Consider the following 69,007-nt stretch of genomic DNA (forward strand, 5'->3'; position numbering starts at 1 on the left):
TATACATTACCACCACAACATCATCCGTCTTGTGGATTCGAACCCGTATCCGCCATGATTATTTTAACTGATCGGTTAGCACAACTGTTCGGTTGTCAAATGCATGACATACTTCTGGGACCCGTGAAGATGAGGGTAAGAATTGATCTTCAGCCAACCATGCTTGTCGTAAGAGGCGACTAACGGGATAGGGAGGTCAGAATCGCTAACATGGTTGACACATGTCATCGTATCCCAGTTGCGTAGATCGATGTTTATGTTGTTGATCACTGGTTTGTCTGGTCCAGCGAATATTTACAAACTGCCGCCATATTTTATTAATGAGTGCAGCGTTAAACAACAAACAAACATACCTGTGAGTGAGTGAGTGAGTTAAAATTTAACGTCACCTCGGCAATATTTCAGCCATATAGTGACGAGTGTGAGTAACGGGGACAATGGGGAAGTGATGTGGCTTAAAAGCGCTCGCTCGTCACGTTGAAAGTTCGTTTCATTACCCTACAATATTTGAAGTCCATTTCTGATGACCCCTGCCGTGATTTGGATGGAATATTGCTAAAGGCGGCGTAAAACCATATTCACGAACGTGTCGGTTTCCCATAATAGCAAGGGGCCGTGGGTTAGTCTAGTGGTTAAAGCGTTCGCTAGTTACACCGAAGACCCGGGTTCGATTCCCCAAAAGGGTACAATGTGTGAAGCTAATTCCTGGTGTCTCCCGCCGTGATATTGCTTGAATATTGCCAAACGCGGCGTAAAACTAAACTCACTCACTCACTCACCCATAATAGCAAAAGCTTAGACACCGTTTTCCTTTATCCCACGTCAAGCTGATATGCTATGATAGAATTGAAAATAGCTATCTTAGACCAAATTCACCTTTTAATGTGATATTCTGCGTAATACGTGGACTCTTTGTCGACTGCGGGGCAGAAAATGCCAAAATCATTTGCTTCAAATTCAACACATTCCATACGATATTTCTGTCAAACTTTCAAAAAAAGATGTTATTGTCGATAGGAATAATCATGTCTAAACACACAGTAAACTACGCTTATTACGAACTCGCTTATGACGAACTGGGGGGGAAGAGAAGATATTTTTTTATTTCATTTTTTTTTTTTTTTTTTTTGGGGGGGGTGGGTTTTTCGGGGATGACTGTCGAGCCACTTAGTGTAACGGTATAACGAGAGTTATACAGAGTTAGCTGTCATTTTCAGTTCGTTATAACCGTAGATTACTTGTGCTTACTGTATCCCTGTAGATGTACACATGTATATTCACACATTACGGTTACTTCCGCTCCGTGCACATGAAGCAAACCAATTATTTACCTTTCACAGACATACGCAACTCATGAAAATGTAGATATGTTGTGTACAAACTGTTGTGGTTGAATGTCTCGGGATATACGTCTGTGAATGCTAAAACATTGTTAATTTGAAAATGTCCACACTTGCTCAAAGTGCTCCACCAAGTAGACGTCAGAATACTGGCGTTTTGTGTTTTTGTAGAAGAGATATATTTAGATAACGTTTTATGTTTAGACATCCTTTTGGATAAACAAAACATGGGTACGTGCAAATGTGTCTGGATCTAGATTTTTGGTATATACAGTAAAACCCCATTATTGCAATGTGTTCCGTTTCATATATTCACGAATCCAAGGTATTGTGTAATGCATCACTGTATCGAAGAGACTACCTAATGACTAAAGGGGTTTCACTGTAAAGTTTTTGTATATAGAAATCACTGGAGTTCATTAATAAATAGAAATTATATTTGTTATCGGGGTGTTTTGTGTTTATTACTGGAAACATTATTTTATAAAATTGTTCCAGTCTAAATATATATATTTTTTCATTCTGACACACAAAAAATGCAAATTGACCAAAGGATGTCGCGCCCACCATACGAACGTTAACATACATTCGGATATCGATAGACCAATACTTTCGTCAAACATGCGCTCCGTGACCCGTGTTCAGAACACAATATTGAGCTTTGACATCACCAATCGATAAAACATTTTGATGTGAAGTGATTTGTGCTTGCATTAAGAAGAAAGGACCGCGCATCCCCTTTGCTAAAAGGTAGTAAGGACCTTGATGAAATTGATCTAAACCGGATGTGCGCCATGACCGATTTCGGTCGTCCAGACCGGAAGTTCTTATCGATGTCGGCCATTGTATACGGGAAAGGTCTTGTTAAGTATGTTTTTATATATAGGATGTAATCTACTCCATCTTCCTTCCTTTTGAACACAGATCTCTGAAGATTAACTCGTGTCGTCAAAATAGAAACGACACAAAGAAAATGTGGTGGGCTGAATTGTTATCCTTAAGACAAGAACCTGAATATTGATAAAAACGTCGGTTAAGGAAGCATTGTAAGTTTTCTTTTTGTCGGGCCGCGTTTCTAGCCAGTTTGACTTAAAAGTTATTGATTTTATTTTTGAATGGATACAAACATCCTTGACTCCGGGTGTGGAGTAAAAAACAACACGTTTCGTGATATTATTATTGGGCAAGAAAAATGACCCGAACATATGAATTGATAATTTACTTTGATCTTCAGTAAATCAATTTAATGGGAATTTTTAACAAAACATATGAAGAAAAGATGATGTAAAGAGGTTTTATTGCCTTCTTTCCTTTTGAAGTAAAAGTTGAAATCGTGAAATCAAAGACGTAGATGGCGTGAAGAGGTTTTATTGCTTTGTTTGTTTTTGAAGTAAACTTTGAAACCGTGGATGCAAATACGTAGGTTATGTGTTATATACAGAACTATAGAAATACTTTTAGAGGTATTGTTAATATGCCTTTGCTTGGCCTGATTTAAAAACACATGATGACATAATTTTTGTATGTAACCAAATCTTACAAAAATAGGCAAAATGCCATATATTTATAGCAAACAAATTCATGTAAATTGAATATTTGCATATATTCATGACAATCTTTCGTCAACACCGGGTGTCTATTGACAAAGGTCCTTCCATATAATTTCCATCACTTGTTTGCTTTTTTCTATCCAGTAGAATCGTGCGGATAGTTAAGATTAATATTGCTGGCCTCTTGCTGGCCTCAGCATTTTCACAAACTCTTACACAGTAATTACCTACCACACATAGAAGACATCTTTCATACCGAGAACACCTGTCGAGGTGGGTTAGCATTGTGGATAAAGCGTTCGCTCGCCACGCCGAAGACCCGGGGTCGATTGCCCACATGGGTGCATCGTGTGAAGCCCAATTCTGGTGTCCCCTGTAGTGATATTACTGGAATATTGGTAAAAGCTGCACTGACTCACTCACTGACTCACTCACTCACTCACTATTTACTGAAGACCCGATGTTAGAATTTGTCTTCATCAACCCATGCAGTAAGAGGCGACTAACGGGATCGGGTGTTCAGGCTTGCTGTATCCCATGCGTGGAACCATCTTCATGATGTCAACTTACTGGATTGTTTGCCTGCCGTGTTTAACAGCAAACCAAACTTGACAGTCGAAACGGCTGTAAAATCTCAAGATTTGTGAAGACTTTTGTAGGAGCGCCATCAAACGGCCGTCGCATCTGACAGTTTTTAAGTGCGCTGTATGCATCCATGTGCAAATCTTCATTTCAACAACAGAGCATAATTATGCTAAGGAATCTTTTTAAAACATTTGTTTTCATTACGAAAATATATCAGTTCCTATGGCTTTGCTATGGTCAATAGTATGCACTCGGAAATATATTTGTGTGTTCATGAAAATGAGGGGCTGTGGGGTAGCATAGTAATTAAAGTGTTCGCTCGTCACGCCGAAGGTCCTGGTTCTATTCCAACATGGGTACAATGCGTGAAGCCCATTTCTGGTGTCCCCCGTCGTGATATTGCTGGATTATTGCTAAAGGCGGCGTAAAACTAAACTCACTCACTCATGGAAATGAATTGTGTACAATGTCCTGTCGTATCGCCTGGACAGTGGTGCTGTTGGTCAACCCACTTACAGATGCATAAAACACGACAGAGAGTCTGTTACAGTCTTCACATGCCACGACCTTCCGTGGTCGTCTCCTTATTCACTGGTAGGAAACTTGGTCACAGTGAGAGTGGAGTCTTTGTGATTGGACGAATCATACCCCGTCTACTCCATTTTGTGATTGGGAATTACCTGTGACAATGAGTGAACTTTCCGTTACATCAATTTCGTAATCATAAAGTTTCTGTGACATAAGACCAATACATGGAAATTGATATGTACGCTTTTTTCGCTGATAAAACAGCACATGCTTTATGATGAAAGGGGATAAACACTAATCGGAACACACTGTATTATTTTTACACTCCTTTATGGGGTCATTTGTCACAATATACCGATTTTTTATCAAAAAGGATTAATTTCGTGACAATTAATGATTTTACATGATTATCAGTCGCTTTCTGAACATCATAATATTTACTTGTTACTGATGGAAACCTACTGTAAGTAAATGTGAATTCAACTCTCTTGTAATACTGATTTTGTGGGCATACAGGTCATTTACCATACCTTACCCTTCCCTTGCTGATGCTAAAATCACAAAGACTCTGTGACATATCGCGAAGTTTCTGTCGCAAAAATAACAAAGACTCCACTGTCACTGTGACCAAGTTCCCTATCAGTGTTATTCCTACAATGTAATGTGAAGTCAGAGGGACCTTTGAAAACACTGGACACCTACTTACAGACTCACGATTAAACACCACCAAACATGTCAAATACTGCCCCAAGTAAGGCCAGAGGAAGAGCGATTGAGTATGTTTTGACGCCGCGTTTAGCAATAGTTCAGCAATATCACGGCTGAGTACCAAAGGAATAGGCATCATTTGGGGATTGAACAAGGGTATTCGACGCGAAGAGCAAACGCTTTAACTATTGGCCTAGTATACCAGGGGCGGATACAGCTTTTGAGAAAGTGGGGGTGGGGGTGCACACTATTGAGAAAAGGGAGGGTGCACACTTCATGTTCACCCGAGTTTCAATGGTCAATTAATAAACTTTCAGGAGAAAAAGCGCAAACACCTTCTCTCTAACTCTTTCTCTGGATCCGCCTATGCCTACCACTAACCACCCACCCCACTTTAGAGAAAGAAACATGCCAAATTCCCGCATCAGTATTGGCAATTCTTAGTTCGACTCTTGACCAAGAATATATACGTCGAGTCCAACTCTGCATTTGATTCCAAGAGATCCATTGCCGAGTCCGGCAAACAGACCAACACAACGTTGTCTGATAGATTAACCACAACCCTTCATACAATCAATCACGACTTTCTAAGTAAACTCACCATCTGTGACAAGTGGAATTTATACAATGACATGACGATTCTCAAAATCTCAAAGGATTTGCTTGCATTATGCAAAGTGGAATTTATACAATGAAGGGAATTCTCAAAATGGGCAGATCAAAGGATTTGCTTGCATCATATGCAGTATTGTCCTATTAATGTATTATTAACGACTATGGCGGAGGATCGAACGAACGACCTCCAACTCTCTGGTCAGATGGTTTATTCACGTAACCATGAACCAGATTGTTAGTGAAAATGGATTTTAAAACGTTATAATAATGTTTTTTATCCCATGAAATTGCATAATCTGACAAAGAAATATTTGATTGTCGTCGAGAGGTGCGCTTGAGTACATTCGGGGACCCATTCGTGTTATTCCCGGGACCAGCTGGATATCTTATTGGAGGTTACCGAAAGGGGACCCTAACCAGTGAATAATCATTACGTCACTGTCCAGGAAGACTCGTCACCACTCGCCCCTTTCCGTGTGAAATTGTGTGTGTGTGAAGAAATGTGTGTGTGTCGTGTGTGTGTGTTGTGTGCACTCAGCAATTTTCCAGCTATATGGCGGCGGTCTCTAAATAATCGAGTCAAGGGCAGACAATCCAGTGATCAACATCGTGAACTTTGGTCTACGTAATATTGGGATACGATGACATGTGACAACCAAGTCAGCGAGCCTGACCACCCGATCCTGTTAGTCGACTCTTACGACAAGCATGGTTAACTTGAAGACCAATTCTTGAAGGACCATTTCCTTCTTGAATTCACTTACAAAATATTCTATTCAATATGGTCAGTTGATGAGCAATAAAGCAATTGACTGTATAAAGAAAGCAAAAAACTTCTCAACATAATTTATTCAAAAATGTGAACAGTGTCAAAAAACATTTGGGAATATATGGAATATGGACATATCGATCAATAAAACAATGAAAATATACCTGTATTAATCTTGTGAAAAATATGACAAAGTCAACCATGGGAAGGAATGTCTCGTGATTTACACTCAACAACAAAAGTTAGTGCAGGGACTCTCCCTAACACGAATTCCTGCATCCGTTTAGCCTAAATACTGAAAACAGAGAAAAGAGGAAAGCCCATAGTGTCATAGACATTTACCACTCCTGTAGACACACCTGTAAATAAAATACCAGAGCGATTCTGGAACTGGAAACGACGAGCATGGCGTCTTGCAGGTGTAAGGGACGCAACTCTGCACAGGGTAAGGACCTTAGGCAACAGGGTAACGACATTTCGCAGTGTCAACAATTTTGTACATAGGAAGAATAAAAATTTATGCTTAAAAATAATGGGGGAGGGTCATTGATTTTGTACATGACATGCAGGGGGTCACTTACTTTGAACATAAATTTCAGGGGGGTCCTTCAAATTGTACATGTTTCTCCATAAATATCATCATCCACCTAGCCATAAATTGTGAACGGTTCCCAACTTTACACTGGCCTGTCTTGACAATTTGGTGTCTCCTGTGTATAGAGGATAGATCAACATGATGATTAGACATTGCAAAGTTTTAAGTTATCAAGAAATTGGTGGGATCCCAAACTTTTGTTGTTGAGTTAATGAACACAATGCACATTAAACATTGAATCTCAGGTAGGTGTGACCACTCATACCCTAATTGTATAAATATAGCATATAAAAATAACTGAGACAGTTCACACTTGGATCTAAATTTGAATTAAAGTAATTTTTGCCGACATGAGATTTTGGTTGTTTATGGAACAAATGCATGTCAAAGTTGAAGAGTTGAAGTAAGTGAGGTAGATCCGTATGGAGACTTTGTTTTATTTGCTTTCCAGATCCACTAACCTCAAACATATTCCCAAACAGGGAAAAATAAATCTGTATTGCAAGGCCATTTTGTATCAATTAAAAACAGAATCAATGCATAAATATAAACTCTGTACTCAAATACAGGTTTCTATTTAACAGACTTGAACCATTGACACAAGTTACTTCTTATTTCCATCTTTCAAAAAACAACAACCTGAAATCCTTTTAAAAAGTCCTTCTGAAAACATGTTTTTGCTTTTTGTTACACAACCTACCAACTATATTTGTCAGTAGTAAAATCTGTAAAGCAAGAAGTCTAGATCTGGTCAGAGCCAATTTTGGCAAATACAGTAACAACCTTCGGCTATGTTCATACAAATAAAGACTTGTAATTGATGACAATAATCTTCTTTTGGAACTATGGAACAAATACTACTTAACACATATAATCGATGGGGGTGGCTGTTTCAATAACTCACCATACAAACTGACATCTGCTTTGAACATCTTTTAGCTTCATTCCAACTTTAATAGACCTGAATAAACATTTCAAAAGCTCTTTTAATGTTAACAGGAATACTACCAGGAATATTTTGGTTCCCTATCAAAAGTTGTGTTGTTGATCTATGAATATCTGTAAAAAGATAAACTGATTAGTATACTTCTATATATAACATTTCTAAGCTTATATGCTACAGAAACATGGCAAGCAAGATTATCACTGAGCAACTCAACATGGAATACTTAAACAGATTTAACAATATGTTTAAATGTAGTGTCAATAATACACTCTCTTCTCTCTTATGGAAATGATGTAGTTTAGTGTAACACAATCACATTTATTTGCACACAAATTCTTACAAATTGGAAAGAGGATGCATTATTCCAGAGAACTAGTGTTTCAGAGTGTACACTACACACATGCTGTGAAACACTGACCGCTGGGAACAGGTGCTGGAATGAATTGGTCACTTGACTCAGTATATGACATCAGTATTGCATGAATTGTAGTATGCTACAGTCATACAGAAATATATTTATTAAATATATCTGTTATTGCTTTTCACATTTGAAAAACAAATGAAAAAATGCATGGAAAAATCAAATATAGAGCTTAAAACTTTGCATTCTTCCTCTTTCAGCCTGACTAGTTGTTTCATGTGTTCCTTTGATTCACTGATCCACCAACCCAAATTTTCACAAATGTGGAAAAATTCTTTTAATTACAAAAAAATCAGAATGATTCTGTGTTTAAAACTGTTCCTGTTACTTGCAGTGCCGGTTCCTGTGAGAAGGGAATTCACCTAGCAATCAGAAATTTAAACAACACTTTTGAATGTTCTATTTCTTTCCTTCTTTTCTCATGACTACATCAACTGTAAACAGTTATAAAATCAATTTCATGATTATTATTTATATTATAAAATATCTGCATTATGTCCAACTGTGAAAAGATTGTGATAGGTTGCAATATACTGTTTATGAGTGAGGTTTTATTCCACCTTTAGCAATATAATAGCAATATTGCGGCAGGGGACAGCAGCAATGGGCTTGACACATTGTACCCATGTGGGGAATCAAACTCGGGTCTTCGGCATGATGGCGAAGGCTTTAACCACTAGGCTACCCCACCGCCCATGCCGTTTATGACAGTATGGAGACTATCGCTTGTTTTGTCACTTCACCGTTGTCAGGGTATGACTAATAAATGATTGATCTATACTGAGTGAAGTGAACTATTGCACATGTATCATGTCTTAATTCAAACCTACATACAAAACAACAGGGGTGGAAATAACCCATTGCCCGACGTCCGAGTCCAGTGTTTTTTTCTGTTGGGCAAGCAAATTTGTATATCACACTGTACCGGTGTCCAGTTGACTTTCCAATGTTAATTATGTTGTTTATTTAAAAAAATCAACAAGAAAACGTCCGATATAGTGGAAAAATTATCAGGGCAAGTGATTTTACATGTGCCACTGTACCGGAGTACACTAGCAATTTTAAAGTTATTTCCACCCCTGAACAAACATCAGACATTCTCAAGACAATAAAATCTATTCTCCCCAGGGAGCTGAGGGTGAAAATAATAACAAAATATTCGCATGTGTCATATCACAATTAGTGGAAATTACATTTGCATATATAATACTGACAAATTAATAACAATCACACATTTCAGTCATCAGTTTCTGGTAAGTTGTCATAATGTAAATATGTTTACAAATCAGGGACTATTTTCTGTGTGTGGCAAATCAACATGGTCAAATTATCACATCACATTTATATTAAGATCATGAACATGATCAATGGAAATTTATTTGAGTTTTACTCCACTTTTAGCAATATTCCAGCAATATCAGGGCAGGGGACACCAGAAATGGGCTTCACACATTGTACCCATGTGGGGAATGGAACCTCCCTCTTTGGCGTGACGAGCGAACGCTTTAGTTTAACCACCAGGCTACCCCACCGCCCCAATTATAAGGTGTACCTTGTTTTCGAATCAACCTGCAAGTACATTTAAAATAAATTTAATTTTTATCCAGTGAATGAAGGAAATGGGTCAAATTATAGTCCGTTTGGCTCAAAAGCGGACCGATGAATTGCAATCTAACTCGAAAACTTTTAAACATAAAATACTCAATGAAACACTGATCATAAGGAAAACGTCAGACCAACTCTGAGAGGCGTTTGCAGAATTTATGTCCTAAAAATAAAAAAGTTGTTTAACAAACTATCATTAAAATATCGACACAGTTCACTATTTGTTACGAGGGAGGAGTGCAGAGAAAGGGACAGCTGGGTGTGCGAGAAAGGATGGAGACTGCACAGCACAGGTTAATGAATCAATAACTTTGTCGGCACTTGTGCACGTGCTTCTGTAACACCTGGCTGTCCCTTTCTCTGCACTCCTCCCCTCGTAACAAATAGTGAACTGTGTCAATATTATAATGATAGTTTGTTAAACAACTTTTTTAATTTTAGGACATAAATTCTGCAAACAAATCACAGAGTTAGGCTGATATTTTGATTATGATCAGCGTTTCATTGAGTATTATATGTTTATTAGTTTTTTAGTTACATTGCAATTCATCGGTCCGCTCTTGAGCCAAATGCACTTTAGTGCTCAACCAATGAGTATTGAGTTTACATCAGCAATGTTTTTTGTACATCATGTCCATAGCCTAGCAGTCTCTATTCATTAAACAATTTCAGTATCAGTAAGGGATTATTTTTCTATACTTGCTAGACTAAGCCAGTCGGTGGTTTATTTAAAGGTGGAGGAATACTGTCTACACAAGCCTATGTTGTACTGACGATAAAGTATGTTTAACCTGACAAAAATCACCTTCACACATTGATCAGCAACACCTTGCATATCTCAGGGATGTTTCATTCATCTAGTTGATCAGCCCTGTTATCTTGAAGACCCAGCCCCAGTCACAGGGCATCTTGTTCACGGGGATAGCCGGGATGTCGATGTTCATGCCGTCCATGCCGTTCCTGCTCCATGTGAAGTCTCCTTCGTAGCCAATCATGCTCACCGCTGTGCCGACCTCTGGATCAGGGGAGCCAAGGGTCAAGGTCGCACCCTCAGGCCAGTCCAGGACAATGGCGTACACAATTTGACCAGTGGGTCCATCACGGGAGGTGTACCTGTGTAAATGTACAGTGGTCAGTCATCAGTGGGTCAGATATATGGAACATTGAAGAGATTTCTGACACAAAACAACCTTTAGGGCTGCAAGATTTACATAATTAAAGAATGATCAGAATATTTAGAAGAGACAAAGATGAAAGAAAATGGCTGAGTAATGGTCAAAAGAGTTCTGAATGGTGATGGTACAAAGGTTGAATAGGAATGACAAGTCTTTGTGGATGATCAACTTGTTTATTGTACAATAGCAACGTTTTGATATAGATACTTATAGTTTTCATGTTGTATCGGTAAAGTATCTATACTAAAACATCACTATTGTACAATAGCAACGTTTTGATATAGATACTTATAGAGTTTTAATGTTGTATACGGTATTAAGTATCTATACTAAAACATCACTATTGTACAATAAAGGTTGATCATCAACACTTGTCATTCCCATTGCTCACAACTAGAATGCCTCTCAAACAGTTACAAGGTTAATTATCAAGATAAAATTCAAAATGTTGCCAAACTCAGCAAATATATGTTGCCCCTACAAGCTCCATGCACAGCAAACAGCATTATATTTGGGAAAAATGACAGAAGATTGGCCGCAAAGATTTGAGCGCAGAGAGTCCTTGGATGGATGACCGTGTGTGACAGCTTGATTGAGTTACAACTTCATGCCTCACATGTTCATTAGTGAGCTTGTTCAAAGTTGCCTCTGACCAAGCAGAAAATGGGTACCCAGTGGGATGAATTATGTGACTATTAACCTACAGCTCACAGTCAGCTTGAGTTATCTGGGGTAATAATGGAAGTGGTTATTTTTGGATCTATTTTTGAGTTATAAATATTCTCATTATTATTAAATAGTTAATTGAAGAAATTTAGGTTCAGTGAGTGGAATCTCAGCTTCAAAGTGGTTTCTGAAAATCAGTAGTGGAAAAGATCTAGGAGACTCTAGAAGCATGGTTATGTTGCATGAGAAGATCAACGCTAAATTTTGTGTAAGAGTCAATAATGGTATCTTGTTCCACTGACATGATGTCCAAAATGATTCCTTATTATTTGGACCTGTACCTTATGGTCCCATACAAGAGTTATGTCCCTTCAAATATCAATCGATAATGTTTGTTGGCAAAATGCTTTGCTTCCCACACTGTGGCAGAAATAGACGAGAATTTGGCACCTAAAAATATTAAATTTGTAACACCACCTTTTGTCAAGTAGTATGGGATGGTATGGTCCATAGTACCTGGGTGCCCTTGTACAAAACAACCTTAGCGCTAAGACTACCTTTAGTCTATGTTAAGGTATGGGAGTTACGGTCACCTTAGAGCTAAGATCGCTTTGTACAACAGCACCTAAAAACAACCTTGGCGCTAAGACTACCTTAAGTCAATGTTAAGGTATGGGAGTTACGGTCACCTTAGCGCTAAGATGTACAACGGCACCCTGGCAAATAGCTGTGTAACTCATAACGCATACAACCTCATCTTACCAGACATTGGGAGTGATGGAATCGTTCTGGTAGACCCAGGGTTGGGTGGTGTAGATGGCCTCTCCGTTGACCCCCAACCAGGTCCCAAGGTCAAGCAGTCTCTCCTTGAACACAGCTGGAATGATGCCGTCTGGCTCCGGACCAATGTTGAGGAGGTAGTTGCCACCACAGCTGCAACAGAGCATCTTCGTCTACACATGGGCTTTAGGTTGAAACTTCGCTTTCTTAAAAACTAATTAGTATATACATTTAGATTTTGGCTCTACAGCCATACTGTAAAGAAAATAACATAGACATATAGATAATAAGCAAGAAAGTTTATCGGAAGTTACAAAAGCTAACCTGATCACCTCCACCATGTTGGAAATTATCTGGTCTGTGGTCATCAATTCACTAATCTTCATGTTGCGTCGGAAACCCCAGGAGATTGGGTCAATGGACGTCTGACACTCCCACTTGAAAGGTTGCAGTTTGTCTGAAGACAAATAAGTATTAGTGAGTGAGTATGGTTTTAATCGCTTTTAGCAATATTCCAGCAATATCAGCGTGGGGACACCAGAAATGGGTTTCACGAATTGTATCAAAATGGGGAATCGAACTCAGGCCTTCAGCGCCACGAGTGTTATGAGTCAGTCACATCTTCTGGGTGAAATCTGAGAAAGTCATCATCGTCAGTGACGGCAAAAGCTTCACCAAGCCCCTTGTTCCAACGTTTTTCGATTGTTTGCTGTGAAATGCTTTGCCATGCCATGTGGGAGGTAGTAATTGCATCTTTCACAGTGACAGTCCTCAGGAAATCCTTGGGAGTGAGTCCAGTTTCAATAGCACTATTCACAAGTCCTCTTCTGTAGTGAGACTTGTAAGCTTGTATGATGCCTTGATCCATTGGTTTGAGGAGAGTGGTGTTTTTGGGGAGAAGCACAGATGTAATCTTCCCGTCAGCATGGTCCATCAGCAGTATAGCCTTTTCCGCCAGATGTAACGATTGTACGTTCTCTCTGACTGCAGGGATAAATTTATGAAAAAAGAACATTCCTGGAATATAGCTGCAGTCATCCAGGCATTCTTGGAGGCGGCGTAGACAGCAAGTAAGGTTAACTGGTTGACAAGGTGGAGACCGCGTGGATTCTGCGAAGTTCCAATAATGAGGGGCTTCAGCTTATGCTTTCCAGTTTGGTTACTGGTCAGCAAAACGGTCACGCATTGTTTGGCCTTCTTGAACACAGCTGGATGGTAATCTTCTGGCATGGCCAAGGTCTATCTGACAACATCTTATAATCAGAGGCCCAGATAAGCTGCGTATACGGGTAAAATACGAATAGAATAAGCATTGAAAAATAATTGTTGCGTACCAATTACGCATTTAAAATGTTAGATACGAAGAAAGTTTAAAACAAATGCGTACAGAATATATTTATAAAACCGCTTGCGTAATGAAAAAGACATGGATTGCTATCAAGTTGTACTGTTAGTATAGGACAAGTGTTGTACTGTCAGTATAGGATGAGTGATTTTTTATGAAATCATTTCCATTATATCTAAGTTGGTTTTGATTAGGTATGACATAAGGCAGAACCTACCTGCTTAGTAAACTTACTCAATAGTATATACTTAGGTGAGTAAAATGACTGAAATACGCACATATTTGAAAGCAGTGGGTAACGGAAAATGAAATACCCCCTCAACATTCATAATACCCACTCCCAAAAACTACAGTGGGTACTGTACCCACATGAGCTAAATCTTATCTGGAGCTCTGTATAATACAGCCCAGTTTCGTAACATTATAAATTTGTTTAAGTTCCTGGCCTTCGGACTCAATCAGCTGCTGCAGTTCAGTCGGATAATTACTTGCTGCTTCCTGGTCTACAGATCGACGTTCTCCAGTCACCGAAAATCACTTTATTCCATGACACTGTTGGAAGAGCTGGCCTTGAAAGAGTCCTCAGATCCATGAATCGGTCTTGAAAACTTCTGTATTTTCATAGTCTCCCCAGCGATTGGTGTGCCATCATGTCGAGACTGAGTAAACCATGAACACAGAGCTTTGTCCAGCATCGTGTAGTATGCTGTCTAAGCCTTCTTTAAGATAAGACCCCCGATATCTTCCGTCTCCATCACGAATCCCTTTAACGTCTCCTCATCTTTTAACCAACCCCTTAGGGTGCCAGTGCTTCGACTGACACTAGCCTGTGACTCTCCTTTCCTAACTCTCTTGATGAGGGCCAATTTCTCCCCAACTGTATAAGCTTGTCGTTTGTTCTTCGTAGAGTGAGTGAGTGAGTTTGGTTTTACGCCGCTTTTAGCAATATTCCAACAACATCACGGCGGGGGACACCAGAAATGGGCTTCACTCATTGTACCCATGTGGGGATTCGAACCCGGGTCTTCGGCGCGAAGAGCCAACGCTTTTAACCACTAGACTACCCCACCGCCCCCGTTCTTCGTAGATGCCAAGATGAAATTCACATATGGTACAGAACAACTGCGACCTGAACTGTTATACCAAAATGATTTCAGCACTCACTTCTCCTACTTTGAATGTGATTATTACAGTTTAATTTAATACCATATACTCACAAAAGAATGGATATACACACAAAAGAACGGATATACCATATACACCCAAGTGACTGGATACACCATACACACAAAAGTGAACGGATATACACACAAGTGAATGGATATACACACAAGTGAACAGATATACACACAAGTGAATGGATATACACACAAGTGAACAGATATACACACAAGTGAATGGTTATACACACAAGTGAACAGATATACACACAAGTCAATGGATATACACACAAGTGAACAGATGTACACACAAGTGAATGGATATACACACAAGTGAATGGATACACCATATACACACAAGTGAACAGATATACACATAGGTGAATAGATATACACAGGTGTGAACAGATATACACAGATGAGAACAGATATACACAGGTGTGAACAGATATACACAGGTGAAAACAGATATACACAGGTGTGAACAGATGTACCTACGTGGATTGAACTTATCCTGACAGTTGAAGAAGCCGCCATGGCGACATGTACAGTTGATTCCCCAGGCGTCATTGATGATCACGTTTTCCTTCACTGGGCTGCCACACAGAATGCACATAATACATGATATACAGCATTTTACATGATGCAGAAATGCAATACTGAGCTAGTGTTCAGCGGCACGAAAGCCCAGCTGGTGAGTGAGTTAGTTTTACGACCCATTTAGCAATATTACAGCTATGGCGGCGGTCTGTAAATAATTAAGTCTGGACCAGACGAGCCAGTGAATAACATCACGAGCATCTATCTACACAATTGGGATACATGTGTCAACCAAGTCAGTAACCCTGAGCAGCCGATCCTGTTAGTCGCATCTTTCGACAAGCATGGGTCACTGAAGATCAATTCTAACCCGGATCTTCACGTGTCCCAGCTGGTGACCTACCTGTCATTGTACATCCAGGCAAAGAACTCCTTCGACTGCCAGTAGGTGTCCGTGGCCTCCCAGTCTCCGTCTGAGTGTATCATGTCGGGCAGGTACGTGTTCACAATATGGTACAACTCTGGCATAGTCTTTCTCTGAATAAGCAAAAACATATTGTAAACATTAAAAATACCACAGCAAAACAGATTTGCTTTTTAACAAATTTTCCAAACCTTTTCATGTCATTAATCAACATGTTCAAGTGTCATCATGCAATACACATGTTTGTCAAGCAGACTACGTCAAAACTTTCTTCCATAATTTTTATCAGATAATGTCTTGACTGTGCACCAACATTTTGTTTGAGGAAATGTTATATGACGTTTCAAGATTGATTGGTTGTTGTTTAACGCCGCAGTCAGCAACATTCCAGCTATATGACGACAGTCTGTAAAAAATCAAGCCTGGACCAGACAATCCAGTGATCAATACCATGAGCACTGTGCTATGCAACTGGGATACGATGTCATGTGTCAACCAAGTCAGCGAGTCTGACCAGCCAATCCCATTAGTCGCCACTTTTGACCAGCACGGGTTACTAAAAACCAATTCTAGCCCGGATCTTCACGGGTATGACCTGTGGTGAGGGGTGGAATCTTGTTGGTCAATGGACATATAAAGGGACATAACTCTGATTTCCCAGTGCTGGTGCAACACTTGTGAAATGCCAGACTAGTTCGGCAAGGGTTGGAAATTAATTTTCATAGTCAGATATTTCACTTGCATTGGGAAGATTCCCTACAACATTATGAACAACCTTTAAAAAGACTTTGATCTTTGACACATTCACGTGGACATGAGGCTGTGCCAGGTATAATGATGATATCCCCACATTTCATTGCTCTACAGTAATTGCTTCTAAAGTTATCAGACGGCTATCTACCACACAAACTTTATTTACGGATATGACCTTGACAGTGAACTGGACTATGACCTTAATAATGTCCTTGACCTATAACAGAAGTGATGAATGCATCCAAATATTTGCAAGGGATGATATTAGACATGGCTACACCGCTCATTACATTGATAAGAACTTACAGTAGTGTTGGGAATTGGTTGAAATTTCACAATTGATGATTGCTTCATGACCAACGAACAATCATCGAAAAAAATTGGTTAGCGTCATTTTTCAGATTTTCCTATCCAACTTGTTATTGCTGATAGGTATAACATGATTCAACTTGCTACTTTTAAGTGATGACTAATATATCATGGACATAAACTTCCTGGAGTCTTAGAGAAATATTCAGTCATGACTTTTCAGTTAGTGAAGTCAGTTTTCTAAGAATTAAACACGTTTTCAGGCCCTGACAACTCCGAAGATAAGTTACATCGTCAAGTGTTGCAAAGACTAAAACAGTAGTTCCAAAATCGTTTATGTTCGATTATGAGAAAATGTGATCGATTGCTTGGTCGTTTGGTCAGTGCGACCAATCTTCAATTATTTCAATTAATCGGAACACCACTAGCTTACAGTCACAAAGTTGTTGGTGGTGAAGTTATTGGCTTGGTCTTGGAGCCACAAAGGGTTGAACCACTCAAACAGGGAATGATACAAGCCAAGTTTCAGGTCAGTCTTGTTTCGAAGAGCAGTGGTAAGCTCCCCTGTAAACAAGGGAAATATGTTGTAAATATACAGCAATCAACAATCTCATAATTGCATAACTGAACAATTCTGTCAAACATTTTATGCTGGAGAGCGGGTGACTGAAAGCTTACTGTCACAGCGACTATATTCCATGCTGTCTGTCCTTTGTTCACTGTCCTTTGTATTTCATGTGAGAAGTTTCTGCCCAAGCATGTAAAGTTTACAACAACTTCGTATGGACTTATTAGCAGGTCAGGGGGCACTTTGTTTGTTTAATTCTTTGACGTGATGAGCGAACGCTGTAACCACTAGGCTACGCCACCACATTCTTTTCACAAAAGCGTATTCACTTACATATTAGAGGTGCAGTACTAAGGGTGGCCTAGTGGTTACAGTGTTTGCTGGTCACGCAGAAGTCCCGGGTTCAATTCCGCACATGGGGATGACTATTAATTTACATTAATTTGTGTGCTTCCCCAAATGGCACATCACTTAAACCAACAACAGAAATATGTATATGTACAAGACTGTTTCTTGCATCATTCAGTCTCATATCATTCGTCCTGCTAATGTATATATTGCCTGTTTTCAATAATTAAATACAGACATTAAAGAGTGAGTGAGTGAGTTTAGTTTTACGCCGCACCCAGCAATATTCCAGCTATATGGCGGTGGTCTGTAAATAATCGACTCTGGACCAGACAATCCAGTGATCAACAGCATGAGCATCGATTTGCGTAACTTGGAACCGATGACACGTGTCAATCAAGTCAGCCAGCCTGACCACCCAATCCGATTAGTCGCCTCTTACGACAAGCATGGGTTGCTGAAGATCAATTCTAACCCGGATCTTCACGGGTAAGACATGTAAAGAAATGCTTATCTACACGTAGAAAAGGGTACACTGAGTAATTAAATAGTGGTGTCAAAAAAACATTTTAAGACTGTATTTATACAATAAACTCATGAGAAATGATGATTCTATTGTGTATATTTTACAGATACACAGCTGGTGTGGAGCTATGTCACCATGGATACCATCATAATGAACATGAACAGAGGTCAGGGGTATCAAGGTCAAGGACACCTACCAACAATATCTCTCGCAGGTCCAACATCGCCTGAGTTCCAGTTCCAAGACACATTGGACGGCCACATGGTGAACCCATCATGGTGCTTTGTAGTAAACACAATGTATCTGGAACATAACAAGGCACATATGCAATCACAATGATATCATAAAACATTTGATCATGATGATGTCAAAAAATGTTTGATCATCTGATGAAACATTTAATCATAATGTCGAAACATATTTGATCATGATGATGTCATAAATAGAGAATCTCACCCAAGTGTCTAGTGATATCAATTATATCAACACGACTTGATAAATATCCAAGACTTGCCAAGGATATTTTTACTTTTATCAACAAGTATTCATGTATTTGATATCAGAAGCCACGAGGGTGAGATTCTATTTATCATCAAAAATCAGTCTTCATTAGTTTTCAATGAGAAATGTACATCTCTGAACACATTACTGCCATTAGACCTCAAGTGCAGCAATGTCATAGCATTGTGATGTCATCAAGTTTATGACATCATAGCATTGTGACACGTGATTGTTGACGTCAGGGCATTGTAGTTTGAACAAAATCTCCTGTCAAAATGATATCTCCTTAGAGATATTGTTGGATCTCACACAAGCAATATCTCCAGTGGAACACAGTTTTGAATGATAAAATATTTGATCATGATTATTAGATAAAATAGTTGATCATGATGTGATTGATATTTTATCATTGTGATGTGATAAAATGTTTCATCATGATGTAATAAATACTTGATCATGATGATGTCATAAATATTTGATCATGATGTGATATTATGTGATCATCATGATGCAATAAAATATTTGATCTTGATTTACCGGTAATAAATACTTGATCATGATGGAGTGATAAACATTTGATGTTAATTTCATGGTACAGAGATATGTTTGAAGATTTAGAATCAATGAAATGATGTTTTGCAACATTGTGTTATGCAGCGGTCAGAATAAACCAGTGGTCAACAGCATGAGCATTGATTTTCATTATCCAGCATGGTGATACAATAACAGCGTGCAGGTGCAATACAAATTTTGAGCAACTGTGTGTGGAGTTGAACAATGGAGCCTCTGACCCAGGGTCAGCTGCCTTGTCCACATGACCAAACTGGTTAACCGGATCAGGAAGCTGTGATATGGTATGAGGATGTAGCACAATCAACATGCAATCACTCACCATATCCTGTTAAATATATCACTTTCCCTCAACGCCAATCTTAACTTATACTTTTTTGTTTGTTTGCTGTGAATGAGTGAGTTAAAATGATCCATTGAGAGCCCTATTGCTGAGGTTCTATTCTAATCTGGAATCTCCATGTTTGCCATTGTTATACAATGTCTAGCCAGCCTCAACAAACTAATTATGAGGGTGGAATGAGAACATGCATTACACACCAGATATCATGGTGAACTTTTTACCCTCAACTGTAACCATGGTAACATTGTTATTTGTACCGTTTTTCAATGAGTCTATTTTAGGGACCATCCATAATTTATGGCGAGGTGTGTGATGATGATTTAAGGGGGTGGGGGTGGGGGTTGTCACCCTATTTGTTCTGGGGAGGGAGGGGGCTACAACTTTGTACACATGTACTAATGGGCTTGTAACTGAATTTGTACATGACATGCAAGGATGGGGGCTGCACTCACATAGAGATCTACCGTGAAATTTTGCTAAAATGGTGAAGTAGTTTTTGATAAACATGATAAATTCTGTCTAATTTGACACCCATTACCTCCTGAGAAATGTCTATCAGACAATTAGCATAAGGTCAGTTAAGATTATATTTTGTCTTGATTCTCATTATGAAATGGGTAAAAACATGGGATTTTATTTTCTAGTAGTGTGCATATATGGAAGGGGAATTCTAAGCAGAAATCTTCAAAATAATGATACATAATTATGACTTCGTCGATAACATCTACAAAATAAATAATCGAACTGTAATTTACTTCGCTCCTGAAGCCTGGAAAAGGTCCACCCATTCGTCTGCGTTGAAAAATTCTGCTCTAAACTGAGAAGCAAAGTCTCCATAGGTAAAATCATCCCTGTAGTTTTCCTGCATGAACTTCTCAACATTAGGGTCGCCATTCATCCACTGACTCCAAAACCACTCGGTGCTAAAACTGGGCACTGAATAAACTCCCCAGTGAATGAAGATTCCGAACTTTGATTCATCAAACCATTTCGGTAATGGCCTCGATTCCAGTGATTGCCAAGTTGGTTCATAACGTATGTTTTCGATGAAACCGACGCAAAGAGCTAAGAGGAACAACGAGGCAACGAAACCTGTGCTGGACGCCATATTGTAATCATGTGATCGGCGTTTGATAGTGGTCACGTGACTTTGTTTACCTTCCGTTTCCCAGTAATTTCCGAAGGGTCATATATTATTTCGTAAATAATCTTTAATTCTGACTTTCTGATTTCGTACCACACTCAAAAGAGGGTTGTTTCTGTTTCTAAAGCAACAGCAGAACCAAATCAAAACGAGGCGTGTTATTTCATGAGTTTAGCACTATAATATATGGGTCTTTTTTTACCCTATTTTATTTTCAGTCCAACGAGTCAAAGTGAGCTGGTGCTGTGGATCTGTGTCCGTCGTCTTGGAAAGAGTTCCTTCCGTCCCCCCAAGCCTAAACCAAACTCTAAACCTAACCCTAAACCTAAACCTAACCCTAAACCTAGCCCTAACTTAAATTTTGGACTTTTAATCATTTTGTGAGTTCTCTAGTAATTGTTGTGTTAAGTTTTGTTTATAATTCTAGAATATTTATACATATTATTTGGGATGGGGGAACGTGAGGAACTCTTACCGTCGTCTGTCCACCCATCCATTTGGAACACCCACAGACAAAATAATGAAACGACTGAATTGAACATCAACGAATGTTTTGTTCATTCTGAAAGAAATAAAATATAAGCCTCAGCCTTCCAGAGCTATTCTGAGTTTCTCAAAGGACATCAATATTTCACATTTTTCGAAGACATTCAAACCGCCTGCTAAAAATTACTACAAATAGGTTTTTTAAAAGGTTGATATTGCAACTTAATCGTGTATAGTTTTGTTGTCATACAGGCTTCAGACAGTATAATTTATACAAGCGTGACTTGGCCCATTGACAATCTGAGGCGATCTTTGCACGGTCCAGAGGCCCAGAATTAATAGATTTGTTCTTGGTATCCGAATGTCGAAGAAGTTCCCAGATCTGCAGTTAGGAACTTCAAAATAGGGATTCAATGTTTTCGAGATAAAGAATTACTAACACGACGTACCAAATTCCCACAGTTCGGCATTCCCAGCGGATACCATAGAACATGTTACTCGCTTGTATAAAGCGGGGTATATTGAAAATAATAGAAGAGAGCTCACTCAATTATTATTATTATTATTATTATTATAGGATATTTATATAGCGCACATATCCACGCAACTGGTACATGCTCAGGCGCTGGCACCTTTTTCCCTCGATCATAGGATGTCAATCTCAACGGCACATCATATTATATAAATCCCAACAACTCTTGCGGCGATAAGGCGCACCGAGTTATTGCGGCTTTCCCATTCTTACGAGGTACCCATTCACAGTTGGGTGGACTGGGACACATATAGTCACAGTACTTCGTCCAAGTTTTACTGCACGTTGCTGTACCTGCGACTTGGTGTTTGTACGTATTCATGTGGCCACCATCTGGTCATTTACCAACGGATTCGTGGGGTTTTTTAGTGCACAGGGTTGTGTACTCTACACTAGGGGTTGTGACAACACTGAAAGAATCTGCTCACAAAGTTGACTCCAACATTTTCACACCCGATCACTGGTTGGCTCGATCCCGGCATCTCAAGCGGAATCACTAGCCTGGACAGCTCGCCCACCACACCCCCATAAGAAAACGACATTTATATGTGAGGTAAGAGAAATTATGTAACATCTACAATTTACATATTCAAACTGGTAATTTACTTCGCTCCTGAAGCTTGGAAAAGGTCCACCCATTCGTCTGCGTTGAAAAATTCTGCTCTAAACTGAGAAGCAAAGTCTCCATAGGTAAAATCATCCCTGTAGTTTTGGTGCATGAACTTCACAACCTTAGGGTCGCCATTCATCAACTGATTCCAAAACCACGCACCGGTAAAACTTGGCACTGAATAAACTCCCCAGTGAATGAAGATTCCGAACTTTGCTTCGTCAAACCATTTCGGTAATGGCCTCGATTCCAGCGATTGCCATGTAGGTTCATAATGTATGTTTTCGATGAAACCGACGCAAAGAGTTAAGAGGAACAACGAGGCCACAAAACCTGTGCTGGACGCCATATTGTAATCATGTATATTTCATCGGCGCTTGATCGACGTCACGTGACTTTGTTTACTTTCCGCTTCCCTGCCTCCTCCTAGGCGGAAACAGAGTTGACAGAGGGTTGTTCCTGTCTGACTAAACAGAACCAGATAAAAACGAGGCGTGTGAATTTATGAGTTCAGGAAAAAATATGAAAGGACCAAATTTCAGAAATGCATGGTTACACGTACACAAACAAATATATGGATCTTTACTCTATTCTTTTCAGTCCATCATCATTGAAGTGAGCTGGCGTCATCTGTCCATCCATCCATACTGAACACGCAAAGACTAAATATAAAACTTTTAGACGACGCAAAGAGTTAAGAGGAACAGCGAGGCGACAAAACCTGTGCTGGACGCCATATTGTAATGATCATCGGCGCTTGATCGACGTCACGTGACTTTGTTTACTTTCCGCTTCCCTGCCTCCTCCTAGGTGGAAACAGAGTTGACAGATGGTTGTTTCTGTCTGACTAAACAGAACCAGATAAAAACGAGGCGTGTGAATTTATGAGTTCAGGAAAAATATGAAAGGACCAAATTTCAGAAATGCATGGTTACACGTACACAAACAAATATATGGATCTTTACTCTATTTTTCAGTCCATCATCTGAGCTGGCGTCATCTGTCCATCCATCCAAAAGAAATTTTGAGATGATCCCCGACTGTGAAGCATTTCGAGTCGGGGGTCATCTCAAAATTTCTACTTATTTTTTAATCTTTAAATAATCCTCGCAGGTTTCCAATACTTTCCATACAATAGTCTACATAAGAGAGAGAATTGTATGGATGTCAACTTTATTAAGAGGAACACAATGTTTCGGAGTAGCCTATATACTTACTCCTTTATCAGGCTGTATCACTTCTAAATGTCATTCAAAGATTTAATAGTGTACATATCATTTGCATTCATTCTTGAATAACAGGGGCGTAGGAACAGGGGGGCGGGGGCTTAGCCCCCCACTCTTTTCAAGACGAAACCATATCTACCTTACCATAACTACAATTTCATTTTGATTTTCAATACTTTTCATAAATTAGCATCCTACGCCCCTGAACAAAAACACAATATTCTCATAGAGCATACTCTTCAAATGTTTAGTAAATGTGGGTTTTGGAAAGTCTGAAATGGCAACTTAATTGTTTTCGGATGGTTTTAGTTTTTGTTTCTATACAGGCTTCGGTGAGGTGTAATTTACAGAAGCGTCACTTGGCTCATTGGCAATATGGGGGGAATTTTTCACATGACAATAGTTCCTGCGGGATCCGACATCCCCCAATGATATGTTTGTTCTTTGAATCCGAATGTCGACAGGGGCGTAGCTGCCATTACAAGAAAAAGCCCGGGCTTACACATGATTTTTGCTAAAAAGGTTGGACAAGCCCTGAGTACTATCTAAATATAAAGCTTTGCAACCTATATATTGGGCTTACACGAATTTATTGGCTTGCTACGCGCCTGGTCGAAGACGTTCCCAGCACTGCAATTAAGACCTTCAAAACAGGCATTTCAAATGCATTAGAAATTATTTGGATGAGGGTGGGATAAGTCATGTGACTCTTAACCTTGTAGGGCCTCAAAGGCAACTTGGGTTATCCGGGGTAATAATAACCAGATTATATTTGTTAGCGCTATAAGCATTCACCTAGTGAATGGAGATTAGGGCATTATAAATGCACTTTATTATTATTAATAATAATTGAATAACATAACTTCATTTCGTTCGTAAGCTCTTTACCATGTTCATATTGATACATATATAGACATTTGTGATTGTGTGTTGTGTTGTTTTGTTTGTGATTGTGCGTGCGTGCAAGAGGGAAGGGTACAGGGGCGGATGCAGCTTTTTGAGAAAGGGGGGTACACACTTCAATTCACGCACAAGAGTTTCAATGGTCATTTTATAAAGTTTCAAGACGGGGGGTGCGTGTGGGGTTGCCTCTCCCCCTCTCTCTCTCTCTCACACACACACAAACACACTAGTGTTGTGAATTGGTTGAAATCTCACAATTGATGACTGGTTCAATACCAACGACCGATCATCGACAAAAATTGGTTCGCGTCATTTTTTAGATTTTCCTATTCAGGTTGTAGTTGCAGATAAGTATAAAGAAAAAACATTTGGTTCTCTGTTGTTGTTTTTTGAAACTGCACAAATTACATTTGCAAATTTCACATCCAGTGTAAAATGATTCAGTTCCAGTGTAACATAAACTTCCCAGATTCTACAAGAAATATTCAGTCATGACTTTTCAGAAAGTGAAGTGAGTTTTCTTAGAAATAAACACGTTTTCAGGCCCTGACAACGTCCTAAATATGTTCTATCATCAAGTATTTCAAACTCTATTACAGCGGATTCCAAAATCGTTTGTGTTCGATTATGAGAAAATGTGATCGATTGCTTGGTCGTTTGGCCACTGCGACCAATCTTCGATTATTTCAATTAATCGGACCACCACAAACACACACACACATACTCACTGGATCCGCCTATGGGGTAAAGGAAAGTCGTAAAGTTTATTATCTGTTGTTTTCATTCACGGAACAATTAAATTCCGATTGAACTTCAATATGCAGTGGTAGACGTACGTGTATTGTCTCCATTAGTTCCAAGACCAGTTACACGGGTACCTCTCTCACGGGCGCAACCAGGTCTCCGGGGATGGAACCAGGTCTTCCGGGGGACCGACGGACAACGAATTTATCCTAATTAAACTGTATTTGTATGCCTCATGTGTGCATGCTTTGTTCCGAAGTAGTAATAATACCACAGTTCAGCATCTATCCCCATATTCATAGCAGTGGACGACAGAAAACAAACAGAGTTATTCCCCCTTGATCTTTTTCATTCGAACAATATCGTAAATGTTCGGAGCTACAAAACACATTGTGTAGTTCGGAGACATTCGTAACTATTCGTACCTGTATAATGCGCCATTATTATAATTGCCAAGAATCGTGGCAAACCAATCAAATCGCTCGTAGTAAAATGTGAATGAGGACATACAGTTTCTTTGCGATTATCGATTTTCATTATTATTTCCGTGATTATATAATTATCTTGTTACTGCTATTTGTTAACGACATTTACTTAAGGTGACTTTCCTGTTGTATCATAAATTTCTAGAAGTAGCCATGTTTGGAAATTCAGAGACTCAGCTATCTTTCCTTGGAGATAGTCCTAGACAAGGCCCAGTCGTGAACATGGCCACGGGAGGGGTTCGAATCGCCATCCGACTTGCCAGAATGACACGAGCAGTTACGAATGGTTCGCAGAATGTTTTCCAACGTCATGCATTTGAGTATGATGGAAATTCGAGCGGAGAAGGTAAGAAATCAGTGTATGAAATAAGGCCCGTCAGACGGCCTGAGACGGGCTAGATTTCAGCTAGCTAAGATACATAGCGTTCACTGACATGATGTCAGTGAACGCTATGTATCTTAGCTAGATTTCAGCCGGACGGTCTAATTTTACAGCTAGCCAGCCCGATGGACGGGTGAAGAAATGCGTGCATCTTACACCTTAGTGAGATACACTGACGATAAAACGGTTTTCTTCCAATCAGAGTCTGACATTGTATAAGGTAAGATAGAGACACGCCGTAATCTCTGTTTATCACGCAGTGAGAGGACGGTAAGATCGCTCTGTGCAATGAGTGGCTGCGAAGGCCACTAACCCGGTCGTCCAGTCTTCACCTGTGGACTGGACATTGTACTTGTGTGAAACCATTGATTGTCACTCCCATTGTGCGACTTTAGCGCTTGACCGCTAGCCCGTGGCTACTTTCTTTTGGGCTTGGCTTGTGATTAATTAAATAATCTCGTTACCTGCCTAGCCAACTTATCTGATTAGTAAACTATAATATATACGCCTTCATGAGACACACAAGCAGTGATACTTTGTGGTCATTTGGTCATTTTGGTCTTTGTCTTTCTCCTTGCTATGGTAAGGTGTCCACATGCCATTTGTTAGATACCGCTAACCTAACCCGAAGAGTGAGTGAGTTTAGTTTTACGCCGCACTCAGCAATGTTCCAGCAATATCTCAGTGGTCTGTAAATAATCAAGTCTGGACCAGGTAATCCAGTGATCAACCGCATGAGCATCGATCTACGAAACTGGGATAGGATGACAATCGTCCACCAAGACAGCGAGCCTGACCACCCGATCCCACTAGTTGCGTCCTACGACAAGCACTGGTTGCTGAAGACCAATTTTGACCCGGAACTTCACGGGTGGCTATCATTATAGATTGATCTGTTCATATCTGATGGATCATAAATAATGTACTCTAGTTGTCATGTAATTCTAACGGTAATATAGACATAACACATCAAGAAATAATATTCATTCACTTTTTCCGTTTCATTATTTAAGTAAGTGATTGTTCTACCATATTTGCTGATCATATTTTAATGAACGCCCATGTTTCATATGGCTATAGTCAATCCGTGTCGCCATGATAGATTAACAATGATCATATGAAAACATCTAACGTTCTGTACACCTTTTTGAGCAGTATATTCGCATGGTACTTTAGAAACTCGCGTTCTGATCGATCTGTCATGTGGTACTGAATGAGGAAATACATCTACTGTTTTCAATTTACAGGTGAGGAGACACGTGAAGATCCGGGTAAGAATTGATCTTCAGTAACCCATGCTTGTAAGAGACGACAAATAGGATCGGGTGGTCAGGTTCGCTGATTTGGTTGACACCTGTCATCGCATCCCAATTGCGTAGATCGATGCTCATGCCGTTGATCACTAGATTGTCTGGTCCAGGCTCGATTATTTACAGACCGCCACCATATAACTGGAATATTGCTGAGTGTGGCGTAAAACTAAACTCACTCACAGGCGTGGCACTTTCATTCGATACCTGTAAATCCGGTGAGAGTCGGAGCACACGCTTCTTAATCTCAAGGGAGAACCGTTTGGATGGTGCCTACATGGTCCAGATTAATTATTTAGCTCTTATTAACTTCATCGGTTACAATGGTGCCGGTTACATCATCCAGGTCGGGGGGCGGTGGGTAGCCTAATGGTTAAAGCGTTGGCTCGTCACGCCGAAGACCCGGGTTCGAATCCCCACATGGGTACAATGTGTGAAGCCTATTTTTCTGGTGTCCCCCGCCGTGATGTTGTTGGAATATTGCTAAAAGCGGCGTAAAACAAAACTCAGTCAGTCAGTCCAGGTCGGTCCACGTGATGTTATTGCTTAAGAGGTGGACAATGGATGGAATGACCAGATTAGATGGCCGGCGACGTTAGATATGCCTCCTGATATCAAGTCTGGTTTGTCAAAATCTGATAGGTTACAGGGTGTCGTGATGGAACTGAAATATCTTGGCTGAGGTAAATAATATTCACGATGAAATAGATCATGAAGATTGGGGTTTATTGCATATTGTGTCTTGTATGCTCTGTGTGTCTGTGGGGCGGTGGGGTAGTCTAGTGGTTAAAGCGTTGGCTCGTCACACCGAAGACCCGGGTTCGAATCCCCACATGGGTACAATGAGTGAAGCCCATTTCTGGTGTCCCCCGCCGTGATATTGCTGGAATATTGCTAAAAGCGGCGTAAAACCAAACTCAGTCAGTCAGTCTGTGTGTCTGTCTCTATGTGTGTGTCTTGTATCCTCTGTGTATGTGTGTCTGTCTGTCTCTGTGTGTGTCTTGTACCCTCTGTGTGTGTGTCTGTCTATATGTGTGTGTCTTGTATCCTCTGTGTGTCTGTCTCTATGTGTGTGTGTCTTGTATCCTCTGTGTGTGTCTGTCTGTCTCTGTTTGTATCTTGTATCCTCTGTGTATGTGTGTCTGTCTGTCTCTGTGTGTGTCTTGTATCCTCTATGTATGTGTGTCTGTCTGTCTGTCTGTCTCTGTGTGTGCCTTGTATCCTCTGTGTATGTGTGTCTGTCTGTCTCTGTGTGTGTCTTGTACCCTCAGTGTGTGTGTCTGTCTGTCTCTATGTGTGTGTGTGTGTGTCTTGTATCCTCTGTGTATGTGTGTCTGTCTGTCTGTCTCTGTGTGTGCCTTGTATCCTCTGTGTATGTGTGTCTGTCTGTCTCTGTGTGTGTCTTGTACCCTCAGTGTGTGTGTCTGTCTGTCTCTATGTGTGTGTGTCTTGTATCCTCTGTGTCCGTGTGTCTGTCTGTCTCTATGTGTGTGTTTGTGTCTTGTATCCTCTGTGTATGTGTGTGTGTCTGTCTGTCTCTATGTGTGTGTCTTGTATCTTGTATCCTCTGTGTGTGTGTGTGTCTGTCTGTCTCTATGTGTGTGTGTGTGTCTTGTATCCTCTGTGTCCGTGTGTCTGTCTGTCTGTATGTGTGTGTGTGTGTATATCCTCTGTGTGTGTGTGTCTGTCTGTCTCTATGTGTGTGTGTCTGTGTCTGTCTGTCTCTGTGTGTGTGTGTCTGTCTGTCTCTCTGTGTGTGTGTCTTGTATCCTCTGTGTGTCTGTCTGTCTCTCTCTGTGTGTGTGTGTGTCTGTCTGTCTGTCTCTATGTGTGTGTGTGTCTGTCTGTCTCCGTGTGTCTGTCTGTCTCTATGTGTGTGTCTTGTATCCTCTGTAGTTGTCTGTCTCTATGTGTGTGTGTGTCTGTCTGTCTCTATGTGTGTGTGTGTCTTGTATCCTCTGTGTCCGTGTGTCTGTCTGTCTCTATGTGTGTGTGTGTCTTGTATCCTCTGTGTCCGTGTGTCTGTCTGTCTCTATGTGTGTGTGTGTGTCTTGTATCCCTCTGTGTGTCTGTGTGTGTGTCTGTCTGTCTCTCTGTGTGTGTGTGTCTGTGTGTCTGTGTGTCCTCTGTGTATGTGTGTCTGTCTGTCTCTATGTGTGTGTGTCCCTTGTATCCTCTGTGTGTGTGTTGTCTGTCTCTATGTGTGTGTGTCTGTGTGTGTCTGTCTCTATGTGTGTGTGTGTGTGTCTTGTATCCTCTGTGTCCGTGTGTCTGTCTGTCTCTATGTGTGTGTGTGTCTTGTATCCTCTGTGTCCGTGTGTCTGTCTGTCTCTATGTGTGTGTCTTGTATCCTCTGTGTCCGTGTGTCTGTCTGTCTCTGTGTGTGTGTGTCTTGTATCCTCTGTGTCCGTGTGTCTGTCTGTCTCTATGTGTGTGTCTTGTATCCTCTGTAGTTGTCTGTCTCTATGTGTGTGTGTCTGTCTGTCTGTCTCTATGTGTGTGTCTTGTATCCTCCGTGTGTCTGTGTGTGTCTGTCTGTCTCTATGTGTGTGTCTGTCTGTCTCTATGTGTGTGTGTCTTGTATCCTCTGTGTCTGTGTGTGTCTGTCTGTCTCTATGTGTGTGTCTGTCTGTCTCTATGTGTGTGTGTCTTGTATCCTCTGTGTCTGTCTGTCTCTATGTGTGTGTCTGTCTGTCTCTATGTGTGTGTGTCTTGTATCCTCTGTGTCCGTGTGTCTGTCTGTCTCTATGAGTGTGTGTCTTGTATCCTCTGTGGCTGTCTGTCTCTTTGTGTGTGTCTGTCTATCTGCCTCTGTGTGTGCAAATGTTTATGTTATGAACCTTCCCAGTGTGTTTATCAGGCACAGGTTTTGTAACCATTACATTTGTGTGACTAAAATTCCGTTAAGCCATTTTGTAAGAACCCTTGAGGAAAATATACATCCATATGTAAAATGTCCTTGCTTATAGGTATCTCAACATACAGAGAAGCATGTCATAACACTCTTATAAATGAAAATATATGAAAGTATTTCTATTTAATATATACTGCAAAGGAGCACAGAAATAGAGGAACATCACAGGGACATGATCAGGGAACATCATAGGGACATGATCAGGGAACATCACAGGGCATGATCAGGGGGAACATCACAGGGCATGATCAGATCAATGAACATCACAGGGCATGATCAGGGAACATCACAGGGTATGATCAGGGAACATCACAAGGTATGATCAGGGAACATCACAGGTATGATCAGGGAACATCATAAGGTATGATCAGGAACATCATAAGGTATGATCAGGGAACATCACAAGGTATGATCAGGGAACATCATAAGGTATGATCAGGGAACATCATAAGGTATGATCAGGGAACATCATAAGGTATGATCAGGGAACATCATAAGGTATGATCAGGGAACATCACAAGGTATGATCAGGGAACATCATAAGGTATGATCAGGGAACATCATAAGGTATGATCAGGGAACATCACTGAACATCATAAGGTATGATCAGGGGAATGATCATCATGGCATGATCAGGGAACATCACAGGGTATGATCAGGGAACATCACAGGGTATGATCAGGGAACATCACAGGTATGATCAGGGGGAACATCATATGATCAGGGAACATCATAAGGGTATGATCAGGGAACATCACATGGCATGATCAGGATCACATGGTATGATCACAGGTATGATCAGGGAACATCACAGGGTATGATCAGGAACATCACAGGGTATGAACATCACAGGGTATGGAACATCACGGGAACATGATCAGGGAACATCACATGGCATGATCAGGAACATCACAGGGATGATCAGGGAACATCATAAGGTATGATCAGGGAACATCATAAGGTATGATAGAGAAAACATCACTGCACACCATAGGGTATGATCAGGAACATATATGATCATGATCAGGGAATGATCATCACATGGCATGATCAGGGAACATCATAGGGTATGATCAGGGAACATCACAGGTATGATCAGGGAACATCACAGGGTATGATCAGGGAACATCACAGGGTATGATCAGGGAACATCACAGGTATGATCAGGGAACATCACAGGGTATGATCAGGGAACATCACAGGGTATGATCAGGGAACATCACAGGGTATGATCAGGGAACATCACAGGTATGATCAGGACATCAGATCAGGAACATCACAGGGTATGATCAGGGAACATCATAGGGTATGATCAGGGAACATCATCAGGTATGATCAGGGAACGATAGGGGCATGATCAGGGAACATCACAGGGAACATATGATCAGGGAACATCACAGGGTATGATCAGGGAACATCATATGCATGATCAGGAACATCACAAGGTATGTATGATCAGGGGAACATCACAGGGAACATGATCAGGAACATCACAGGGTATGATCAGATTTGAGGAACATCTTAGGGCATGATTAGAGGGAACGATCAGGGGGAATCATCACATAAGTATGATTAGAGGTATGATCGAAGGGAACATAAAAACGAACATAGGGTATGATCAGGGAACATCACAGCTTGGTATGATCAGCAGCGGTACTGGGAACATCATGCAATTTTATCGGTATGATCAGGATCAGCATCATGAGCATCGATCTACGATATTATAAGGTCAACCAAATCTGCGCATCTGGCCACCCGATCAGGAACACCTCTTACGACCAGCATGATCGCTGAAGATCAATCACATGGTATGATCACGGGAACATCATAGGGCATATGATCATCGCTTGATCACCATAATGTGGCAGTTTGTACAACGGTAGTGTTAAACGACAGTCACATGTCACTGATCAAAAACGGATATAACCTTTGGTCCTAGCCGGGCAAAGGTCCACAGTTGTGTTAGTGGGTTACAATACTACTTTCATGTTATTGAACATCACATTCCAGCTATAATTATGACGGCTGTCTACAAACAGAGTCAGGACCAGATGATCCAGTGATTGACATCATGAACATTGGTCTACGCAATTGAGATACGGTGACATACATCAACCAAGTCAGCAAGCCTCAACATCCGACCCCAACAGGCGCCTTTAAGGGCAAGCATGGTCGACTTTTGATACTGTTCTTAGTTGTATCAGATGTTCATTTTGTTAAATATTTCAGTAGAGTGAGTGAGTGAGTTTAGTTTTACGCACACTCAGCAATATTCCAGCTATATGACAGCGGTCTATAAATAATCGGGTCTGGACCAGACAATCCAGTGGTCAACAACATGAGCATCGATCTGCGCAATTGGGACCCGATGACATGTGTCAACCAAGTCAGCGAGTCTGACCACCCGATCCCGTTAGCCGCCTCTTACGACAAGCATGGGTTACTGAAGATCAATTCTAACCCGGATCTTCACGGGTCTATTTCAGCAGATCTAGGGAGGGGCGTGGGCATGACAGGACAAGTCAAGGATCAGGGCCACCATTGAAGAGATACATCAAAACAAACTTCACAAGATGTGTCCATCAAGAATCAACAGTCGAACAGGAGCAAATATCACAGGCCCTCGTGTCTTTGCGAAGATTAAAGATTAAACGGGTTTTTTTAGATGACCCCCGACTCGAAATGCTACACAGTAGACTACATTATGACGAGGCCGGACACTTCGGTATACCCTACCCGTCTGCTTTGCCGATCGCTACGCTACCATCGCATGTAATCGATTAAAACTTCATGTAAACATAATCATGGATGATTGGCCTATCGATCACCACTCATGACACCTACCAATTCTTTATTGTTATTTCTGTAAGTCGCTTGAAACCCGGTTTTGACCCTCAACTAAACGATCTTTAATCTTCGCAAACACGAGGGCCTGTGGCAAATATGTCAGGAAAAGCCAGCTGTTTCAAATGGCATGGCCAGTCACCGTCCGATTCAAACATTGCTACCCTGAGAACGGGTAGACACAGGTGGAAAAATGCGAGTTAGAAGTGAAACCCGAAGACATTAAGTTTTAATAATCCAGATAGCAACAGCGAGATAAAGGGCCCCAAAATGGCGAGCGAACCTTCAGACTCTGAACGTATTGAGGATATTGGTTTGCATTCCTTCTCGGTTTCCGTCATCGAAAGGTGGTTTGGGCGATCCTGAATATGCATCAATATCCCCCAAAGTCCTCTGAAAGATGACACAGGCAAACAGAAAGGGAATCTCCTAGTCTGCAATAGGGATTCCCCAGCAGTCAGTAGTGGTGAAAGAAATGCTCATTGGTGGACATGGCTTAATGTTTTGCGTTCATGGGGTAATGATTTCATTTCCGTTCTCAGGGAACCAAGGTTACTTTCTACTTACATGATACTGGTCATGTCATTTGAAACGTGGATTCGTACAATTTCCTCATTGGAGTTTCGATTCATACACGAAAGAACCTACAAATCCTCAAGAGAAAGTTACCAATATTTGTTACAAATAACATCTAACATAAACGGTCCCAAAATACAGGAAATCTACAGAGATACAGAGCATCTAATTTTGACTATGTTCTGGGAGAAGGGGCCTAGCTCAAATGGTTGTGCTTGCACTTAGAGTAGCCTCATTGAGCCCTTGGGGAGCTTAGTACATGGGAATAAGCGTTTTGTGGATTCAAGGGGGCTGGGCCTCTCACACAATTCTGGCAATTCGTCCACTATTTCGGCGTCAAATTACAGGAACCAACTACAGCAATCTTCATTCTCCTGTTATCGCCACTGCCTTGCGGCAGCTGCCTGGACGTCGAAAGTGTTGGTCGACGTTGTACAGATGAACATTTGTCAAGGCCAAGGATTTCAATGAATGCGTTGTGGAACTTCCTGTTAGTGGCGTAATATACAAGCCAGTTGATGGACGGGTGGAGGTGAGCGAAAACCACGATACATACGTGCAGCTCGTGCTGGAACGTGTCACGTGAGTCCAGTACGATCAGTAGCGCGTATGGTATCCAGCACACGGAAAACACGAGGTATATGATGAATAGTGTCTTTGCCAGTTTGAAACTTGGTTTTAGATCAGCTGCTTTTTCTGTTGGTCCTGGGTGGGCTGCACGTACATTATGTACCCGTAAACGGACAGATCGCACGTGGCGGTACATGCACATGTAGGACAACCCCGTGATGCAGATCGGGATCCACACCATCACGACGGAGAAGACGACGGTGTACGGGTACGTTGCCATGCGCTCCCAAATACACTCAAGGCTCTTGTGGTCAAAGGAATGGTCGCCGATGTCGGCGAGGTTGAGAAGGACCAAGCTCATGCCGACACAATAAAATAACACGCAGTAGATGACGCAGTTGCGGGTGCTGAAGATGGATTTGTAGTGACTGTGGTGGACGATAAAGACGTATCTGTTGCAGCTCATGGCGGCGATGGTCATGAGAGACGCCACACACGACATCGTGCACAACGAGCCAATGACACGACAGAGCCCTGGGATACGGTCGAAGAAGTCGGAGCCCTCCAGTTTGGCTGAAATGATCAAAAGGCGATTCAAAACAGTGCTTCCTACAGATTAGTGAGTGAGTGATTTCAGTTTATGCTGCAGTTTGCAATAAATAAAAGAACATTCAAACTAAAATTTAAACGACTTCAAAAATGATCCGTGGTTAAATAGAGATTAACATAGAAGGCCTTAGAGAGTCACTGGTTTGTCTCATCCAGTTTCGATTCTTTACAGGTTGCGTGATTTAGCTGGAACATTGCCTGTCCAAATTCCATTTTTTTCTCTGACGACAGGTGTTCTATATTCTTTTGACAAACGGTTTCTGCTCGAATTCCCTGTCGCCCTAAACATGTTTCCAGGTGTGTTAGTATCATCCACCTGCTCGTAGGGACCCGGGGAGTTCCGGGTTAGAAATGGTCTTTAGTAACCCATGCTTGTCGTAAAAGGCGACTAACGGGATCGAGTGGTCAGGCTCGCTGACTTGATTGACACATGTCATCGTATCTCAAATGCGTACATCGATTCTCATGATGTTGATCACTATATTGTCTGGTCCAGACTCGATTATTTACAGACGGCCGCGATATAGCTTGAATATTGCTGAGTGCGGCGTTAAACAACAAACCAACCAACCAACCTGTGGCACAGAATATGTTTCTTGGTGTGTTAGGATCACCCACGTGTTCGTTGGTTTGAGACTTCCCTTGAGACGGATTAACTATGGTAATTTGATTATATTCTATGTTCAAAAGGTAGGGTATAATCATCAAAAAGGTGTTACACCTATATGTTTAATAAGATAAATAGTTAAACAGTGTAAAAGGGACATCTGACGTTTAGTCGTTTAACGTCAGATGACCCTTAAGTTTTGTCAGATGATTGTCCTAAGCGCCCTACTGTCCATGCTGCTATTTACCGAGAATAGACAAACAAAGCCGGAATCACCCGATTCCTGTAGCTGCATTCGGGGCGGTGGGCACTCTCCTACCCAGAGTTCCATGCGGCAAGCCAGCATAGTACCTCTGCCACAGGCCAGAAAAATGTGACGATTCTTCACATTTGGCAATGTCCATTCAATATAATGTACAGATTTCTTTTACTCTTTTATTTTTGACGAGTCTACACATCTAACTAAACATCTTTAATAGAATGGTTTAGTTTCACTGAGAAAATATCCAAAAACATGAAACACTATTTCGATTTGCGTAGCGATTCTTTGTTTACATAGGTTGTACGGCTCCACGTGCTGTCATCGAAGCTGATGGAGAGCAAACGATGCAGCCAATTTGATATCTAAATATGTACTGTCATAGACCTTACTGTCGCAGTTGTGGAAGAATATATATGTAACAATGTAAAACAATATGAAGAGAGCGCCGAAAAGCTTTCTTGAGTCCAGTCTCTTCTTATTATGAATATGTGCGTTTGTTTACAAACAAGAGAAAAGTCCGGTCACGTGATATGCAAATTAGCCTGTGGCAGTGACGTTATGTTAGTCATCGCTGCGCCGGAGTGTGGGCGATGGGGTCGCCTAGTGGTTTCAGCGTTCGCACAAAGCATGTTCATGTCGCTGATGGTTTATCACCATATTGCCAGCCTTACCTATGATACTCATTGGGTCCGCTATCGCCGTCACGTACAGGTCGGAGCAGGCGAGGTTGACGATGAAGATAGACTCCACGTTGTGCAGAGACTTCCTCGTTGCCACGGACACCAGAATCAGACCATTTCCTAAGGTTCCTGCAACTGTTGCAAGTCCAAGTATAAACAGAATCGGAATCGCAATTTCCGGTTGGATGGTCAAGAATTCGTGGCGTCCAAATGTCAGCCGAGTTATATTGTCCATCCTGTCCCCTGTCTCGGACTGACGGGTTCCACCTGATGATGGTCAGCTGACCACCAGGCTTCTTAGGAGTGTTCTCATGAAAGGTCAGACTGTGGTCTTCTCCACAGAAAAACGGATCTGCAATGACAACCAACCCTGACAGTTACCACATGAAAACCGCTTTGATAAATCTAAGCTGAGTAAGTGAGTTTAGTTTTACGCCGCACTCAGCATTATTCCAGCTGTATAGCGGCGGTCTGTAAATATTCGAGTCTGGACCAGACAATCCACTGATCAACATCATGAGCATCGATCTACGCAATCGGGATACGATGACATGTGTCAACCAAGTCAACGAGTCTGACCATCCGATCCCGTTAGTCGCCTTTTAGGACAAGCATGGGTTACTGAAGATCAATTCTAACCCGGATCTTCACGGGTCTGAGCTGAGCCCCGTTTCACATATCACAATATACGTCAAGCTTTTGCGCAAGTTGACGCGCGCAAAGGTAGCCGGGAACCAGATTATGATAAATCCTTATACAAATTATTTTAAAGGTTAAATGAACCAGCTTTTTAAACCCATTCTTTGTGTTGAAGTCCCTGAAATACTCGATAATCCCACCGGCGGTATCTGACCTCTAAGTAATGAATACAGTCAGACCTCGTATATCCGAACTTCAGATATCCGAATACCTCGGTTTCCGAACATTCTTCACAAAAAACGAAATTTTCTAGTTACAATTTACCTCGTATATCCGAATGTTCGGTTTCCGTATCCGAAAGGTCAATTTTGGTAACGAAACTGCAAAATGTGTACAAATTTGCCTCGTATATCCGAACACCAAGGCTGCCGTCGGCAAGATGTCTGATGTTTACCGCTCTTCAGCAGTGCTCACTCAATGACCTTTGATCAAATCCTATATCAAAACCCAAGGTACACAATCACTGACAGAGAAGCTGAGAATTTGTACTAATACATATCTCCCGAACCACCACCTCAATGAATTCTCAATCCTATTGTTTTATTCATCTAAAACTATCAGCAGTGTCAAAACTGGCCCGTGCTTAATGATTCCTGAAAATCTCTATAACATCTTTGCATTACGTATGAATTTAGTTTTCAAAAGGGAAGCTTATTTTACGTTCATATAAACACGTGCTTTCCTGGCTAATTTCTGAAAACTGAAAAAATTCGATCCTGTTGGCAAAAAAGGGCCATATAAGACTTTCTCACTCCACGAGTACAAATAAATCTACAAAATTATGTTTCGATAACTGAAGTTTTTTAACATCACGTAAATACGAATGCAGTAAACTAAAAGTTCAAACCAGAAGAAAATTGTTTATCTTTTCTTCTCATGAAAATTCTAAATATATATTGCACACACGGAAAAACTGATTACTTGGACATCCTACCATTACTTCGTAAAACCTTGTGTCATTTGAGTAATTGCTCATTAGATCCCTTGTCCAAGAATACATTACCGTAGGAAGTGGTTGCAAAGTTTTAAGTACAGCGGGGAATGAGAAACCAACATGCAGATTACCAGGTGCGTCTAATGGAATAGGGGCGAACATTGTTTCCGTGAACAAAAGTACAGACTTGATCAAAGAGTAAACAAGGGAGAGCAAATTTGGTGTTGAATAGATTCCATTGAAGAATAATTCTGTACAGCGACTTCATCAAATTCTATGTTGTGATGCGTCCTTTCAACAGTTCTATTTCAGACTTGAGAAAGGTTCATCACCTCATGCCAGTCAATATCTGCTGCACACACTGTCGCACGATGATTGAGACCCAGGGTGATTAGGTTGTTGATTCTGAAGACAGGAATACAGTGCGAAACAGAAAAGGAACCAAACATAGAGCCACAATTGCGTAGTATGGGAGATTGTAAAAGCAATAAAAGCTATGAAGCGCCTTCAGTGACCACTGCAATCATTACAACGCCTTCGGTGACCGCTGCAATCATAACAATGCCTTCAGTGAACATTGCAATTATTAAAACGCATTAAGTGAACATTGCAATCATTACAACGCCTTCAGTGAACAATGCAATCATTACAACGCCTTCAGTGACCGCCTTAAGTGAACTGCAATCATTACAACGCCTTCAGTGAACATTGCAATCATTTGCAATCATTACAACGCCTTCAGTGAACATTGCAATCATTACAACGCATTAAGTGAACGCCTTCACGTGACCACTGCAATCATTACAACGCCTTCAGTGACCACTGCAATCATTACAGCGCCTTCAGTGACCACTGCAATCATTACAACGCCTTCAGTGAATCATTACAACGCCTTCAGTGACCACTGCAATTATTATCGCCTTCAGTGAACATTGCAATCATTACAACGCCTTCAGTGAACATTGCAATCATTGCAACCATTATTACAACGCCTTCAGTGCAATCACAATTGCAATCATTACAACGCCTTCAGTGACCACTGCAATCATTACAACGCCTTCAGTGAACATTGCAATCATTACAACGCCTTCAGTGAACATTGCAATCATTACAACGCCTTCAGTGAACATTGCAATCATTACAACGCCTTCAGTGACCACTGCAATCATTACAACGCCTTCAGTGACCACTGCAATCATTACAACGCCTTCAGTGAACATTGCAATCATTACAACGCCTTCAGTGAACATTGCAATCATTACAACGCCTTCAGTGACCACTGCAATCATTACAACGCCTTCAGTGAACATTGCAATCATTACAACGCCTTCAGTGACCACTGCAATCATTACAACGCCTTCAGTGACCACTGCAATCATTACAACGCCTTCAGTGACCACTGCAATCATTACAACGCCTTCACAACACAGCATCACTTTCCAGACCGATGTCGCATATAAAATTGTGCCCCTTTTCAAAACTGTCCGTAGGGGTACATCGCTGGGCACACACCTCTCCTGCAGCTCCACCAGCTTCCATGTATTTGAACAAGGGGGATAGTTCTATGGATATACAACTTATTCATTACAACATATGGTACGTTTCAGTGGGATGCTAACACCGTCATCAAACAAGTGGAATACAAAAGTTGTATATCTATAGACCTACTTCCCTTGTTCACCACACCAACTTCTTAATGCCACACAAAGAAGGTAACCATGTATATGATAGGGACATTAAATATGAATCAGGTTCCCGAGAACCTAGTCGACATTTACTTCAGACAAAAGTCCATTAACAAGCAGAAGTCAGTTTAATTACAATCTACTCCGTTGTTACTTAATCACGGCCATACCGACATTCATGGCTTGTACAACATCCGTGCGGCCATATCCATTTAATGTCTGACAATGTCACATTAACAAACTTTGCTCATTTATCTGATATCTAGTTTATTAGCCAGGCTTTTTGCATCCTATGTCTTTTACAGTTTCATCAGTTTCTTCTCAACTTTATCATACTTGACTGGATCACAGAAAACTTTTTACACAGGAAGCTTGTTAATTTGTTTAATCTGAGAAACTCAAGAATAGGGCTGGGTCGGGTCCAAATTTTCTATCCGGGCCCCCCACCCTCTATTACCCTACCCTACCCGGATACCCGATATGTTAATTCCTGATATCAAATTTGTAAGAAATGGCAATATATGCTTCAGCTCGGAAGCTAACATTTCGAGTTTCTCAATATCTTAATCATGTATTATATTCAAAACAGGTGCATGTAAATGGTGTTTAAATTTTCAAAGACAAGACAACATTTTAATCATGAAAGAATAACATTTTACATTCAAATTGTTTAATCTATTAATGATCATAACGGGTCCGGGTATTGAGATGGGTACCCGGGTCCAACTCATTACACCCGTCCCGGGTATCCGGGTTACCCGTCTCAGCCCTACTCAAAAACATTCCGGAAGGGAGGCTGGCAGGGTCATCTACACGCTCCTACCCAGAGTTCCATGCGGCAAGCCAGTATAGTACCTCTGCCACAGGCCAGAAAGATGTGACGATTCGTCACATCTTGCACCGTCCATTCAATATAATGTACATATTTCTTAACTCGTTTATTTTTGACGAGTCTACACATCTAATTAAACATCATTGATAAAATGGTTTAGTTTCACTGAGAAAATATCCTAAAACATGTAACACTATTTCGATTTGCGTAGCGATCCTTTGTTTACATAGGTTGTACGGCTCCACGTGCTGTCATCGAAGCCGACGAAGAGCAAACGATGCAACTAGTTTGATATCTAAAATATGTACTGTCATAAATCTTTATGCCGTTTTTAGTTGTGGAAGAATATACATGTAACAATGTAAAACATTGTGAAGAGCGCACTCAAAAGCTTGCGTAAGGCCAGTCTCTTCTTATTATGAATATGCGCGTTTGTTTACAAACAAGAGAGAAGTCTGGTCATGTGATATGCAAATTAGCCTGTGGCAGTGATGTTATGCTAAGTCATCGCTGCGCCGGAGTGTGGGTCATCTAAGGCCACACAATTCGTAGTGCAGAGTTGCGTGCCTTGGTCAGAAGCATGTGATCGTAGGTTTGAGTCATGGTTCGTCCCGATTATGTTTATTTTTAGAGCACCACACCAAAGTGGTAAAACGTCTGAGACCCACAGAGTCGTGCAAAAAGTATTCGGCACTTGACGTCATTTCCATAGACGTACATGTTAATTTACGGATTGTTCAGTTTGACCCGGGAGGTCAAATGGCACAAACGGCAGGTCGAGTTAACTTCATTAAATAGGGGAGCAAAGAATGTTATTAATGTTGCTGCTCGCTGCCTAAAAGCTTGAATCGGAAACAATAAACCATCTGAAGCTTCTTTTTTAAAGAAAGTTAGGACGCTGCTGACGATTTCTCGACACTGAGGTGTCAAACGGCGACCTTGTCTCGGCTGTTCGAACATATTGACAATCAATGCACCCCTTCTCAATAATAGACCCAACCAGTTGTGACACGTCACGCAATGCATTAGTATTCACTTGATCAGGTCAAGCTGAACGAGCTGTAGTGTAACATAAATACTTTTCTTTAATTTAATTTTTGTAAGATCCAAGTCAAATTTTGCACATTTGTGAGGAACCATGTTACCTACAATCACATAATTTCTGTTTAATTTTCCGTTGCTTATTTCAGGAATGGCAACAATTTAATCAACACATGTACAGCGCGTGAACTCCTTTAACATCGCGGCTTATGGGATTGTGCATTGTCGAACCATAAGTGAGTGAGTGAGTTTGGTTTTACGCCGCTTTTAGCAATATTTAAGCAATATAACGGCGGGGGACACCAGAAATGTGCTTCACACATTGTACCCATGTGGGGAATCGAACTCGGGTCTTCGGCGTGATGAGCGGACGCTTTAACCACTAGGCTACCCCACCGTCCCTGGAACCATAAGTAAGTTGATGAGTGTGATGTCATTCGTTAAATAGTGGTCGGAGAATTGAACTGGAATTATATGGGCAGAGCAGAGGTGATTTCAAATTTGACAAAGATCCACCCTAAACTCACTTCATGAAAATTATTCATGTTCCACTGAAAGTCTATGGAAATGACGTCAAGTGCCGAATACGTTTTGCACAACTCTGTATATCATTTCGGGCTTACCTCCACATTATGCTCACACGCCTTGATATGCCTCGAATACTACCAAAGCTTCGTTAGGGCAAATTCTGTCACTCACTCACTCACTCATTCACCCACCTACCCAAACCCACACTCACTCACCTCACCTCACCTCACCTCACCTCACCTCACCTCCTCACCTCACCTCACCTCACCTCTCACCTCACCTCACTCACTCACTCACTCACTCACTCACTCACTCACTCACTCACTCACTCACTCACACTCACTCACTCACTCACTCACTCACTCACTCACTCACTCACTCACTCACTCACTCACTCACTCACTCACCCACTCACTCACTCACCTCACTGACTCAATCACTCGGGGGATGAGGGTAAGAATTGGTCCTCAGCAACCCATGCTTGTTGTAAGAGGTGACTACCGAATTGTCTGATCCAGACTCCATTATTTACAGACCGCCGCCAAACAAACAAGCAAAAACACTCACTCACTCACTCTTGATATGGGAACGTTTCGAGAGCACCTGGACACTTTCGTTGATATAAAACTTTACTTGGCTATGGTTTTACGCCGCTTTTAGCAATATTCCGAGAACATGTCCACAGGGAACACCGGAAATGGGCTTCACACATTGTACCCAAGTGGACAATGGAACCCGGGTGTTCCTCGAGACGAGCGATCGATGTCCATATGAAGTGTATCAACAACAGCTGGGTTCTCATGGCACTACATGACCCTGGTCAATGAATCAGTGTGCTCTCGATTTGTATTATCAGCTCCCCGGGAAGTATAAAACCAAACTACCGGGTACCCATTCACTACTGGTAGTCACTTGCTTAAGTGCAACAAGTGCTTCACATGTGGGAAGTCTTTTCTGCAAGAAAAGTTGAGAACGATAGTGAAAGAAATATTTCTTTAAAAGCATTTCATAAAGGAAACAATAAAATGCATATTTCATAATATATACTAAGTCTCAAAATATTATAAATATTTCGATTAAATAAGGTTATTATTTATGGGTTTTTTACTTGGTCATCCTGACCTGACTCGGTGGTGGGGTAGCCGAGTAGTTAAAGCACCCGCTTCTCATGCAGTTGAACCCAGTTCGAATCCACGCAATGTGTGAAGCCCATTTCTGGCATCCCACACCGTGATATTGCTGTAAAATTGTTAAAAGCGGCATAAACATTACACACTCACCTCATCTAACTGATGTCTCATATCGATGTTAGTACAGTGATGTTTTCTGGTAGGGAGAGAAATACCAGAACGCTACTGTTAATCCTGTCCAAAATTATCGCGATCCGCATCTTCATCAAATTTTCATTTTCTTATTTGTACTTAATAATGACCTCTGCCAAGTTCTAAAAGCAGTCGCTTGGTCAGACTCGCTGACTTGATTGACACATGTCATTGTATCCCAATTGCGTAGATCGATGCTCATTCTGTTGATCACTGTCACAGTGTATTATCTGGTCCAGACTCGATTATTTACATACCGCCGCCATATAGGTGGAATATTGCTGAGTGCGGCGTAAAACTTAACTCACTCACTAAAAGCAGATCAGCACATACACTTTTGTGCCTAGACATACCCTTCACCCCTTGATACATATTAGACCGGTCCACTAATTAAAAAGTGTTTGGTCTCAAATCAGGAACAGTGGGTGATCGTATTTCTATACGTTCGTGAATGCGTTTTTGTTTCACTTGCTGGAAAGTTTCCGTTGTAATATCAAGGTAGGGTTTCAGCTGTTGTGTGTCATGTATGGCTGACGATGTCCTTGACGTGGGTGATGAGACTCTTAATTACGTCCCAAGCTATTCTTGCAAACTGACGCAGAAAGGGTTCCTGTGCAGTGGTAACATGGCCACATTTGTCAGTTTAACAAGCCGTTATGTCAGCAGAAGCATCGTTAATGAGAAGGTATTATGAATAAATGGTTTATAATGTTGTAATGAAGATTTGCTTCGTTATTTCGATGCCGTTTTCAAGTAATAATATCGTGCCACACACAGAGTAATCCATATCGTTTAGATTGAAATACCATTTAGTCTTGGGTTGTTTGGATATCGCCAAAGTTTCTATATTAAGTACTGACGTACTCCCGTGGGTGGGAATGTATGGTTTTCCCCAGTTAATATTCACTCGCAGTAGTTTTACAACCATTTTGATCCTATCGTCCTCCAAAGTCTTTATACACGTATTTGTAAACCCTTCCAACCACGTCAGTTAACCCTACCAACCACGTCAGTAAACCCTACCAACCACGTCAGTAAACCCTTCCAACCACGTCAGTAAACCCTTCCAACCACGTCAGTAAACCCACCAACCTCGTCAGTAAACCCTACCAACCACGTCAGTAAACCCTTCCATCCACGTCAGTTAACTCTTCCAACCACGTCAGTAAACTCTTCCATCCACGTCAGTAAACCCTACCAACCACGTCAGTAAACCCACCATCCACGTCAGTAAACCCTTCCAACCACGTCAGTAAACCCTTCCAACCACGTCAGTAAACCCACCAACCACGTCAGTAAACCCTACCAACCACGTCAGTAAACTCTTCGATCCACGTCAGTTAATTTTTTTAACAGCGTCAGTAAACTCTTCCAACCTCGTCAGTAAACTCTTCCATCCACTTCAGTGAACCCTTCCAACCTGGTCAGTAAAACTCTTCCAACCACGTCAGTTAACCCTACCAACCACGTCAGTAAACTCTTCCATCCACGTCAGTTAACCCTTCCATCCACGTCAGTAAACCCTACCAACCACGTCAGTAAACTCTTCCATCAACGTCAGTAAACTCTTCCATCAACGTCAGTAAACTCTTCCATCCACGTCAGTAAACCCTTCCATCCACGTCAGTAAACTCCTCCATCCACGTCAGTTAACCCTACCAACCACGTCAGTAAACCCTTCCAACCACGTCAGTAAACCCTACCAACAATGTCAGTTAACCCTACCAACCACGTCAGTAAACTCTTCCAACCACGTCAGTAAACCTTTCCATCCACGTCAGTAAACTCTTCCATCCACGTCAGTTAACCCTACCAACCACCAGTAAACCCTTAAAACTACGCCAGTTAACCCTTCCAACCACGTCAGTTTACCCTTCCAACCACCAGTAAACCCTTAAAACTACGCCAGTAAACCCTACCAACCACCAGTAAACCCTTCCAACTACGCCAGTAAACCCTACCAACCACGTCAGTTTACCCTTCCAACCACCAGTAAACCCTTAAAACTACGCCAGTTAACCCTTCCAACCACGTCAGTTAACCCTTCCAACCATGCCAGTAAACCAATCCAACCACGACAGTTAATCCTTCCAACGACGACAGTTAACCCTTCCAACCGCGTCAGTTAACCCTTCCAACCGCGTCAGTTAACCCTTCCAACCACGTCAGTTAACCCTTCCAACCACGTCAGTTAACCCTTCCAACCACGTCAGTTAACCCTTCCAACCACGCCAGCAAACCAATCCATCCACGTCAGTAAACCCTTCCAACCACGTCAGTTAACCCTTCCAACCACGTCAGTTAACCCTTCCAATCACCAGCAAACCCTTAAAACCACGTCAGTTAACCCTTCCAACCACGACAGTTAACACTTTCAATCACGTCAGTAAACCAATCCAACCACGACAGTTAACAAATTCAACAACGTGAGATAATCCATCCAATCATATCAAGATCTAAATACACACTGATGTAATATTTAAATCTTTTGTTCAACGAATCACACCTATAGTTTGGCATGAAATGCATGTGGACCCGGTTTTTTAGTAAATATCTCTTCATCCAATGACCCAATCGATCTCAAACTGTGCAAGTGAAGGTTTTGTCAGACAACCTAATCACATTGTAAATCACCGATTTGATGCATTTGTATTAAAGAATCTGTCTATGTAACTGTCAACAAAATAAACAGCAGAACGCAGACGGCTTGCAGAGGGAGGGAGCCAATGACCTGTAACAGCGGCAGTGCTGGGTCATAAAGGTCAACGTTCGTCAATGTAGGTCAGTTATGCTGATGACCCTGATGTCAAACGAATCTAACTTTGGATGCCTACCTTTTTGTACAAGGTTTTGTTTATTGGTTGTTGGTTTTATTTTTCACAATTTTTAGCACGATGTTCTTTTTCATGCCAAGAGCAAAAGTTTCATGTCATCCGACACCTTATAAATCGGTTTGCTACGTTTTCTCTCTTTTTAAAAAAAAATTCAACACATTTCTAATTAAATGTTTAGCATCATCTGAATAAGCTTTCATGATGACAGCTAGAAGTAGTCAATGTGAATGATCCAAACGGTCTATCACTGTGCAGTGCACAGGTAACTATCATGAACTGCACGTGCATTTACCTTTATGACCCAACACTGCCGCTGTTACAGGTCATTGGCTCCCTCCCTCTGCAAGCCGTGTGCGTTCTGCTGTTTATTTTGTTGACAGTTACATAGACAGATTCTTTAATACAAATGCATCAAATCGGTGATTTACAATGTGATTAGGTTGTCTGACAAAACATCCACTTGCACAGTTTGAGATCGATTGGGTCATTGGATGAAGATATATTTACTAAAAAAACGGGTCCACATGCATTTCATGCCAAACTATAACGCTCATGGACTTAGCATTGAGCAAATTCCCGCCAGAGAAAGGCGGACGAGATATTGGGGACGAGTGATAAACTGCATCCGGTTGTTGACAAAACCGCCATAGGAGCACATCCTGGTTCTGGACTTTGATCTCGAAGTCGTGCATAAATATTAAAAGTGGCCTTTTCAACCATGATATGGTTTAATTTAAATACAGGCCTATCCCGGTTTCAGTTTCGTGTTCATCATTGAGTGAGTGTTTGGCCAGCTATGACTACATAGAGACGAATATTTTATCTTTACAAGTTTTTTTCAAATTCCTATAATTGCCTTTAAGGCAGAATTTTTATTTTTGGTGTTTCTCATCGCCCGACCGACCTTAATTCTATTGCCGACCAAAAATATAAAAAAACACACACTTTTTTTTCATTCCAACACCGCCGACTCGAACCTAGAACGTACCGACTCGTCATATAAAATGTTACCACACAAAAAAATCAGAGTTATGACCCTTGACAACAGATCGACCATGGTGTCTGCTACTCGCATAGCAGAGGAAAACGAAAACAAACATCTGGTCTATTTTTATGTATCACCTTCATATCCCTTTTAAAGTGAGAGTAATGTCATCTTAATTTGATAACCTTTTAAAATGTATGAACTCTATACAATCATTCAAGCACAGTATATTTGTGTTAGATGCACTGGTCTCTAATATTTGTCTTTATATAAGGGCAGACTATACTGTTTTTTCGTTGATCTTAAAGCTACATTGGATTCCATCAATAGAACAAGTTTGATGTATAAACTTTGGACTGGCGATGTCAAAGGTAACTTTTTATAGATTGATTAGAAATATTTACACAAATGTTCAATCATATATATCATTGCAAGGTGGCTACACAGAACTGTTTGAATGTGTGAGCGGATAAAACAAGGTTGCCAACTATCACCACTGCTATTTTCATTGTATGTTAATGATATTACTAAATTTCTTAGTGTTGATGAAGATAAATGCATTGACCTTGGTGTCTGACATTTCATCTTTAAGTGGTCTTTAAGCGTCAACATTAGTAAAAATAAATGTATGGTTTTCAGGAAAGGTGGTAGATTAAAGAAATACGAAAAAGTAATGATCCCAACTAGAAATTGTGTCTTCTTACAAATATTTGAGTGTTTATTTCCCATGCAGTGGGTCATGGCATATAACACAAAAAGACTTTGTCATATCCAGAAAGTGTTAAATATTTTCCGTTCCCAGCTATCAAATATCAGAAAATAAACATTAACTGTTCTTCTCAACATCTTTGACCACAAAATATTCCCAATTTTAGCATGCGGCTTAGAAATGTGGGGATTTAATCCCTCACGGGATGCAGACAGAGTATACAATAATTTTTTAAAGCAAATTCTTTTTCTTGGTAGAAATGCACCGAACTTTATGGTTGTTTATCTTTCAAATCTAGACAATATATTACAATTGTAAAATATTGGCCACGGTTATTATACCAAAAGGATAATGGAATATTATACTACACATACCGTTATCAATATACATTAGCAGACGTTGGTAAAAGATGTTGAGCCCATAATGTAAAATAATTGTTAAATAAATATGGTTTTAGTTATGTGTTGCACAATCAGGATATAAGTTTTATAAATAAGTTCTTATTTGATTTTGAACAAAGGTATATATCAAGAGATCAATAGACATGGTTTGAATTAATATATTCGTTTCCCAAACGTATTGTTTAGCAATCTCTAAGGAAGGAATAAAGTTGCGAAGAATATTTGCAATGCAGTTTCGAATGTTACTTCATATAGAATAGCCCTTACTAAATTTAGGTGTTCAAATCACAGGACCGCCTCCGTGGTGTAGTGGTTCGCGGGTTCAATCCCCGACCGCGTCATACCAAAAGACGTTAAAATATGGTACTTGTTGGTCCCTGCCAGGCGCTTGGCATTAATGGGTACAACAAGGACAGGTCGGCTCGGAGTCAGTTTAATGTGTCTGAGTGGGGTATTCATGCTTCACTGCGGCATGGTATCTCAGTGGGCTAGCACTATAAAACCAGCTTAAGTCTTGGCTAGTACAAGCAGCCGCACCTACACATACACACGCATGCACGTCGTCATATGAGCGAAATGTTCTCAAGCACGACGTTAAACCCAATTTCACCTCACCTCACCTCACCTCAAATCACAGAGTAATGATAGAGGAAGATAGAAAACTTCATATTGCGAAAGATCAACGATTTTGTCATCTATGCATTGTTCCCTGTAGTGAAACAGAGTACCATTTCTGCTTATTATAATATGTCCTTTTTTGTCAGATTTGAGAAAAGTGTTACCTGCAAATTATATTGCAAATCCAACATATCCTACATTTTGTCAGCTATTATCATCCAAAACCCAGATGTTATTAATTGTCTAGCAAAATATGTATTTCTTACCATGAAAAAGTGAAATAATCAGTTGCAATTGTAAAGAAGAATATGCATGGCACCCTCTATGCATGGTGCATACACGTTGTACTACTTGCATAATGAACCGGTAGCCACCTTAGTGTAACAATCTCTCTCTCTCTCTCTCTCTCTCTCTCTCTCATTCTCTCTCTCTCTCTCTCTCTCTCTCTCTCTAGAGGTCTCTCTCTCTCTCTCTCTCTCTCAGTCCTTTTCTTTGTATTTCTTACCATGAAAAAAGTGAAATAATCAGTTGCAATTGTAAAGAAGAATATGCATGGCACCCTCTATGCATGGTGCATACACGTTGTACTACTTGCATAATGAACCGGTAGCCACCTTAGTGTAACAATCTCTCGCTCTCTCTCTCCTCTCTCTCTCTCTCTCTCTCTCTCTCTCATACTCTCTCTCTCTCTCTCTCTCTCTCTCTCTCTCTCTCTCTCTCTCTCTCTCTCTCTCTCTCTCTCCGATTGATCCACAAAGATTTCATTATTTAATATTTTATTAATAGATGAATAGGTTAATAGGTGTTATCTGAAATTGTTTACCTTCCACTCAATCGCTGCCACAAGTTTGAAGTCCAGAGAGCGCGAGAAATTGTCATAACAAGTACAACAAATGAGAATTAAGAGCACTGTTCAGAAAAAATTCATTACAAACGATAATTGGCGGATCGGGGATGGGTGGTGGGTGGGTGGGGGTTTGTGTGTGTGCGTTGTTCGAACGCCCCACCCCAATTTTAAAATGACTTTTGGGTTGGGGCTGTTGGGTTTTTTGCGTTGGCGGAGCCAAAGGGGGGGGGGGTGTTCGAACCCCCTTCCCCCGCCTTTCAAAATTCCTGGATCCGCCCATGGATGAAGCTACCTTGAAGCCTCACTATCACGATACACAGAAACAGGTAGAGGGGTCGTCTCAAAAGCAAACGATTTAATAGGATAGTTGATTTAAGCTTTTCTATGGGTATCATATTCTTTTACATATCTCAACATAAACGTTACGAAAGACACGTAAGATGATAATCAATAGATGAGACATATTCAATACACATGAAAAAAGCATAAAATATCTTTGAGATGACCCCTTGTGCCTGTAGCACATGCATTTCATGCCAGGTGAGTCGACGGTCCGTCGTCATACCTGGCTGAGCGACCTGATTACCATCTATAGTCTGATCTATTCTTTTCAGCAGCTATTCGTATTTTTGCCCGATTTTACGAGTAAACATGCATTCCGGATATCCTATTACGCATCCCACTGAACGCCCAGTTAGGCCGATGTGGGTTATTTCAACATATGCTACTTGCAGTTGTCTAAATTTTAGGGATACCGAGTAACAGCCTATTCTATTTCCGACAGTACTTAAACACGGTGTACTGGACGAACTTACATTGACTGTAAATGCGAACTTGATCAATAGTTGCATCAGAAGCATATGATGTGACATCAAAAGACTGGATTCGTCAGAGGGAAAAACATACATGACACTTCTATCAAAGTATGCCACAAAACACTCTTTAATCTTAAATGTTGTTATTGATTTTATAACAGATTCTGAACGTAAAGTGAAATCAGTTTTAAACCAGTTCTAAAGCTCTTGGCCTTTGAACTTGTTCACTCAAGCAATGAAGTGTATAGACAGTGCGCGTAGGATGGCCCGAAACAAATCTGTTGTGTTGATAAGAACATATTTCAAAGCAGCGAGTCTCCACAACATACACTGGAGAAATGGCCGTGTGCACGTGACATGTGCGATTTACTACCTAAGTATACTTGAATAGTTATTCGATGGCGATGAATAAAACCAGAGCTGTATTTTGGACCTTAAGTGAGTGAGTGAGCATTGTTTTACGCCACTGTTAGCAATATTCTAGCACCATCACGACGGCGGACCCAAGATGGGCTTCACACATTGTACCCATGGGGATTCGAACCCAGGTCTTATGCGTGACGAGCGATCGAATACACGAAAGAACTGACATCGTCTTTGTTTTCGTTACCACACAACGATTTACTACTATTGGTAGGGTTTCGGCGACCGTCAGTTTTGTTTGCATTGGTTGGTTTGTTGTTTAACGCCACACTCAGCAATATTCCAGCAATATGGCGACGGTCTGTAAATAATCGAGTCTGGACCAGACAATCCAGCGAGCAGCAACTGCATGAGCATCGATCTGCGCATTAGGGATACAATGATATGTGTCATCCAAGTCAGCGAGCCTGACCACTCGATCCCGTTAGTCGCCTCTTATGACAAGCATGAGGTGCTGATTACGTTTGAATTATTTGGTCAAGTTCTGTATTCAAGTACTTAATATCTTCTGTCCAGCAATTTACCTGACTACTTTGTTTTAATTTGAAAATGGTACAAAAATTCTTATTAAAGTATTAACGCCCCCTATTTTTAACTATAGTATTTACCCTTTATAACGCTACATAGTCACACTATAGCGAACTTTTAGTCAGGCACATATTTGAAAGTATGTTATGATATAATAAATCTTCTTTAAATCCAGTCAGACCATGTTATGTCGAAGTTGATATTGACCAACGCAAATAAATACATATATACTTGCACAACCGAAACGATGAAACACCAAACCTTTACTTCGAGACAACCGTCAATTCGACACATCAAAGTTCGAGACAACCGTATTTGACACTGTACATTCTATGTCCACAGTGGTATGCTATTCCGATCTATTCATCACTCTAAACACACGCAGATAAGTATTTCAATAAAGACGAAAGGAAACAGAAGTCTTCTTAATTGCCTTGGGGAAATATTTGTCAAGACAGGAAACCAATGCTTAAAGATAGCGACTCTCGCTTCAAGTGAACTGCTTGTATACTTAGCTCAAGCTGTATGTAAACCAGCTACGTGCGCTCGCATACGAGAGGGATATCGTATAATAGTGAGTGAGTTTGGTTTTACGCCGCTTGTAGCAATATTCCAGCAATATCACGGCGGGGGACACCAGAAATGGACTTCACATATTGTACCCATGTGGGGAATCGAACCGGGTTTTCGGCGTGACGAGCGAACGCTTTAACCACTAGCCCACTTCACGGCCGTTATCGTATTATAATAATAATAATAATTCAATTCTATAGCACCTTGTATCCATCTGACTAGCTCACTGGACGCTGTAATCACAAACTGATTATTATTACCCGGATAACCCAATCTGCCTGTGAGGCGCAAGGAGGTTAATAGTCACATGACTCATCTCACGGGTACCCATTTTCTGCTAGGTGAGCAGAGGCAATTTTGAACAAACTCACTTGCCTAAGGTGAGATTACATGTGCTTCGTTGTGGGACAGGACTGAAGTCCGAGAAACTCTCAGGTGTCAAGCTGCCAAACACGGTCACCCATCCAAGGACTCTAGATCTCCGCTCTCAACGTTGCTTAACTTCAACTGATTTGTGACCTGAGTTCTATGCACAGGATCACTGTTCACAGAGTGATTTGAGTGAGTGAGTTACGCCTCTTATAGTAATATTTTAGCACTATCATGACAGGGGATACCTGAAATGGGTTTCACACATTGTACCTTTTCGGCGTGACGAGCGGGCGCTTTAATTCACAGAATGAGAGAGTGAGTAGGATTTAACGCCGTTTTTTAATAATATACCCGCACTGTCACGGCGGGGGACACCAGAAATGGGTTTCACACATTTGCACCGACTCGTCGTGACGGGCGGACGCTTTAACCACAGGGGCGGTGGGGTAGCCTAGTGGTTAAAGCGGTCACGCCGAAGACCCGGCTTCGATTCCCCACACGGGTACAATGGGTGGAGCTCATTTCTGGTGTTCCCCGCCGTGATATTGCTGGAATATTGTTAATAGCGCTGTAAAACTAAACTCACTCACTCACTCACTTTAACCACAAGGCTACCCCACCGCCAATATTATCACTGAAACACCCCTTGCAACAGTCGAAAATTCAACCGCCACTGTCAGTATGTGGTATATTCAGTAAGGTTTTTCATAGCCGCCATAACACACTACAGACACAACAAATAATTAAATTGTAAGCTGTCTAAACTGATTTCAAAATAATCGCATTCGTCATTCCTTATACATATTATACATGAGCAAACGATCCAACCCTTACCTTAAATTCAGTGGCCATTTCAGCGAGGTACTGACTAGTCTCCGTCGCCTCTAGATTTACAACTGACCCCATCCATGCCCTATCTGGTCAATATATGTAGTCTAGCCCAGCAGCAGAGCTAGCCGAGTCCCTCCAATGAAAGGCCGCTGACGCGCACTCAGGAGAAACACCTTCCCTGCTGAAGTTGTTAAAAGTCGCCCGACGTCCTTCTACTCGAGGCTCATTGTGACGTGAGACATTTGATTATGCTGGAGCTCTGTTGGGATTCTTTGAAAAAGATTGATGTTGTTTTTCTTTCTTTTCAGTTTCCCCTTTTCCCTTATGATTTCGTCAGCAACAAAATTCAAATAAAACAAACTGATCGATATTTGAAATGTTGAGGGAGTAGTGCGGGTACATTTCGGCGTTCAGTCAAACTGATAGCATTTATATCATCATGTATTTAGGTCCATGCAGTGTTCATGATGGTGTGTGCATCAGATAGTTCATGCAACACTCAACTTCGTTATCATTCAATGCACTGACATGTCACATGTCACATAGATAGATAGATAGATCTTATTTTAATGATAGTTTCTTAAAGAACTTTTTTGGTGGAGTCCGGAAAATTTTCAAATATAAGAAAGCTGTTGGGTATTAGTAAATGATAAACATGTGTACTATTTATATTTATGTGGCAATTTTGTACAATGATAAAATTTGCAATTCATCGGTCCGTTTCTGACTCAAACGGACTGTAGATTGATAGATCTTGCAGCGCCTCTCCACAACGTACAATGGAGATACAGTTAAACCTCGTTCTGTCGAACTCGTCGAGACCACACTTATCCGAGTGTTCGACACATCCGTCAGCATAGAAATAATGATAAATATAAGGAATTCGGCAGGGACCGAGAGATAAGTTCGACACAACCGAGAATTTGTCTCAACCGAGTTCGAGACATTGGGGTTCCACTGTATTTCTGTTCGTGACACGTGCAATTTAACACCTTATTCAACTATTTCCTGAACATTCTGTCCAACTTCAGTAATATGTGACAATCAGTCATATAAACTAGTGCCCAAGAGAACCTATACACCGCAAAATAGAGTGAGTTTAGTTTTACGCCACACTCAGCAATATTCCAACTATATGGCGGCGGTCTGTAAATAATTTAGTCTGGAACAGACAATCCAGTGATCAACAGCATGAGCATCGATCTGCGCATTTGGGAACAAATGACATGTGTCAACCAAGTCAGCGAGCCTGACCACCCGATCCCGTTAGTGGCCTCTTACGACAAGCATAGTCACCTTTTGTGGCAAGCTGACTGACTGACTGAATTTGGTTTTGCGCCGCTTTTAGCAATATTCCAGCAACATCACGGCGGGGGACACCAGAAATGGGCTTCACAAATTGTACCCATGTGGGGATTCGAACCCGGGTCTTCGGCGTGACGAGTCAACGCTTTAACCACTGGCTACCCCACCGCCCCTTTGTGGCAATCATGGGTTGCTGAAGACCTATTTTACCCCGGATCTTCACGGGTCCCGCAAAACAGAAATGCACATAACAATTTTAACATGAAGTGATAAGACCATACTGAGCCATGTCACATGAATAACATCTATTATCACTCCTTTAACTTCCAGAGGCAAATTAACATGTGAGGAAGAAACGTGGCCCCAAGATTAAACTACCAGTGAAGCTCTGTGTTAGAACTGGTCTTCAGCAACCCATGCTTGTCGTAAGTGGCTACTGATTGAATCTGGTGGTCAGGCTCGCTGACTTGATTGACACATGTCATCGCATCCCAGTCGATGTTCATGCTATCGATCACTGGATTGTCTGACCCAGACTGCCGCCATATAACTGGAATATTGCTGATTACGGCTTTAAGCAACAACCAAACCAAAACCTTAGAATAAGTAATAAACTAATGGCTATAGCGAACTGATTTGCAATCACCGGGAGCCCCATTTAACACTAATTAACGGTGTGAATAACGAACTGAGCGAACTCAATCAGTGTCACTGCCAATTAGCGGTGCTCACTTTGAAATCAGTGTATAGCGAACTGATTTGCACTCCGCGGACGTTTACTGATGCCAGTATGGCGCTTCAAACATTGAAGAACTTTCTAGATTCGCAGAAGACAACTGATATGTCTTCATTTGATTCACTTGCCGATTTGAATGAGGCCAAGCGTGGACAAAGTAAGATCACTGACTTTGAACGAATGTAACTGTCGTGAATAGAGAACTACGGATATAACGAACTAATTTCAGTGGTCGCTTGGAGTTCGTTATAAAGGTATTTTACTGTAATATTTGCCCAAAGGCTTTCCTGGTTGCATTAAAAACAGCTGTTGTTGTTTTTGTTTGGTTGCTATTTTACTCGTTATAATCGTGTTGATATGAGTGAGTGAGTATGGTTTTACGCTTCTTTTAGCAATATTCCAGCAATATCACGGCGGGGGACACCAGAAATGGGCTTCACACATTGTACCCACTTGGGGAATCGAACCCGGACCTTCGGCGTGATGAGCGAACGCTTTAACCACTAGGCCACTCCAGCACCCATCGTGGTGATATGAAACAGGAATAAGTAGAGCGTTCATTATCTATCCCTGATGATGTTGGTGCTGATGCAGGTTAATAACGACAGTGAAATGGTCCTCACGTTGGATAAGTGATATGAATTGGGTTCTCAAGGGAGGTTAGCTCTTACTTTCATACGATGACCTGTGATTGACCGCCACATCAGTAGCAGACATAATTAGATCCAACTACCAACGGACAGAATACTATTTCCATGTACTGCTAACACGTTGTTGAATGTCATCCGATAACCAGAACTGCAATCAAAGCATTTGATCATGTGCTTAATATCAAAGTGAGTGTCTGTTGTTAGCCTTTCCAGTTCATCCCCACGTGTATAATCTGTGATTAGTTTTCCAATACATTGTCGAAAACATGGCTAACATGGCATCTAACGGTAAACCATTGAACGTACACATTAATGTTGACAAAGTAATGCTCATTGTGTTTCATCGTTACCTGTCATTGTGATCAAAAGCTAGTATACAGCATGTACCATCAGAGGGGCGGTGGGGTAGCTTAGTGGTTAAAGCGTTCGCTCGTCACGCCGAAGACCCGGGTTCGATTCCCCACATGGGTACAACATGTGAAGCCCATTTCTGGTGTCCCCGCTGTGATATTGCTGGAATATTGCTACAAGCGGCGTAAAACTAAACTCACTCACTCACATGTAGCAACAGCATCGAACATTTAACATGAGCTGATTGAATCACAAGCCTTGTCATGAATTAATGCTGCTGACACTCTTATTGTTGCTGCTGTTGTTGTCAATGTTGCTGTTGCTGATACCGTTAATGTTGCTGTTGTCGAATGTTGCTGCAATTTATGCTGCTGACACTGTTTATGTTGCTGACGCTTCTGATTATGTGTTAGTGTTGCCGATACAGTTCGTGTGTCAGATGCATCTGATACTGCTGATGTTGCTGATGTATTTCATGTTGCTGTTTCTGATCTATAAATTATGCAGTTGCTGTTACTGGGACTAATGCTGTTTCTGATACTATAAATGTTGTTGTTTCTGTTACTGGTAATGTTGCTGTTTCTGATACAGTAAATGTTTCTGTTACTGGTAATGTTGCTGTTTCTGATACAGTAACTGTTGCTGTTACTGGTAATGTTGCTGTTTCTGATACAGTAAATGTTGCTGTTACTGGTAATGTTGCTGTTTCTTATACAGTAAAGAAATGTTGCTGTTGCTGTTACCTGTGATGTTGCTGTTTCTGATTGCTGATGTTACTGGTAATGTTGCTGTTACTGGTTACTAATGTTGCTGTTTCTGATACTAGAAATGTTTCTGTTCTGTTACTGATAATGTTGCTGTTGCTGTTACTGATAATGTTGTTGTTGCTGTTACTGGTAATGTTACTGTTTCTGATACAGTATATGTTGCTGTTTCTGATACTGCTAATGTTACTGATTCTGAAAATGTTAACGTTATTGATACTGCTCTTTTCTTTACTTTGCTGGTACTGACAATGTTCTGATACAGCAAATGTTACTGATTCTGAAAATGTTGCTTTCTGTTATTGATACTGCTCTTTTTCTTTACTTTGCTGGTACTGACAATGTTGCTGTTTCTGATACAGCAAATGTATGTCATTGATACGGCTCTTGTTCTTTACTTTGCTGGTACTGATAATGTTGCTAAATTTTGTTATTACTTATTGAGTTGCTGACGTTGCTGAGCATACAGTTGTTGTTTCTGTTGCTGAACTGTTTGCAGGACCTATGACTGTTTGCTATTTTGCTTACAGAGCTTCCTTTACGTCACATTTCAGATTCAAAGGATTTGTTTGTTTGAACGCATTTGCATTCAGTATTGAAAGAGATTGGGCACAAGTTATTCGACTTATTAAAGCCCACTCCAGAGTATAACGTGGAAAAAGATACATGTAATGGACAATGAATAGAGGCAAAACATATTACACATTAATTGAATTTATGGACTTGACTAGAACTATTCATTTATAGTTTGTGGTAGACTAAGGCTGCCGTACAGAATGGTATTAATATCTAAGCTAACTTTTAGAATTTCAGAGCCTTGTATCAAACCAAACCGGCAGCTGACATACTTTGGATATTTTAGAAAGAAATGATTGACATCAACAACCGGAGCATCACAAAGGCAAGCTTTACTTTCAGATAAATTGACATAAAAGGTCAGCATTTAAAGAACTACTTGAATGTCTAAACTTAGTTTGTAGAATATGAATGTTCCTTTCACAAAATAGGAAATATTTAGGGATTTTTCTCTTTTTCAGATAATTCAAATTTAAATGATGATACTAAATAAATTCAAAGGATTTTGATCCTAGTTCGTGTTGTTCCCCATCAACGCATGTTATACATGTTAAGACACACATATTGATAAGAACTGAATGTGTGCTTCAATTTCTTTCCCATGGCACATGTCTGTGAAGACGTCGTAAAAAGATGGCATTGGTATTTTGGTTAATCAATTATTAATTCCTATTTCTTTTTTCACCAAATTGTCGCTCATGGCTTGAAAAAATATCGATTTGTGAAACGCAAATGGACGTTTTTACGACACAAGATAAAAAGACCATAAACGATTCGTCTTGCACAGAAAATTCGATAGTTTTACCGTGTACCTTTAAGTGGACAAAATGGACGTACGCACCTGTTTGGCATCAATATTGCGTAAGTCAAATACGAAAAGAAAAGGATATTTTTTTTAAAGCCTTTTTTGGAATTTGACTTAGATTTGTTGATTATTATGATGATTTTTTCTTTGACCCGTCTCAGGATTAATCTTTGTGTGTGATTTTGCGTCAGTTATGACGTCACACAGGACGGAAATGTTGACAATTTCTGTTGAATTTAAGGAATCATTGTAATGTAACAGGAATTATTGGCATTTGTCTTTTTCTAATTTAAAAGATTTTTATAACAAATACCAGCCTCTGGTGCAAATTCCAGCATTTATTATCAAATTATATAAATAGTAATTAGGTATTATTATTTCGTATGTAAAGCAGATGTAAGTTTCTTCAAAGCGAACTATAATTAACTGTCGGGTGTTTTAATTATGTTTGTTTATTGGGTTGCATGTGACCTTTAAATATTTCCATTTGACATAAAATCATTATCTTCTGGGATATCATCAACATTAAATGTACATTATCATTTCCACTTATATCAGTTTCATGTATTTTTTCCACATAATTAAAAAACATTTCAAGCAATATTTGACCAGCCTTGTGCATGTTTTAGGTTTGATTACTTTCCAGTAAGATCTAGATGAGACATTAACATATTTCCAGAAACATTTTCTATGAATATTCATATTCTGCTTTACATATTTATTGACGGACTTTTCCTAATTTTAACTTTCAAGACTCATCGTGCTTCAATTACTGTTTCCATTACTATTCCGTCTGCATAGCAACTATGCCTAAAGAAAGAAACTATACCCGGAAGAGTAAGTTAAACAGATTACGCTAAGGCAATATTCCAGAAAATATCATGGCGGGGGACACCAGAAATGTGTACCCATGTGGGAAATCGAACCCGGATCTTCGGCGTGACGACTGAACGTTTTAACCACTAGGCCACCCCACCACCCCTTACCTTTGACGTCGCATTTGTCTTTATTCTTTACAGAATCACGATTTACTAACCCGTTTGTTTGTGAAGCCTTTTTATCAAGAATGTTATTTACATCATGTTACTGCAGTGGTTCTTTAATCAAAACATATCCGTGACGTCATTCTATCTTTTAAATGAGCCACTGGGTTTTTCAAGAATGTGCAGTTATTTATTTATCTGTTAAAGATTATCTTAAACCAACAGACCCGTGAAGGTCCGGGTTAGAAAATTGATCTTCAGTAACCCATGCTTGTCGTTAGAGGCGACTAACGGGATCGGGTGGTCAGGCTCGCTGACTTGGTTGGACACATGTCATCGGTTCCCATTTGCGCAGATCGATGCTCATGATGTTGATTACTGGATTGTCTGGTCCAGACTCGATTATTTACAGACCGCCGCCATATAGCTGGAATGTTGCTGAGTGCGGCGTAAAACTAAACTTACTAAATCACTCACTCACTCACCAACATTTCTGTTGATTTACAAATGGAATAGACTCAATTTATTTTTTTTATGTTTTGGAAGAAAGAGTTCAGTTTTTTGTCCGAATACAAGTTTTGCCAGCGGGATTTCAGATTTCAGCTAGCATCCTTTGATCTGAGAATTCAATTTAGACTTCATTTACAGCGTCAGTGACAGTACTGTGTGGAATTGATTGATATTCTGTTTGTTCGTTGTTTAACGTTGCACTCAGCAAAATCCCAGCTATATAGCGGCAGATTGGGAGCTACTCAATCCACACAAATGTGAACCGATGACGTGTCAATCAAGTCAGCGAACCTGACCGCCCGATCCCGTTAGTGGCCTCTTACAACAAGCATGGGTTACTGAAGATCAGTTCTAACCCGGATCTTAACCGGTGTCAATCTGAAATTAACTGTAAACTATTTTCACATATTTTTAGAATTCCTTAAAGGTCCTAAAATCTAGTGTAAATGTATATTGCGTTTAGTTACAGGTTACATATCACAATGCTCTTATTCACAACAAGGGGCGGTGGGTTAGCCTAATGGTTAAAGCGTTGGCTCGTCACGCCGAAGACCCGGGTTCGAATCCCCACATGGGCACATTGTGTGAAGCCCATTTCTGGTGTCCCCCGCCGTGATATTGCTGGAATATTGCTAAAAACGGCGTAAAACCATACTCACTCACTCACAATTCCACGTGTATCAGCCGTGTGCAAATGGTTCAGGGGAAACACGGGATGCACGAGACTTATCACGACAGACTGTTTTGTCATTTTTATCTTCAACCTGACGCTTTTTTTATTGTGCCTGCTTCTTGTTTAATAACAGCATTGCTATTGTTTACACACACTGCGCACGAGCAGCACCTTTGTCTTGAAGAATATGCTGAACGAATTGGCTAATAAATCAATAGATTTTGTAGATCATGAATAAACGGAAGGTGTTGTCAGCTAGCCCTTTTTATCAACTCTATGAACACACGATATATGGCTTTTGTAACAGGATTAAGTTCCAAATATATTCAACTTTGAAAAGTTGAATTACGTTTGAAATTACAGTTACATCTTCACATACAACATGTGTTGCTGTGACGTCAACATGTGTGCATACGCTCCTCTCTGCGATCTTTCAACTCGACGTGCAATATCATTGAATAAGGTTAAGTTTAGGCACTGTGTTAATAGTCAAGTAGCTTATGGGATTCCGTGAAAGTTTTTTGATGAAAGCAAATCATATATTCTTTTGTGTTTATATGTTAAAGGAGTTTAAAAAAATGTTTGGTTCCAATCTGAAAATTAATGAGAAAGCTATTTTAGCTCAAAATCCAAGATGGCCGTCAAAATTTAACCGGGAACTGAAAAAGTTGCAAAACCCGGAACAAAACAATGGTTTTAACATCAAATACCATGCATATTTGGTTAAGGAATATATTTCTCATATGCTGTAAGTCACCAGATCTTTTTAGGCTGCTTTTAGTCTTATATCTACATAAAAGAGTTATTTTTAGCTCTAAAAGTCATAATGATGAATAAAAAACCATTTCTGCACAAAGCATATATTTTATATAGAACTAGTACAATATGAAAAAGGAATATACTTCTTACACTGTTTATCAACTATAAAAGAGGTCTTTACATGAAACTGCGATCCAGAAATATACTCTTCAAAGTAAGAAACACATAAGCCATTTTTAAAACAATTTCTTGCGTTAGTTAAAGAGCAATTATTTCATGTAATCCCAAGGGTCAAAAGTGTCTATAGACAAAGCCTTTACTGTTGTGTTTCTGTTTACTTGAGTCCACAAGATGGCGTCAAAGTCAGTACTTTGTATGGCCACTATTGGCAGCAATTACTGCTCGGCACCGTCTCAGCACAGACTGGATAAGTTGACGAAGTAGCTCTTATCATCGTAGGCGACTTCAATTTCCATTCTGACAACAAGGAGAACCATGACACTAAACGAATACTTAATCTTCTTGAAGTCCACAACTGTGTACAACTCATGTCAGAGGCAAGCCACGGAGGTGGACACACTCTGGACTGGATAGTTACCCGTGCTTCAGACGCGTGTGTCAGTTGTGTATCTGTATAGGATTTATAGCTCTCTGACCATTTCCATATCTTTGTGAGCTTGGACCTCTCAATACCCAGTCCGAATGTGAAGATTACTCGCTGTAGGAACATTCGCTCCCTGGATACTTTAAAACACAATTTGCTAAACACAGACCTTATACTTGAGCCACCATCTGATGTTGAGAGTTTCGTTCTTCTATACAATAGAGTTCTATCTGAGCTGCTAGACAAACATGCACCAGTGAAAGACAGAGTCATACCAGTCACTAAAACATCTGCTTGGGACTTCACACTTGATGTTCGACAAGTGAAAAGAGACAAGAGGAAAGCAGAACGCAGATGGAAAAAAATCTTTCCTGGAGATTCATTGCCAAATGTATATTTCAGCCAGAAATCACTCAACAACGGTCATCAGCCAAATCAACATCTCAATTCTAAGATTGAAGTCAACGAGTCAAGTCCAAGGTTGCTGTTCAAACCTTTGTTCAGTATCTTGGGTAAACACTGGGAATCGCCACATCAGACATCTGATGACAATGGAGCAACAGCACAGACATTTTCGGATTATTCTACAAAAAGATCCAAGACATTTATGACAAGATTTCGTCTTCTGTGGCTGTGGATGAAGCTGATTTTCCTCCAAAACTGTTTGATGGCACGCCTCTTACTCATATTGATAGTTTCACTGACTACTGAAATCTGCAAAAGGAACAACTTGTTCACTCGATCCGATTTCAACTGACCTTCAATATGACTGTCTCGACGTACTCTTACCAACATTAGTGCTGATTACGTAACCGGGTTGTGACGGGTATATATGACGTCCAAACACAGGCTACGGGTGTGAGGTTTTATTCGCATAGGCAGTAAGAGAGGTAACGACACCCCTGTGGGTGACACTGGGGTGTTAATTCTCCTGGGGCAGCCGCCTCAATGGTACAGTGACAGTGTTCACCTATACAGGAACACGTGAATGCAAATATATGCCTACCAGATATACAATGAAACCCAGTGCATTAAAAAGTATCACTCTGGAGACGTAAAACACATGAAATGGCTGAACACTGAGTGAAGTCTTTCACATTGCAAAGAATTATCATAACACATGAATTAAGATAAGGCATTCACTCACTAAACATTCACACAGAAAGATTAGAACATGCCAGAATATTAAGCCCTACTGATTCAATGACTATGGTGACATGATCACCATACCGAAGATAAATATATTAAAGGTGTTGAAATATGATAAACACACCTTAGACTACCTATATTGTATGCATATATAATAGCAAAGATTATAACCATTTTAAAATGGTCCGATCCGATGACTTCACAATTATTTCAAGGGATTCAATTGAGAGAGTGTGAAGCAGAAAATATTGTTTTCTCCCCATCATTTCATTATATTCTTATCTATTTTCAAAGAACTCTGCTTTTAGAAGAAAACCTATAAACGCATTAATAAGAAATTGATAAAACATAATCTGATATTGACCAACTACATTTTGAAATAAAGACTCCTCCCTTACTGACAGTCTCACCAAACAGAAATAAATATCTCTTTTTAGTTTCATACATAACTGTTCATTCACTTTTATTAATAGCTTGATTTACATTGATTTGATAAACTGAAGCAATCATGTACTTACAAAATGCACAAAACCTACATATGCTTAAATTCGTCTGTTAGCTGCCATTTGGAGATAGGGAGTGTTCATTATTTTTATTTTTTTAATTAAAAAAATATATTTTGGGGTTTTCTTTTAATAAAATATTTCATGAAATAGAGAAACACACTTGGATAAAGTTATTAACCTCACACTTTAAATATTCAACTCTACCATTATGACCTTCTGACCTTTTAGCAACCTTTTCCACAACCACTTTGTACAGTGCTCAAAAGTACTATTTGCACCATATTTCAACTTGGAACCAAATTTTTTATTTAACTAAAATGTCTGATGAATACATAAAACACAATGTCTTGCTTTCATCACAAAACTTCCACAATCCAGTGATCAACAGCATGAGCATCGATCTACGCAATTGGGAACCGATGACATGTGTCAACCAAGTCAGCGAGCGTCACCACCCGATCCCGTTAGTCGCCTCTAACGACAAGCATGGGTTACTGAAGATCAATATTCTGACCCGGACCTTCACGGGTCGTTTACCTTAGACGAACGTTTAGTCTCTGAATATATGATATAATTCTAGTTTAGCCACGACTACATATTCAAAAAGGTAAACAACGCTCTTGAAATATAATTAATCATGCTTGTTGTCCTTTTCTTGTGTTCCCGACACAAATCTGTCGTAAATCAGAAAAGATTAACAAAAACTTCATGGAACAGTTGTCAGTTATTGTAGATGACCAAGGGGAAACATGATGTTGGTTATAAAACCCTAAATGGATCATAGCTATAAGCACCCGTGAAGATCCGATTTAGAATTGGTCTTCAGCAACCCACGCTTGTCGGGTGGTCAGACTTGCTGACTTGGTTGACGCACGTCATTTGTTCCCAGCTGATCGATGCTCATGCTGTTGATCACTGAATTGTCTGGTCCAGGCTCGATTATTTACAGACCGCCACCATATAGCTGGAATATTGCTGGGTGCGGCGCAAAACTAATACTCCCATAGTATCTACATTGCAGTAATGTGAAATTGATTTGTAAACCTAGTTCATTTTTTAACGGGGCGGTGGGGTAGTCTAGTGGTTAAAGCGTTGGCTCGTCACGCCGAAGACCCGGGTTCGAATCCCCACATGGGTACAATGTGTGAAGCCCATTTCTGGTGTCCCCCGCCGTGATGTTGCTGGAATATTGCTAAAAGCGGCGTAAAACGAAAACTCAGTCAGTCAGTCAGTCAGTCATTTTTTAACACAGGCAGTAAGTGTATACAATTCTTAGTTGTTGTCACACTGAATTCCCATGCGTATCGATGTCTTGATTAACTTATTTTTTTTCAATTTGGAAATCGACACGTTTCAAGGGTTTTAGTGAGACTCATACGGAAATCATTAACTGCAATTTTAAATATTAATACACCAGTTTGTCAATACCGACACGTGTGAATCAAATAAATGTTAGTGGATATCCGTTAGACCTCCGGGTTTTGAATTTCAGTTATTAAGGTTTGTCGAACATTTCCATAATGAACTGAAACTTGAATGAATCGGGCATTAGCTAACAAATCATCTACCAGACAAACCTAACTGGGTATGTCCCATCAGTAACGCTAGCCTGTCAAGGCCAGATATCGAATGTGATATGAGTTATGAATTGCATAGCTTAGAGCTATTAGTTTTGAATAAAATATATGAAAGTCAATGCTTCTTAATGAGATCTTCACCATCATTAGCTGTTTTGTCGAGGTGTCTGGCATGTCACAATAGAAATACCAATAGGGTGATTTAACTGCTTGGTTTCTGAGCTTGGAATCAGAATATTGACAAACGCTGTATTTATTATGGATTGTCTATTATGTTCTGTGTTACTTTCGTTCAGAATTGATTGAAAAATACCGTGGGAATTATGTATTTTCCAACGATGTAAATAATGAGAATATCCTGTACAGTTTTCTATTCACAGAGTTAGAATTGGTCTTCAGCAACCCATGCATGTCGTCTTCAGCAACCCATGCATGTCGTCTTCAGCAACCCATGCATGTCGTCTTCAGCAACCCATGCATGTCGTCTTCAGCAACCCATGCATGTAGTCTTCAGCAACCCATCCATGTCGTCTTCAGCAAGAAAAGAAACGACTAAGAAACGACTAACCGTCTAGCTTTATAAAGGGTAAATATTATGGGATCAAGAAAATAGGGGGAATACTTTAATAAGTACTTTTTGTACCATTTTCAAAATTAGGACAAAGGCGTCATTTAAATTGCTGTGCAGAATATATTAAGTACTTGGATACAGGGCCAAACAACTACAAACGTTATGAAAACATTGCTGAGTTGAAAACAGTCGACCCGTGCAGATCACGGTAAGAAGTTGTAGCAACCCATGCTTGTCGTAAGAGGCGACTAACGGGATCAGGTGGTTAGGCTCGCTGACTTGGTTGACACATGTCTTGTCGTAAGAAACGATTAACGGGATCGGGAGGTCAGGCTCGCTGACTTAGTAGACACATGTCTTGTCGTAAGAGGCGACTAACGGGATCCGGTGGTCAGGTTCGCTGACTTGGTAGACACATGTAGAGGCGACTAACGGGATCGGGTGGTCAGGCTCGCTGACTTGGTAGACACATGTCTTGTCGTAAGAGGCGACTAACGGGATCCGGTGGTCAGGCTCGCTGACTTTCTAGACACATGTCTTGTCGTAAGAGGCGACTAACGGGATCGGGTGGTTAGGCTCGCTGACTTGGTAGACACACGTCTTGTCGTAAGAGGCGACTAACGGGATCGGGTGGTCAGGTTCGCTGACTTGGTTGACACATGTCTTGTCGTAAGAGGCGACTAACGGGATCGGGTGGTTAGGCTCGCTGACTTGGTAGACACATGTCTTGTCGTAAGAGGCGACTAACGGGATCCGGTGGTCAGGTTCGCTGACTTGGTAGACACACGTCTTGTCGTAAGAGGCGACTAACGGGATCGGGTGGTCAGATTCTCTGACTGGTAGACACATGTCTTGTCGTAAGAGACGACTAACGGGATCGGGTGGTCAGGCTCGCTGACTTTCTAGACACATGTCTTGTCGTAAGAGGCGACTAACGGGATCGGGTGGTCAGGCTCGCTGACTTGGTTGACACATGTCTTGTCGTAAAGGCGACTAACGGGATCGGGTGGTCAGGCTCGCTGACTTGGTAGACACATGTCTTGTCGTAAGAGGCGACTAACGGGATCGGGTGGTTAGGCTCGCTGACTTGGTAGACACATGTCTTGTCGTAAGAGGCGACTAACGGGATCGGGTGGTTAGGCTCGCTGACTTGGTAGACACATGTCTTGTCGTAAGAGGCGACTAACGGGATCGGGTGGTCAGGTTCGCTGACTTGGTAGACACACGTCTTGTCGTAAGAGGCGACTAACGGGATCAGGGTCGAGGCTGCTGGTGGTCAGGCTCGCTGACTTTCTAGACACATGTCTTGTCGTAAGAGGCGACTAACGGGATCCGGTGGTCAGGTTCGCTGACTTGGTTGACACACGTTTTGTCGTAAGAGGCGACTAACGGGATCGGATGGTTAGGCTCGCTGACTTGGTTGACACATGTCTTGTCGTAAGAGGCGACTAACGGGATCGGGTGGTTAGGCTCGCTGACTAGGTTGACACATTTCTTGTCGTAAGAGGCGACTAACGGGATCGGGTGGTTAGGCTCGCTGACTTTGTTGACACATGTCATCGCATCCCAATTGCATAGATTGATACTCATGCTGACTGACTGACTGAGTTTAGTTTTACGCCGCTTTTAGCATTATTCCAGCAATATCACGGCGGGGGACACCAGAAATGGGCTTAACACATTGTGCCCATGTGGGGAATCGAACCCGAGTCTTCGGCGTGACGAGCCAACGCTTTAACCACTAGGCTACCCCACCGCCCCGATACTCATGCTGTTGATCACTGGATGGTTAGATCCGGACCCGTTGGAGAGGCACCTGTCACCTCCACTGAGAAGCAAGGTAAGTTTTTCTCCGGTTTGCAGTTGTCATCTTCCCTTTGGGAATCTTGTAAATCAGTCTTAAAACAAAACATGCCATACACAGGGTACTAATCCACATAATAATAGACTGAACCGCAAAAGAAACGGCACCTTTTCAAAACCAAATGTACAATTTTGTTCTTACAAGGTGGTGTTTATATTCTGACGGTACCGTTTTATTAACATGTTTTTCAATCCAAATTGACAGTTATTACCAACATCAGTCTGATGAAAGAGCATCTCGACTAAACGCACCGAAAAAGGCACACATGGTAAAAGGTTCCATATGACATTCGTGAAAATGAAAATGCACGTACATATCTTGACAACCCTACCAATGAAAGCGAGTCCCAAATTCGTCTGAAATCATTCTTGTTTTGACACAATCGCCATGCCACGACTTACGAGAAATCAGAGGAACCCAACCTTGGGGCGATTGCAAGTTGGCCAGACTGCGCGGAGGGTAATCAATCATTTTATGACAATCATGTTAGGACAATCTACCGTCTGTAGGAGCTGTACCAGGCCCTGACAGCACCCAAGACCGTCCACGCAGTGGGCGACTTTCAATAACGTCACCAGGTCAAGACGGGCAGATTGTGCGGAACCATCTGCAGGATCGCTTCCCCAGAGCGAGAGAAACAGCACGCCAAACCTTAGGACTCACAACAGACCCATTAGTGCCGATACAGTGCGTCGACGTTTGCGCCGAAGAAACCTCTGCTGTCACAGACCATATCGTGGTCCTGTTCTCACCCGTCAGTCATTCTCAGCTCCTTGGGGAGTGTACAATCAATACTGCCATGTCAGGCGCTAGAAGGTAAAGCGAGTACGCTGGATAGAAATTGATAGAAAACATCCGAAGGAAACTCGGTCGTGTTGTCAAGCGAAATATAAAAATCAAACCGTATCCCAATCCTGCATTATCGAGATTGACTTAGTCTGTCGTTCCTGCACATATCAACGAATTAAGTATCGCATTCACCTTTTTCATGAAACAAGTACATGAATACCTTCTTTAGTTTTTTATATGAATCAATATCCATTCTGTCTGTCAAAATTAGGAATGTAACTGTAGTGCATTTCAGCATTATGTG

At 40.9% G+C, this 69,007-nt stretch overlaps 2 protein-coding genes across 3 annotated transcripts; both read right to left on the reverse strand.

Moving 5' to 3' along the window:
- Positions 1 to 10,489: 10,489 nt before the first annotated feature.
- On the reverse strand, positions 10,490 to 22,810 carry LOC124276836 (tissue alpha-L-fucosidase-like). 2 transcript variants are annotated; one of them, XM_046712487.1, is made up of 8 exons: positions 22,439 to 22,810; positions 18,453 to 18,559; positions 17,248 to 17,378; positions 15,732 to 15,865; positions 15,287 to 15,384; positions 12,608 to 12,740; positions 12,266 to 12,436; positions 10,490 to 10,775 (listed from the first exon to the last, which is right to left on the reverse strand). In XM_046712487.1, the coding sequence occupies exons 1-8, from the start codon at positions 22,789 to 22,791 to the stop codon at positions 10,520 to 10,522; spliced, it is 1,383 nt and encodes a 460-aa protein (XP_046568443.1). In that variant the 5' UTR covers positions 22,792 to 22,810; the 3' UTR covers positions 10,490 to 10,519. The 2 variants fall into 2 exon arrangements, with proteins under 2 accessions (XP_046568443.1, XP_046568442.1); XM_046712486.1 differs by lacking the exon at positions 22,439 to 22,810 and adding an exon at positions 20,426 to 20,793.
- A 10,507-nt stretch (positions 22,811 to 33,317) lies between these two features.
- Positions 33,318 to 53,687, reverse strand: LOC124276830 (melatonin receptor type 1B-B-like). Its single transcript, XM_046712481.1, has 3 exons — positions 53,535 to 53,687; positions 36,546 to 36,906; positions 33,318 to 34,969 (listed from the first exon to the last, which is right to left on the reverse strand). The coding sequence occupies exons 2-3, from the start codon at positions 36,787 to 36,789 to the stop codon at positions 34,152 to 34,154; spliced, it is 1,062 nt and encodes a 353-aa protein (XP_046568437.1). The 5' UTR covers positions 36,790 to 36,906; positions 53,535 to 53,687; the 3' UTR covers positions 33,318 to 34,151.
- Positions 53,688 to 69,007: the final 15,320 nt, after the last annotated feature.

The sequence above is a fragment of the Haliotis rubra genome, unplaced genomic scaffold, assembly GCF_003918875.1.
Source record: "Haliotis rubra isolate DU_JTF1 unplaced genomic scaffold, ASM391887v1 Scf214, whole genome shotgun sequence".
Classification (NCBI taxonomy): Eukaryota; Metazoa; Mollusca; class Gastropoda; order Lepetellida; family Haliotidae; genus Haliotis; species Haliotis rubra.

Bases quoted from the DNA above. Each gene is read 5' to 3' on its own strand.
- LOC124276830 (XM_046712481.1), bottom strand. From the start codon at position 36,789: ATGGACAATATAACTCGGCTGACATTTGGACGCCACGAATTCTTGACC. The intron at 34,970-36,545 runs GTAAGGCTGGCA...TGATCATTTCAG, and splicing joins GGACCCAATGAGTATCATAG to CCAAACTGGAGGGCTCCGAC.
- LOC124276836 (XM_046712487.1), bottom strand. From the start codon at position 22,791: ATGGCGTCCAGCACAGGTTTTGTGGCCTCGTTGTTCCTCTTAACTCTT. The intron at 12,437-12,607 runs GTTAGCTTTTGT...GCTCTGTTGCAG, and splicing joins AACATGGTGGAGGTGATCAG to CTGTGGTGGCAACTACCTCC. The intron at 10,776-12,265 runs GTAAGATGAGGT...ACATTTACACAG, and splicing joins TCCATCACTCCCAATGTCTG to GTACACCTCCCGTGATGGAC.